Here is a 72,089-nt window from a genome sequence, read left to right on the forward strand (position 1 = left end):
ATGGTATAGAGCTACCAAATTGTTGACGCTAATGGTTAAGGTTTTTAGGCTATCTCAAAGCCATTATGGGCATCATGGTCCAACAAAGTACACAGCTTTGCAATGTGAATGAATTACTTGCATGTGAGGTTTGCAAATACATTCTACAAGCCACTCTCATAGACAAGCTTTGCTAGCAAGCTTGTCATAAAAAACTAAATCGTATGCAGCTTGCCAAGACCTAATAGTCTTTGACCTACCAAGTGGCATTGATTTGAACAGAATGTAATGGCAGGCATTATGCATAGTCCATTGTAACGAATAATCCCCTTCTTAATAAGGTCGACAAAAACTCTCATAATTATTATACATCATACGCTAATGAGAGTGTATCCTAAAGGAATGGTGATGATATAAAGAACTACCAGAAGTACTCCCGAATCTGAGCCTTGAGGCACCACCTCATAGCCAAAAAATTCATTTTTACTCCCAATGGACAGGAATATGCAACAATAAGTTTTAATTTTCGATCTTTAAGCCACACGTATATTTAGTTTCAGTCGATATCGAATCTTGTGCAAGGATTATAAAGAAGCCACCGAGTCTACCAATGTGAAGACCGGCTTAAACTTGGTTTATGAACCTGTCATAACTCATTCAACATCGCAGCAATGTCATGATTTTTGAGACAGATTTATTCCTTTAACATATGCTAACATAGAAAGAATAAATTTATGAGACAGATTTATTCCTTTAACATATGCTCTCATAACTCATTCAACATCGCAGCAATGTCATAATTTTTGAGACAGACTTATTCCTTTAACATATGCTAACACAGAAAGGATAAATTTTCACATTGCGGGCAATGGAGGTTGGAAAATATAGGACAAATGTGTCATTTCCACAACGAAACTTTGATTTTCTTTGGCTGGCAAGTTACCTCAATCTACTTTGGCACGTTACTGGAAATCATTGATGATATGATGTTAAATCCATGTATGGGTCGTGTGAAAAGGGACATTGAATCAGCAGTTCTATCCATTTGATGCTTTCACATATGAGAGCTTCAGTGGCACCTGAACAGCATCGTCTGCGCCACTGCTTCCGATGCAATGCAGGAGTGGCATTCTTAGGAAGACATAAAAGAGCTCTGAAAAACAGGAGACCAGGTAAAATGCCAGCTGCAGCTCTAGTACGCAGCATCAAAGTGAGCCCTTATTCTTCAGGGAAGAAAATTGAGAACCAACATGATGCTCAACATCCATGTAGCTAACACCCCTTTCCTTGTCTGCCAATGCTTTCCATGAATCTGAAGATTTGAGTTCCATGCTTGAGCCACCACAACACACTTGTCATACTTTTTCGCAGCTGTTACACATTGTTTCTCACCTGAGCCTAAGCCAGCTAAAATGCTTTTTCACAAACTTCTGCAAACCAATGAGCCACCCAAGTTTTTCTCCAGGCTTCGATGAAGACTGCACTGTCGTAGAATCAGTCTGCTCTTCTTCTTGAACCATATCTTTTATTCCAGGTACAGGGACAATTTGAGTACCACCACAGTTTTCTCTGAGCAAAGTGCCAATCTTCTTCTTCTTGGATTTCTTTTGATTAGGAAGAGGGCTTCCCATCTCTGCAGCTTTACGAGCTTCCAAGGAGACAGCAGAGCTTTGGTCAGCCCTAAATTCACCAATGACTCCCGATCCAAGACACACATCCTCTTCATAAAAAGCTGCATATTGCCCAGCTGCAATTCCTTGGTCATCATCTGAAAGTTGGACTAAAGCTGATATAGAACTTGACGTGGCTTCCACATTCTGGAAAGAAACGCTGCACTCATAGAACCTAGGGCCATGACGCACCTGAAGATGACATTAATCAGTCAGTCTGCCAGTTTGTCATGCCACAGGAGCTCTCTAACATGCACGGGTCATCACACATTAAATGCAGTTACTGCTCCATGTACGATTACAACACCCACATAATATCCCAAACAAAAATTCTGGGATTTTCATCAATTGCCCCATAACACCTAGACCAAGGCTGCTGCATTTTGTATATAATGACACAGTAAATTGCTCATGAGCTCCTACACACAGGAATGCTCACACGTATTCATAATGCACAAGTTACCCTGAATGTCTTACATGCATATAAAATGTATCCAGTAGCATTAGCCGGCATGTTTGTAAACATTACTTTACCATGTTTTCAATCACGATCTCAGTGCTGCCTCAAGAAGAAAACAAAACATTTGCCAAATCTGTGGTTTTCATTTTCCAACAATTTGAATAGATGCATCAAAAGTTTCCTTTCTTTTTCAGTCAAATAAGAAGAAAGAAAGAAAGAAAGAAAATTCATTAAAAGTATTTGAAAGACCGAAGGGTCTATGAGCCTGAAAAGAACCAGATAAAATGAGTTGAATGTATGGAGCCTCTAAGCAGGCATCTACACCCAAGACAAATACAACATAATCATAGCAACACTATACATAAAACGTATGAGCCCATGGAGTGGATACAAGCTGTGGTGAGGCATCACTGCAATTGTCCTCTGGAAGCAGGCAGAGGGGTCAGGCCCAAGGGGGAGCCCAGTGATGTAAGAGGCTGTGGAGGCATAAAACCTATAATACAGCACTGACGACTCTGTGTGTGTGTGTGTGTGTGTGTGTGTGTGTGTGTGTGTCCTGCAGCTCTAGAGATATTTCAGCCTTTATGTCTCAAGCTATGGAGCTGTTATGGAGGACAAAAACTGCTGTGAAAGCATTGAGACTGCTGAAGATGGAAATGGTGTGCTCTCCTAGGATGCATGGAGGTCTTAATGTTCTCAATATCAGATATCATGTACTTGCAAGGAAGGCGACTATGCTCCACACTTTTTTCCGTCAACAACAGCCATGGACTTGTATGATAGCATCCATGTGTCTCAACATGAGGACATCTGCTTATGGCCATTGGACTACTGATCATTGGGAGGTTGTCATTGGGAGATTTGTAGGGAAGATTCCTGGCTGCCCTTTCTCTACTGCTCTGATACTGGACTGGAAACAAGTACTTTCTAAGGTCAAATGGGCTCCTGATAATCGCTCGGGGACAAACTCAATGAGGAAAGAAAGTATTCATTGGAGTGCCATCTTTGACATTCCACTTGCTTTACAGGAACCTGCTCGGGCATATAATCTCATGAAATTGGGAATTAGATACATCAATGATGTGGTAGATGATCAGGGCTATGTCTTATCTTTTCCTCAGGCCACTGCCTCTTATGCATTGGGAATGCATCATAGGTTGATATGGAAGAAAACTGCTGATCTCTTGCATCCTTTTCTACCTATTCCTCCTGTAACTGACACAGACAGGCTTATGGATTGGCAATTGCACCCCTCTGCTACATGCTCTCATCCTATTCCTCTGCCTGTTTTGACCTCCATCAAAGCCTACAAGCTTCTTCAGCCTGCCCCATGGATTCATCAATATGCTAATACTCTGTGGCATATCAAGCAGCCCCTTTCATGGTGGCGGAAGAATCTCCGAATATTATGGAGGTGTAAAATGCCTTTGAAACAAAGACTTTTTCTTTGGAGATGCATGACCGGCACATTGTCAGTGGGAATCACACTTGCCAAACATCACATTGCACCATCCACATGCTTACGGTGTCAAGCTCCATCACAGATTGTCCCTCATTTGCTTTGGCACTGCCCGTCTTCTCGGAACCTCCTTGGGAAAATTTCAGATCATCTTCGCCTCCGTTTTCCGAGTCACAGATTTGGGAAACTTTTTTGGTTATTTGGCAGATTTAGGAGGTCTTTATCTCAATACTCACTATTTCTCTCATGGGTGAGATATTGGGCTCTTTGGACAATCTGGGATGAGCATAATTTGGCATACTTGGGCTGCCAGATTCACAAGTCATATGAATCTTTCAGAGCCTCATTGCGGCAATCATTATATGATGCCTGCCATGAGGGTGATATACATGCTTCTTGCATAGAGCTTTTCTTTTTATGCTTCTGATCTTTGGGATACTCTCCATTTTGGAGACTTCCCATTTTGTAAAGTTATGAGAATATAAATACAATGCACTGGATTTTACCAAAAAAAAAAAAGTGTGTCCTGCAGCAGACAAGTGCCACTGTCACCCCCACCGGCCGTGTATCCCGTCTGGTGAACATGGAAGGGAGATCCCTAAGCCTGATCTGTGCATCAACCCGTTGGCGAGTCTGTCCTGTCTCTCACTCCGAGCCTCGGCTCCACCGTCTAGAACCTTCTGGTCCGTGCTATCTGGCTGCGAAAACTTAGTGATCATGCTCTAAGGGGAGTCTGATTGTGCACCTGATCTCGTCTATGTGTCCTAACCAGACTGTCTCTTTGTCGGATGGCCTCATGAATAAAGTTGCCAAGCATCTCTGATCTCAGTAAGACAGGAAAATGGAGGGTAAGACAGAAACTAGAAAGGGGCCTAAACCCATCTCTGAAGAGACAATGGTAACGACCTTCGATCTCATAGTACATATCTAAAAGCAAAGTGCTCCTCCGACTCAATCTCCTACGGATCACATAGAATAAAGATGCGACCCTCTCTAGCTATGCCCTCAGCCCGCCCACTGTCAATGCGTAGACATAGAACCTGCCTATCGTCAGGAAAGGGGGAAGGAGGATCTATGTTTAGCCTCGTGGATCGATGAAGCCCTCCTCTGAAATCTTGTAAGCAATGTCCCCTATAGAAGTTGAGCTTCACAAAAAGCTCATTGGGCAATCAAGTCCTAAATGTGTGTAGCTGTAAGAGATCCTAGTGGATAACCTCGCTGACCTCGTGGTAGGTGAGTGGAACAGAAGGGGTCTCAATGCTTGATGAAAGGGGGCAATCTGTCCATACGGAGCCCCACACTCTCAAACCATATGCATGTACGTGCGTACCAACACCTCTAATCGCCCTCAGCTGCTAAAGTCATGGATAAACAACTATGGTAACCTACATTGGCCTGACGTATAAGAACCACCGACTTGATAGAAGTACGTGATAACTTGCAATACTATGTCGACCACCCCAAACTCAACCAGAACTATCGGATGTGGAACTGACCACTTACTCTGGATTCCGTGACAACAAGAGAACCTAAAGCCTCTCCACTTGAACCAAATCTGCCTCCGATAGGTCATGCCCCCAACAAGGACTGCCATACATGCACACTGGCGGGCCAAGGAATTGAAGGGAAGAGACTTGGTCCGGAGCTCTAGAAATAAGAGTGCAAGCACTGATCAATCAAGATTCAAGCTTGCATGGTTGGTTGCATCGTGAGAATACGGCCAGAGAAAAGAACCCCCAAGTATGTATAGGATGTGATGACCTCCACTGGTAATCTGTCCAGTGTGAATGGCTCTCTGTGCATGGCTGCTCAGGATAAGTTAAAGATCATGACCTTGGTTTTACCAAGGTTGACCTTCAAGTCATGTGTCTTTTCTTTGAAAAAAAAAGGTCGTGTGTCTTGCAAAATGTATGGAGTGCATCCAAGTGTTGTTGGAGGCCCTTCATTGAGGATGAGAGTAAGACCACCACATCTCATGCGTAGACGAGGATCTGAATCAATAACCAGGCAAGAGAGCAGCCTGTCCCCCCTCGTGTCCCAATAAACTCTCAAACAAGGTTGGTGATAACCGACAATCTTGTAGGCTGTATTGCTAAAGGCCCTCCCTAAGGATGAGAGTAAGACCACATCATCTACATATAAAAGGATCCATGTGTGCATAAGAGTGTCATTAGTGTGGGGTCCATGAGAGGAGATGGGACTCATCAATCAAGAAACTCCCACCATAAGTTTTTAGAGTTGTTACTAAATAGAATATTACCTCCTCGTTCTGGCGAACAAAGACCTACTTCTTCCACATGATATTACTTGCGTATAGTCTCCACCTCATCGAAAGGTGATGCTTAGTCTCAAATCTAAGTTGATGGCGTAGACCCTTACACTCATCATCACACCAATACTGAGCGAAGAGGCAACGGGCAAGTGGAAAGAGTGGTGTGTGAAAGTGTCTAGGATGGCCTCATGGAGAGAGCAAGTGATCACAAGGGCTCGATTCTCTAGGAGCGGGATGTCATCGATATATGTGAGCAGATTGGAAAAGTGTGTGGATTGGAAAAGTGTGTGGAGTACTCAAGTAAAGAATATGATCAAAGCGTATCTCATGATATTTAGTCTGTGTGGGCAGTGTCATAGTGAGGATCGTAAGTTGGGCGATGGATATACTAAAAAGAGGGATGTGATCCGCTCCCAGAGGTGTAGTGAGATGAAGAAGGTGAAGACAAGGGATCCCATGAGGTAGTCAATCACGTTGGACTGCCCCATGTGGAAAACAAGTGAATCCACTGGAGAAGGGCCATCAATCCAGACCATTATACATGACAAGATCATGTATCCTGACCATGTCCAAGAATGCATGCCCGTAAGATGTGACTGGAGCTCACCTAGCTGCAAAAAATCAAGACATCCCTACCTCATCTAAATCAACATTTGGCAATAAGATTGAGCCATTACAAAAATCCAAAAGGGATACTTGACGTCCTCATGTTGAAGTCCCCAACAAGGAGAACTTCGCTCGGCTCGAGAAATTCATGATGTTCGGGTACAGGGCTGCGTATGGTGAAGTCTCAACCTCTTCGCGTAGGTCTCTAGCAAAGTGTGAGGCCTCATGGTGGAAGTAACATGCTCCAATGAAGACGTTCTATCGAGAAGGGCATCAAATCCGAATCTACGTGAATCTAGCATGTGTGCCATGCCTCTCGGCAGAGATCATCCCGATGAGAAATGATCTGTATAGTATTGTCACTCCTCCGGATCCACACACTCGACCTATTTTCTGAGCCTTGTCGTGGTACAATGTGTCCCACTTGTACCCACTCACTACAAGTAAAGGGCGCTCTAGGCTCTAATGTATAGAAAGCTATATCTCATCCTATGTAAGGCTCCAAAAATTTTCCTAGATCTAACCAAATATACCATTACAATTCCAAACAGCGCTCTGAATCTCATAGACCCCGCCCCCCTATATAGGGGAGCCACTAGATGCTTGTCGACAACCTATTAGAAGCCCCCCATCTCAAACCACTGCACACTTCTCTTCCTTGTGGGTAATGTTCATTGCTATAGAAGGGTGTGTCTCTTCTCTACCTACAGAGGTGTCCAAGTAGATCTCACAATGAGCCCATAGAACTGTTGCAAGGCCAGCCTAAGTGCCCCTAAATCGGTTGATAAGAGATTGCTCTCAGGTGGGGTCCCATCCTATGCACCAGGCGCCCTCAGTTACATACCCCGGACTTGTGGCATCCACCATTCTGGAAGTCTCTGTGATAGCCAACTGCGTGGTGGTTATATAAACCTCTACTGCTGGCCCACTACCCGAGGCTATCACTGTGGCTGCCATCTTCTTATAGAGCCGTAATATGCAATGACCAAGGCTATGTCCTACTACATCTCTTGTGCACTCAGGCGGTCAACCTCCATAACTAACTGCTCCCAAGTCTAGGATGGAATCAGGTGTGCCCAATGTGACGAGCATGGGTAGGGATTGAATGGGGAATGAGTGATGGCGGATAGGGACATAGGGACAGAGGACTGATAGTGGTGGGAAGAAATCTGGAATGTAGCTGAGGTGAGTCCAATTGTAGGGGAAAAAGGTGGTTGGCTGAGGTGTAGGGGTGATAGGAAGGAGGCATATTGTGAGGAGGCATAGAGGGTGAGGTGGTGGTCGGGCTAGGGGGCCATGTCAAGACTGTCACTGATGCCAACATCGATGTTCAATGTCGATGTCAATACTAGTGACAGTTACTGATGTCTTTGGAGACTTAACGATGATGATAATGACGCTAAAGCTGAGGGTATACTGGCTGCAATTTGTACAGCTGTGCTATCAGTCCGTAACCCAATGCGGTTGTTGCACTTATTCATGTCCTTGATTTCTCCTTTCGGTGGCTGTTTGAGCTGCTTTTTTTTGTTGTTTGTCTTCCTTCTTGTCCCCTTTCTCTCCTTTTACCATGTTCTGACAGTCTTCTTTAAGGCTATTATTTAAATTTCTTCATTTCCCCCCCTCAAGTTGGAAGAGAGGGGGGGCAATTGCCCTTCCTGCCCATTGGTTATGACCTCTTGAGCTTAAATGGCAAACTGAAGGCTGGTTGAAGCAGACTAATCTCAAGCTGAAAGCGGGCTGAGGCAGGGCTATGGAGTGGCTGAAGCTGAAATGGCAAGCGGGCTAGAGAATGAGCCAATGGCAGAAGTAACAAGCAATGACAAGCAGCAGGGCGCAATGGCAAACAGCATAGGGAGGCGAGATGAGGAATAGAGCGGCAAATTGGAACAGCAAGGCGGCTATGGCGGGGGAGTAAGGCGCAGCAAGGTGGGATAGCAGGCAGCAATGTGGACGACAGATAAGGCTGGAGCCAAGCAGTCTTTGGGGCAAGGCGGGCAATGGAGCAGGCAGGCAATGGAGAGGTTAGAGTAGACGGGCGATGGAGCAGGCAGGCAGATGAGAGAGACCAACAGGTCCACGGGACAGCAAAAAAAACCAGCTAGTACATCATATTTTAGGGAGAGCACATGGCAACTCCCAAGGAGTGCAAAATAGTCTGATGAACATAATCGGCCATACATCAATTTAAGACTCAGTTTTTTGGTTTGGATCTAAACTCCTCAAGTGCTATGCACTCATGGCATATTGCCCATTTTTCATCCTTTCTAGCCACCTTAACCTTTGCTAATCCAGTCACCTTATGCTTCAATTGATCTCATGTGGGTTCCTCAACTATCCATACCTTGGTCCCTTTCAGCATGTATGAGAAGCTTGATCCGCAAGCGCAATGATAGCATGTTCTCTAGAGTGTCGCAAATTCATTGCTCCATCATCATCCTCATCATCAACTATCCAAGCATGGCTGCTTTGGCATGTGCTAAAGTCTCACTGAAATAGTCCTCTTTATACCTTCAAGGAACCCCCTACTCTAATCTTCAATTCATCGTCATGTCTAGCGCCATGTTCTTTAATCTCTTCTTGGATATTAGTTTACTTGCCTTTGCATCGACCTCCACAATCACCTCCTTCTTGATTGTTTCTACTTCATTATAAACTAAATCTTTCACAGTAGAGCTAGTTGAGGAGTAGGGGAGAAGCCTTACAAGACTTCAAAACCTCATCAATTACTGCCTGCTTGCCAAGCCCCTCAAGAACTTGAAGTCGAACTTTTACTTCTGCCAGTTACATCTTCACTGTAAATAAAAATTATGTTTATGGTGCCCAATGATGGGTCGATTTGGACCTCTTTGTAGATACGTGTGCGAAGGTGTCATAGCTGTAACTGTAGCATATCGAGTCCTGGTTGAAAGTGCTGGGGTTGAGGGGGATCTAGATGAAAGGGTCACCCATTCCCTGCTGGCCATATCTATGGGTACCACCTGGCTGAATCTAACCACCCAGGCTGGGATGGGGGTTCAGCCAAGCTCGGGGTTAGGGGGAGGAAAGAAAACTGCTGCTAGAGGCTGCCTGGAACGGTGAACTGCTGCTGCAAGTTGCGAACTGAACTGCTTCAACGAACTACCCACTGCTACAAACTGGAGCTACGAAGTTAGGGCTTATAGGCAGCACAGATCTGCAAAGGCCTATTGGCTGGCGGTGCAACCTGCATGACCTAAGTTCTGGGCTGAGCGAACCTGCACTACCTGTCTTCGAGTGGCGTGAGCTATATCTAGGTGGCGCAGGCTGATCTGGAGTCATGGTCGGCGGCTTATAGAGGCTGGTAGAGGAGCTGAGATGGGGGTGAGGCTAGTCGGGAGAAAGACAAAACAGAAAGAAAGTTTATTAGAGTCTTCAGAAGACCAATATCAGACTATAAGAAACCTGATACAAAGCAATCTGAAAGGGTGGAGCTACTAAACGAGCATTAACACCCATCCTAAATGCTAAATGCTACATAGTCAGAATAACATCAGTGACAACATCATATCAATATCAATATGGCCATCTCCATCATCACTACCACCACATGTCATTATAGTACAAAAAGCAAAATCTGGTCCAGTATCACAACCATCTCCCCCCCTCCCTCCCCCCTCTTTCGAGGATAGTAGGGGAGTGGCAACATGAAACCAGAGATAGATTGTTGTCGACTGTCAATGGGGTGTGGCAATGTGCGATCTCTTGGCTGTGACTCTGCGTCTGACAAGGGCTATGGTGACCCCTGTCAGTCCACTCCAACCCTGCACACAGAAGTAATGTCCCCAAGTGCAATCCATGCATTTGTCCTTGGCTGAGAGGGGAGCGGGGGAAGAGGGTGAGGCTGATTAATCAGAAAGTATAAAACAATCATCATAAACATGGCAACAAGGAGGGAAAGAGAACATAGTAATTTTTTAATAAGAAGCAAAAAGTTCTTCCAATATGTGCAGCTGGTTCCGTACCTTGCACCTTAGCCTGGATACATCTTTAGGGGGTTGGCCTGCAAACCAATTGAGTGTATGAACCTCAAATTTTCGCCTTTTTTTGTCCACAGAGAAATATTGTCTTGAGACAAAGACAACATTATTTGTAAGATCCTTGTCAACAACGTACCTACATTTGGATTCCAATGTCCTAATTTAGAGCAATGATAACAAAAAAGGAAGACATCAAGATTAACAACATTGGCAAGGCTATCCTAGCTAGCCAATTACTCTCACCATGGTCCATTAGATAAGCGTAAGCCTTGTCGCTGACCAACAGTATAAAACCAATAACCTTTATGGCTGCCAAGATAGTTGCCAGTTTCTGCTTCCAAGATCCGACCTTCTCTCTCCCCAAGATGCCTACAGATGAAATCACTGAATCTCACCTGCATAACCAGGCTCACAATTTCGCTTAGCCCGAAGACCCGCCTACACTTTTCAAATCAGAGTTTATCATCAGCGAATAATATAATTTTGTTTGTTTGAACATCACATCTTGACATAGCAAAGAAAAAGAAACGCCAGTGGCATCATTCAAGGTTCCTATAAAACCACTTAACAATTCTCAAAGAAATGTTCAGTTGCAAGTCCGTACTAATCTTCACATCCAATGTCACACTCAACTTGACTGACAAAAGTGCACCTCGACCCTGAATTCCAAGCTTAATCCTTGTTCACTTGCCAACATAGAAGCTTCACATGCATCCATATGCCCCCACTCACTATGCCATGGGAAATACATGGCATCATAGTCAAAATGCCCCCTCATGCCTTTAGCCGCTCTCCCGGCTGAAGCACTTCCAAGATCAGGTCTGCATTGGCCGCTATTTGATGGAGATGCGATGACACAGAGAGATCCCACTGCCCCATATCACATAGCACGAGGAGAGAGTACCTCGGGAGACAGGGATGGATCATGCACAGCAACACGTCACAAACTACTACGCATTCGAGTCTGTCCCTAGACATGGCAGAGTACAGGACGAAGAGATAGATGATATGAGGTAGCATTGTTTGGTGGGATGAGATGGCAACAAGGAGAGATGCAACCCGAGACATTTTTTTCCATGCATGTATGGTTCATGTACCAGACACATGCAAACGTCTGAAAAAAATATGTATGAAATGGTATATCATACGTGACCCAAATTTTGGCAGAGTATGTTTTGAATATCATACTTTTCAAGCGTCTAGATTGAAGATTCTATCATTTGTTTAATGGTTTGAGATATATTTTTGGAATGCTTAAGTAGTTGAAACCTAAAACCCAGCAAATAACGGAGGGAAAAGATAAGATGCAAGAGTGGAAAAAGTGGTCAGGAAAGGTGCATCAGCCCCAAAGAAACCTTTATCTTGGATGCTTTGGAAGAGGAGAAAAGACAGAGCAGCAGAGCCCTTAATGTGCTGGTAGAGGCCTAGCAACGAGGGACACTTTGATGGTGGATGCAGAGGCACTTATGACAAAGACGGGGGTCAACCTCACCTTCGAGGCTGCATGGCAAGTGGGAAAGGATGATGCACCCACGAGGCCATTGATAATTAAATTCCGGACTCCACGGACAGATCTATGGTCATGAGTATGAGGGCTGCATTGAAGGGGACCAAGACATACCTGGATGATGACCTTACACTCCTGCAGCAGGAGCATCGAAGAGAGGGTATGGTACGCATCATGGCAGCCAAAGAAAGGGGAAATGGGCTGTCTCCAGAGATGGCAAAGTCATAATCCGAGAAAGGAAAGAAAGAGGAGAAAGAAAGAAAGAAAGAAAGAAAGTCTATTAGCGTCCACGGAAGACCAAGAAGTCTATGGGACATCATGAAAACCAATTAGTACATCAGCTTAGGGAGGGTAGCTCCCAGGGAGAGGAAATAGGAGGGGACAGCTCATGACGCTGCCCAGGCCATGGGATAAGGGATTGAAGATGGCCATATGGAATTGCATTGGCACCCTATAGTTTGACCCACGGGACTTCTCAGATACCTATACTGACAGAGAGATTGTATTCTACAACGAGAAGCATGAGAGTCCAAAGAGAGGACTACCCACAGTCACGGGGTATACATGGGAATCAGCCTTCAGAGTGCAGACGAGAAGAGAGAGTGGGATACGTGGCTCTAGAGGGGTAGCAGTCCTGTTTAGATCACATCTAAGGCCGCTTATCTCTGTGATGCGGAAGGAGGAGCACGCACGGCACATGTGGGTGTTCCAGCCACCTAACACACAACCACTCTTTATTAAGGTATGTTATTTTCCCCCAGGCACATCATCTTAGGCGCATGAGGTCACCACAGGGGGCCATAGCGCATATGAGACGATATATAAGGACATTGTGGATTTTGAGGCCCAAGAAGCCACCTATACCCATCACAGATCAAGATGTGTGGCACACCTATGCGACATCCCTCTACAACGTCTTGTCTCAAGCACCACCCAATATGTCTGCTCTCCCCCGTCCCACCACCTACATGTTATTCACTCCACAAAATGTGAGGGCTGCATTACGCCAGCTCCACAACCAGAGAGCCCACGATCATGAGGGGCTACGGACTGGGCACTTCACACATGGACAAAAGGTCTTGGCCCCAATCTTAGCATATATGTTCAATCATGCTTTGTCATGGCTTCCCCCCTGCTTGGACTATCACCACAATTGTGCTGATACACAAAGTACGAGATCCCATGGATACTAGAAACTATCGCACTCTTATTATTGGTGTCACTGGCCGAGCGGGTCGGTACTAGAGCAAGAGATCAACTCCTGCACAAAGGCACACAGACAAAGAGCACTGGGACAGGCTGGCTTCAAGGCACAGCATTCCACTCTTGATCATATCTTCCCCCTATAGGCAGTCATTGAGGAGGCATGATCAAGATCCCAGAAAGTCTACGCTTGCTTCGTAGACTTTCGAAACGCCTGTGACAAAGTGATGAGTCTGTATGAGTCAGTCAGAGGGAGAGTACATGCCCCTAGAGGCCTGCCAAGTCGAAAGCACGATAGGGGTGAAGCAAGGATGCCCCCTCTCGCCAACACTATTCGGGCTATATACTGATGAGATCACGACATGCATCGATCGCCTGGGAGGTGAGGTATCGCGGCTTGATGATCTAATGATAAAGATACTATTACACGCACATGATATAGTCCTTCTATCCTCCTCACCAGAAGGCTCACAGAGACACCTAGATGATATAGTCCTTCTATCCTCCTCACCAGCAAGCTCACAGAGACACCTAGATGAGCTAGAGGTGTTTTGCAAAGAGAGAGACTTGACAGTTAATCTTGGCAAGACCAAGGTTATGATCTTTAACACCTCACGACCAGCACTTCATCGACATAGCTTCACTTACCAAGGAGAGTCAGTGGAGATCATGCAATCCTATGCCTATCTAGGTGACACGACCCCAGCACTCCTAAAACCTCTAACCTGCAAGCAAACATAAGAACACATCAAACATGAGGAATCTGAATAGGCTACTCACCACCCAACCATAACACCTACGGGACATGATCCCGAATCAAGAGATGTCTCCTCCAAGCCACGAGCTGAGCTACTAGCACGAACTCCCAACCAAATCTTGACCAGTTTGGTGTCCCATACCACCAGGTGGTGCCTAGAGGCCTTGGATCTTCTGCTGGGCCTTGGGCTACGCTAAGATACAAGGGCACGTCTGCGACTCGATCCAAGATCAAACCTAGCACTAGGGAACTAGACTTGCTTCTCTCGGCTCTCTGAAGACTGAACCTCTGGGCCCCCTCAGGACCAAGGGGTCAAAAATAGTGAAGACCTAAATCTGGCTCGTATTTTTGCCACTCAACCCGAGAATCAAGCTTGCCTCTCCCTAAGCCTCCCCAGGCTACCTGAGCTAGTCTTGTGTACCCCAATACACGTCAGATACCAATCCGTATAGGCTCGAGACCAATGCACCAAAATAGCGAAGACCTACATCTACTTTGTATCCTTGCCACACTCAACCCGAGAATCAAAGCCCTACCTAGCCCTAAGCCTCCCCAGGCTACCTGAGATAATCTTGCATAGTCCCAGTACACGTCAGATACCAATCTGTGCACATGACATACTTCCCCTCCTCTAAGATCTCACTCCGGAGTTCGCAAGAATACTCGAGAATATCCTCTGGAGGTTAGGTAATGTCTCCCATGTTGCATCCTCTGCATCCACTTGATCTTATATTCCGTGATAGTTCTATTACGGATCTATCTTTCACGAAATTCAAGAAGACTCTCAGGTTTGTATGGAATAAAAGTCAAATCAGTAACTTCTATTATTTCTTGAGGAGAAACAAGTTGATCATCCGCACCCAGTAATTCTTTCAGTCTATTGACATGAAAAACTGGATGTACTTAAGCATTAGGAGGCAATATGCAACTAGTCTAATTCTTTTAATAATCTTAAATGGACTGCAGTATCTGGGGGATCATTTTAGAACCAAACCAGTACCTAGGCTCATGGATTCCTTGGGAATACGTAAATATACCATCGTCCTTTCATAGTACTCTCTGGGTGAACAATGTCTAGTAGCATAAAATCTATCTCGATCTTGGGTACCTCTAATAGTCTCCTTGCCAAACTCCAAACATTTCTTGCATGTCTTGCAAGAATGTCCTTGCAGCATCATTGTTTATTCCCTTGAACCCAACCATAACTGGTGACTTAGGTTGAAACCCGTACATAAGCATAAAAGGACTGTAACCTATACTTGAATGCTTTGCACTGTTATAAGCAAATTCTATAATGGAAAGATAATCTTCCCATGAAGACCGTCTCTTAGAAACATATGCACGAAGCATATCTTCAACCAATTGGTTAACCTTCTCAATGCCGCCATCGGATTATGCATGATCTGATGAACTCATACGAGTAGTTTCCAACTTCTCAAAAACAAGTGTCCAAAAGTTACTTGTAAACTTAGAATCCCGGTCACTGATTATGTCTGAAGGCAAACCATATGCTTAAACAATTGATCCACAAACTCATGAGCGAATTGAATAGCTGATATAGTCGATCAAGTAGGTAAAAATGTAGCCATCTTTGTCAGACGGTTGACTATGACCCAAATGGAGTCATGACACTTAACGCGTTCTAGGCACACTCGTAATAAAGTCCATGGAAATACCTTCCCATTTATTACCACAAATTTACAATGGTTGTAGTAAACCTGCGCTTCTAAAGCGTTCTGCCTTAGTAACTTGACAAATCCGGCAACCTCTCAGATAGCTTTTAATAAATGCACGCATCTTAGGCCAAAAAAAGGTATGTTTCACAAGAGACAGAGTCCGATGTATACCTGGATGTCCAGCACTAGGGGCATCATGACACTCCCAGAGAATCTTGGATTGAAGATCCGAAACATCTGGCACACATATCTTTCCATTCTCGAACAGCAAGCCGTTCCTAAATCCACTAACCTCCTGTCGCCTGTACCGTAGGTGGCACAATGCTTGAGTCCTGGTCAACCATGGAGCTCCCATCATGAACCTTCTTCCAATAAGAACTGAAATGACTATTAGTTGCGCAAAGCCCTCTCAAGGATTGAAATAGGTCTGAAGATATTACCGTAAATGACATAGCATTTAGTTGATAGGACAAAATCTGTATCAAGTTTTTGAGCACTGTATATAGCTGTGGGTAGGCACATAGTTGTACACATCTAGGGTAGGCGTGGGCTTTTGGCATTTGTGACTTTTTCTTCCACAAGCATGATGGACTGATGTATACTTTTTTGAGATAATGAAGTATGTTTTGCAGGGACTTCATGGGAAATGAGGCCCCTCGTGCATGGTATGCCAAGATTCATGCTTTTTTGACCAGCAAGGGGCTGCACAATAGTCCTACTGAGAGAACCCTCTACATCAAGAAGGATGGGGGGGAAATTTTAGTCATCATTCTTTATGTCGATGACTTACTGCTCACAGGGTCCAATGAAGATAATATTGCAGATTTCAAAGCTGATTTGCAGACCAACTTTGACATGTCAGATTTGGGGCTGCTTCACTTTTATTTGGGGATCCAGTTCTCTCAAGAGAGACGTGGCACTGTTATGTCTCAGTCCAAGTATATGCAGAAACTCTTTGACAGATTTAACATGCATGATTGTAAGCCCATAGCCACTCCCATGGAGCCGGGGCTGAAACTCACAATGCATGATGCAGGAGAATCAGTCAGGCTGTTGGATGCCTCATTTATCTCTGCAACACTAGACCTAATATTCAGTTTGCAGTATCTCAGGTGAGCAGGTATATGCACAGCCCAAAAACTATGCATTGGCAAGCAGTTAAGCGCATCTTCCGTTATTTGCAAGGCACGAAGTCTTTTGGCTTGTTATTTCCCAGGGGGGATGACTTGCAGATGCATGCCTACAGTGATTCAGATTGGGCTGGTGATTATGACACTAGGCAGTCCACTAGTGGCAATTGTTTCTTTTTGGGTAAAGCTTGCATTTCCTGGCTGAGCAAGAAACAATCTTCAGTGGCTACCTCATCATGTGAAGCTCAGTACAGGGCAGCTTTCACAGCAACAGTTGAATGTGTCTGGCTGCATCGTCTATTTGCTGATCTTCATCTGTCATTGGAGGGTCCTTCTCCAATTCTCACTGATAGTCAGAGTGCCATTGCAGTGGCAAAGAATCCAGTGTTTCATGCTCGCACGAAGCACATTGAGGTTCACTATCACTACGTCAGAGAGAAGTTGCATGCAGGAGAGATCAGTATGATCTTTGTGTCCACACATGACAATGTTGCAAATATTTTCACCAAAGCACTTCCACGTGAAAAGTTTGAGGCATTTCGTAATGCCCTGAACTTATATTTGTTTGGTGATTAATCATCCTTGTACATGACATTGGCACTGCAGGTGTTAGAATTATAGATATAATTCAGCAATGACCAATGTAATTTAATAAGCTAGTTAGGGGCACTTTTTCCTCTTTAAGAGGTTTTTTTCCCTAACCGCAATTAGTCCACTAACTATGGTTAGTGACTACTAAGGTTTTGTCACTAGGACAAAACCTTATCTCACTCCTTCAGTTGTATTACTCTCACACTCATTTATTTACAACTAAGCTTTCAGCTCTCTCTCTCTCCCGTTTCTTGCTCTCACTGTTGCTCTCTCACTTTCTCACAATTTGTGTGCTCTGGAACCTGGTTCATAAGCTCATCATCTACGAGCCCGCATTGCAGCTGATCCCTATGAAGTCTCACCTATCTCACGTGGTGAAGTGCATAACTCCTGGTTGTCTTCCCTTTTTTTTTCTTATCAACGTATTTCAAAATCAAAATCTTGCATTAACTCTGCCCATCTAGCTTTTCTTCCCCTTAACTTCGACCCGTCACACATACTTTATTGACTCATGATCCGTCAATACAAGAAACTTGGAACCATACAAGTAGTGTCTCCAAACCTTTAGAGCATACATGACTGCATACAGTTATTTTTCTAGGGTGGGCCAATGATATTATATTGAGTGTCATCTAGCTGTTTACTTTCAAAAGCTACAGGTCTGCCCTCTTGGAATAAAGCTGCCCCAATCACAAAGTCACTCGCATCGGCCTCTAAAACATAAGGCCACGTAGGATTAGGGAGTGCAAGAACAGGGGCTTCCTTGATAGTGTGCTTCAAGGTCTCAAAAGCCTTGTTCATTTCATCATTCCAAGAGCTCAGCTGGGTAGACCTGCGTCCGTGACCTTTCAACATGTTGGTCAAGAGTGCCATGATGTTAGAATAATCACGCACTGACTTTCGTAGAAAGATTGTAAATCCTAATAAAGAACGAAGTTGTTTCACTGTCTGAGAGATGGGTCATTCTAAAACCTGTTGGATACGGTCTAGATCAATGCTGATACCTTCAGAAGAAATCTAAGGTGATTTACTTGGGCGAATATAACCCATGTTTAGATAGTCTTGAAGCTACGAAGCTAACTCGTCCTCCTCGAGTTGGCTCATCCTATAAGGTGGAATACTAATAGGTTGAGTCCCAGGTACTAAATCTATGCGATGATCTACTGCCCATTCTGGAGGTAAACCTTCCGATCAGTGAAATCATCTAACAACTTTCTCAATTCTCGGTATTCAAACACGCTTAAATCAATTTTGTTATTAACTGAGACAACAAATGAGGAAAGCAGAATCAAAACACACTGATACACATCATAATAAGAAGTGTTTAATATATTCCGAAGCTGCATTGCAAATAAAATAGGTCCCTAAGAAGAGGAAATATCATCACAATGAATACAAAATTGGGTGTCCTTGTCCAAAAAAGAGAGTATATGGTCTTTCCATCAAATCCAAATATCGTGGGTTTTAAACCACTCTATTCTGATTCCACATGTTACACGTACATGCCATAGCACGTAAGAGTAGCTGTGTAGTCTTGAATCCGGATAGAAAGTTCATCGACCTTACGATCCCAAAACTGCTTCCCAGCTGGAAGCTGCACCTCGTAGGTGTGATCGCTAGGTGTCATGGACAGCCCCATCCTCTACACAAGTTTGTGGTTTACAAAAGTGTGAGAGCTGCCCGGGTAAAAGAGAATGTGAACTCTTTGGTCCCTTACTTCTCCATAAGCTCGGAAAAGGTCATGGGAGCTAAATAATGAATTATTAAAAGTGCAATTATAAGAAAATGGGCAGGTATGAGTCATGACATTTATAGAAATACTTGTCATCAATGCTTGGTTAGCTCCCTTAGCTTTGGTTCCTTGGCTTGCATGGAGCTTTGGTCCTGGCGCTTGCATCTGGTTCTTGCGCTTAGGACAATAGTTCCGTGTGTGACCTTGCTCCTCGCAAATAAAACAACGTCCTTCTTTCTTGAGCTTAAGGGTGCGGAGGAAATGGGCTCTACCATTCTTTGTCTGAGTCGAATTCTTCTTGGAGGCGTTGTCAACTAAATTCAGCTAGTCAAGATTTGGTTGGGAGTTCGTGCTAGTAGCTCACCTCGTGGCTCGGAGGGGACATCTCCTGATTCGGGATCATATCCCGTAGGTGTCATGGTTGGGTGGTGAGCGGCTTGCTCATATTCCTCATGTTTGGTGTGTCCTTGTGTTTGCTTGCAGGTCAGAGGTTTCAAGAGTGCTGGGGTCGTGTCAGTTGGTATCAGAGCCAACTCCAGGGGTATGAATCTCTATTGTGAGAAAGACTGGACATGATTTCCTCCAGGTATGGTTCAAACTCGAAATTGTTGGTGATACCCTGCAAGGGCTTGTTGATTCGTCAGTTAGGGTTGTTGATTGTCTGGATTGGGATAGAAGGGAGGCGAGAGAGAGCCCAGGTGAGTTCGTTGTTAGGAAGAGTCGCTGAGGGTATAAGGAGAGAAAGAGGAGAGGAGAGGATCTCATGGCGGGAGGATAGGGGCGAGGAGGGCTGCAATAGGAGGAGCACAAGGCTATGGCACCTGACTGGCTTCGTGTAATAGAGTTGGCGTTGAGGAAGGAGAGCTAGGAGAGGTGCGCAAGAGAGCTGGGTAGTTCGCGATTGGGGCTCAGCAGTATTTGTGGCTTGGTAGCTAAAAAAGGCACAAGTCCTTCCAAGTTAGGAGGACGGGCTTTTCTAGAAAGCTAGGCTTTCTAAAAGCCAGGGCTCCTCGAGTCTATAACTTGGCGGATCCGTTTTCTTCACCAGCCCGAGAAACAACGCGCCAAATACTCCTCTCCACGCCTTGCCTCTTGGATCTCGTCAGCCAGGGCGGACTGCTACAGATCTTCAGTTTGGAACTGCCACCCTTTTTTCTCCACCTAGCCTCGCCAATTTCTCTCCTTTGCTCACTCCCGTGGCAGTCCTTCGTTCACTACTCGCTCCTATTCTTGGACCCCACGGTTGCTTCTTCTTTTCTAGCATGTTCTCTCCTTCAACTTCAACTTCAACGCTTCCTTTGCCATGATCTATTCATAGCTGATTTAGTGGAACCCAGGCTTTCAGAGGGTGATCAAGACATGGATTACTATGGTCAAGTATCATGGGATGCCTGAATCCATAATCAGTGATAGAGATCCGAGGATGACCAGCCTCTTTTGGAGAGGGCTGTTTGAAAATATGGGCACTACGCTGAATTTTCCGTCATCTTTTCACCCTCAGTCTGATAAACAATCGGAGCAAGAAAACTCTACCATCCTGGATATGTTTAAATGCTATGTCTCAGACCACAAAAGCAAATGGGAGCATTATTTGCCTTTGCTGGAATATGCTTACAATAATACGGTGCACACATCCACAGGTAAAGCACCTTTTGAAATAGTGGAAGGTGCCAGGAAGATACCTCCCATTTTGCATACAAAAGAGAAAATCTTCGAAGCTGATCGTTTTGTGGAAAACCTTGAAGAGGCTTACAAGAAGATCAAATATGCCTTGCAAAGAAGTCAGGACAAACAGAAAAGAGCAGCAGATAAGCACCGCAGGGAATTGGTATTCACAGAAGGTGATTGGGTTTTGCTGCGTTTTCAGAAGGCAAGGCTGAAAAATAAGAAAGGCAAGGAAAGGTTGTAGACAAAGCTGAACATGCGTTACTATGGTCCTTTCCAAGTTTCTGAAAAGATAAACGAGGTAGCTTACGGGCTGAAGTTGCCTCTGCATAAGAAGATACATAATACCTTTCATGTGAGCTTGTTAAAGCAATATCATAGAGATGTTCCCGAGGATCTACCTAATGAGGTACAGCCTGAAGTGGAAGAACACGATGAACTTCTGGTCCCAGAGCAGATTCTGGCACACAGAGATAGAAAGCTCAAGGGTAAAGTTATCGGTCGCTACTTGGTAAAATTTCAAAATTACCCATCACTCGAAGCGAAATGGATGGAGGAAGGTAAATTGGCAGATTCACCTGGGATATTGCAGCTTTACCTTGATGCTTTCCAGTTAGAGCCGACTGCGGTCCGGGCTCCTACAGGTAGTTCAACAGAGCGAGCGTTTGGAGCATTACCTGGTGTTCGAGAGGGGGATAACACCTCCACTCCCTTAATACAGACAGGCTCACCATGATTTCATGAGGTCGCTTGATGACACTGTATGTTTCATCCGAGATACTAAGCTGACAGTATTTCTGCTGTGAGACTTCATGATATTGATGCATCTTGACTCTTGATCGCCGAGGATCACATAGATTTTGAGCAGTATATATGGATGGATGCATGCCTCTCCTAGCCATATTTTCACTGTCTATCTATGCTATCGCTGCGGCTTTCTTGTACACTCTTTCATAGTATATTTCATGCTCGCTCTTGTGTTTTGGGACAGCAAACTGTGGTTTGATGTTTCAAGAGAGAGGTATGTCACGGGGCGTGAAATTCTAAGTACTTTAATGTACTACAAGACTATGACAACTTTGGTTTTAAAAGTCCAAGCGTGGGCTTAATAATGTGTAATTAAACACAACATGATGCCTAGCACATAAGCGTAATTAATCCCTAGGCCCAAAGGCATTCCAAGGAATTAAAAGAGTGGTTGTTGGGAAATGATGACGTGGCATTTTTAATGGACCACCTAGAGAACCATGTACCTTCAGTGGCCCCCCTAGAGTTCCAAGTGGCTCTAGTGCCTTCTACATGCTCCTTTGCCATTCCTAGACCTTCCTGGGCCTTCTAAACTTCACATGTGTGGTTTTCTCTATCATCTTCTCCCTTTGTTGAGATTTTGGACTGGTTTTTCAGCCTCCTTCAGCTGAATTTCAATTTTCTTCATAACTCCTCACCCGTTTGGTTTCCTCGACTCCCGTTTGGTTTCCTCGACTTCCGTTTGGCCCGATGGCTTCCCCTCGGCCTCCCCTTCGCAATGATATGCTTTTCCCTCCATGCGTTTGGTAGAACGGGTGAGCACTTCTTTTGCTGGTCGAATTTGCGAAAGTGGCTTTTTTTGGACCTTTTTGCTTCTACAGCCTCCTAGGCCTCTTCTCTTGCAAAGCTACAGCTTTCTATTGAATTTCGAGTGGTCCCACGCGCTAGTTGACTAGTTTTTCTCAATTTTGGAGGACTTTCCGATGATGAAACTTCTCCAAAACCTTCTCAATGCATTCCTCTCTGAAGCACGCTTCTTTTGAGCCCAAGAACTCCCACTTCTTCGCGACAGAAGTGCTTCTTTTCGCATTTTTTAGTGGAATTCTTGCTGGTCGGCTCTTGTAAATGCTCTTTCTTCATGCCTTTGCACTCCTCTTTGGCTGAGAATGCAATTGGGCATTGGCTACTATGTCCTCTTGGCGATTTAAGGACTTGGTTCGAGTTTTTAGGGCTTGGTGAGTTGTGATTTTACTGCTGCAATTTCTTTTTGCCATAAGCTCTTGGTTGGCCTCGTGTGCCGCCTCTTTCTTGGTTCACACGTGCCCAGGCAGTGCTACATGAGTCATTCTTTGGTTGGATACTTTGCTGATTTTATTTTGGAGCTTTGAAAAGCTTTGTGAATGCCATCTGGAAACCACTCAAAGAGAGTGCAGCTAGGGTGCAATGTGATTGCATATGGACAGCCAATGGAATTACACTCAGAAAAGAGAATGCCTTTGGACTAAGCCTATGGGTTAAGTGCACTTATGTGATGGTGTTCTATGCTTGAAAGCCTTGCGAAGGCTCAGTGAATTGGGGCTGCTGCTTAGTTGCAGGGAAGGTCTCCCAAATGCAACTTGTAATCATTTCACTGTGAAATATAAAGAAATACCGAAAGGGGCGCCACGGTGTTTGGGGCCAATCGAGTGCACTTGTCTATGTTTGTTGAGCAGGGGCATTCTAGCCTTCGTACCTATTTCAGTGGTTTTGTTTGTAAACAAATGGGTAAATGCCAAATGGTGATCATGCAATGGTTAATGGTTGTGATGTATGCTTTGTGAGCTATAAATAAGTGCTGAAGTAATTATAGGTTTAGTTCCACTGCCCTCTGAGTGATTAGAGGCCGGTTTCAACAACTCTACTCGGTGGAGAAACTGACACAAATACAAGATATTTTCAAAGCTCACAGAAGAGCCACTATGGCAGCTGGCTATATCTTCTGACTCCGACTTTGAGATTGAGTCCAGTTATTAGTCCCTAGTTTTCTGACTTTGAACTGACTTTTTGTACTTTTGAGTTTAGTCTATTTTAGTATAGCACTCATGTCACGATCTGTGACGTATTCCTTTCTCTTTCTAGACTTATGGATGGTTTAATGAATGGACACTTGTGGAAGGGTATGACCTTTTCGACGGGACACTTGCCCTTTCGACGGGACACTTCCTAATGAGGCATAACCCTTCACAAGAGACATTCTAATGAAGAGACATTCTTATTGTAATGTACCCTCTCATCAAGGGTCACACCCTTCACAAGGGGTACACACCTCTTCATGCACATACCCTTTGGAGTACACACCTTTTCATGTGTGACTCTTCACTCTCTATATAAGAGAGGCCAAATTGTATGGATGACACAATCACATCCACCCTACAGATATTCAAGCAATACAATTATTCCTTGTTCTCTCCTATCTCAGTCTCTTTTCTGTTCCTTAGCACAGTTCTAAATATAGTAAATCTAGGATTTCTTACAGTGGTATCAGAGCAAAATTCGCTCCTGCCTGTAGGAAATGCCCCCCACCTTCTAGCGCTGATCTGATACATTTTTGCCGCTAGAAGGACATCCGTGCACATTGTGCATGGAAGAGATGGAGAGGATGAGCGTAAAATTTTTAAACGCCTACCCGGCCTAAAGTCATCCTGGCCTCTCCATCTCCCTCACATTACAAGTTGATGTGAATGGACACGACCAAAATCGTGTCCTTTCAGGTGCTTGGGCTGTCCCAAAACCAAGGGACGCACCTTTTCCACCATGGGACACACCTTTTGGTGACGAGTCTCGACTCCTCACTCATGGGACATACCCCATCGTGGGCAAAGGGACATACCTATTCATGCAGGGTCGCATCCCTTTTAACAATAGGGACATATCCCCTCATGAACAGGTGCACCTATTCCAAGGGTCACACCCCTTCGAATAGGCACACCTCCTAGGCCCCAAGTACCTACAAAAGGGTACCTAGAGGGGTAAAAAGGAACAAAAATTAAACCCATCCCCTACCCCTAGGTTTACCCAAGCTACCCTAGGGTTAAACTAAACCCCCAAATTAATTTTTGGGCAATTAACCCATTGGGCAGCCCCCAACGAAAAGAGGCGAACCTCTTCATTGCACCGTACGGATCTCGAGCAAATCTCTGCGCAGCCAGCCGTACAGCCCTGCGCCATCTTTTCCGTACCCCCCCCTGCGCAGTTATTCCGTACAATCTGTATGTATTTTCGCTGCCCTGCCGTACCGCCTGCGCAAGACTGCTGTACAGCCGTACGGACAGCCAGCCTGCACCATACGGAATTCCTGGCACCAGCCCTGCACAGTACGGACCTTCCTGCGCACCCCTGCACCAGCCTGTGCCGTACTGCCCGCAGCCCTGCGCCGTACTGCACGACCAGCCCCTGCGCATTTGATTGGCCTCGCCAGCCCCCCCCCTGCGATATCCTTGGCCTCGCCAGCCCCCCCTCTTTCCTGCGCAGTTCTTGCCAGCCAAGCCCCGCTCCTGCCTTTTTCCTGCGCAGTCCAGCCCTGGGCAATGCTCTAAGCCTCGCCAGTGACAGCCTGCTGCCCTCTCCTTGTTTCGCCATTTTTACCCTGCCATTTCAGCACCAGTTGCAACTATTCTCGCGATGAAGACAGCCCGTTGCCAGCCCGGACCAGACAAGCCTCGAGCACTCCTCGCAAAACACTGCAACATGGACCTCCGGACAACGATTTGCAGCCTTCTTCTACGCAATCACTTGGCAGATTAAAGTATTGCCAGGTGGGGTCTTTCCAATCTGCTTTTTAAGGATTCTCTTTAACAAATTACAGCAAATGAAAGAATCCACATTAAAGCATGGAAACCCCTGGTAATTCACCCGGCCTTTCAAGGACACCTCAGGCATCTGCTACTATACAATATCGTGTTCAAATTGCACAGCCAGCCCATTTTGGAGCCTTTGCATGTTGGGTCTTCTGTGTCACGTGCCCTCCGAGTGACTTGGATAACATCCTCTACCTTCTGCGTGAGGCACCTCAGTTACTTTATTTCCTCAGCACAGTACAGGTTGTGTTCCACGAGACACGAAGATATCCGGAACACGATATTCCTCAGGAGTTTGCTGTTCATTTTTGGAGAGAATTTTACCCTTCACCTTCGGCATCTCCAGGGTACTCTCCACCTCCTTCAGCTCCCAGATATCCTCCTCTACAGGTTGTACCTTCTCCAAGTCACAGTATTTACATTCTGAAGGCACTCCCTCTCCTGGATATCCTCCTCTTCCGACAGCAGCTCCTTACCCTTTTTCAGATCCGTGGACTCTGCTACCTACCCCTGTCCTATCACGAGCAGTAACACCATTTTCAGAATCTCCAGTGTTACCTCCGACAGGACCTCCCTTACCAGATTTCCACGGGTGGTTCCATCCTGCCTCGCCTGCCCCCTCCAATATGAGCAACCTCAGGGAGCAGCCCGAATCCTCTTTCAGGAATGGTACAAACTAGAGCGCAAGTTCGCGCTTTTCTCACAGGGATTTCCGACATGTCGCACCGCTCGCGTGAAGCCTCTCCAGAGATTAAAGAATCAAGTCCCAAAAAGACCCCTGAAGGCAACATCCAAAGTGAATCTCTATTGCAACTTCAAATATCTCAGCTTCAGGACAGCATCTCCGACCTGGTTCAAAAAGTTCAACAACTCCAAGATTCTTGAAGTCTAGCACATACAGAGGACGACGTGACGCAACCCGACGACGATGCGGACTCTTTCCCACCAGAGGTAGAAAACACTGAACTGCGTACTCTCTACCGATTACTTCAAGCTTCCAAAACTAAACGACTTAACGTCAAACTTCCGGAAGCCTACAATGGTCAACGTAATCGCCGAACAGTTGACCAATGGCTCGCTAAAATGCGCATGTATTTTGACACTGTTGACCTCACGGAAGGCAAAAAGATCGCCTTGGCAGCCTCCCTCCTGAAGGATACAGCATTTCTATGGTGGCAAAGACGCTTAAAGGACGGAAAAAGTGTGTTAACTTGGGAACGCTTTGAACACGTGCTCCGTAAGCAGTTTGTACCTGCCAATGCGGACTTCCAAGCACGATCAAAACTTCGACAGTTAGAGCAAACGGGTTCCCTGTCTTCCTATATCTCTCAGTTCACCACATTGGTGCTGGAGATTGATGGTTTAACTGAGGATGATCGCCTTCATGCTTTCATCTCAGGCCTAAATCCCTCGTTACGCATTGATGTTCTTAAAGCAAATATTACCACCACAGATGGCGCTATTGCTTACGCAGAGCGCATTACAGATTTCCTAAACACAGGGAAGCAGAGTGCTAATCGCACACAGAACTCTCCTATGGCCAAAGGTGCTCGCCCTCAAGATAACACCAGGTTTCGAAAAAACTTCGGTAATCAAGGTCAGCGACAGTCTCAAGATCCCCAGAAGCCTCAGAAATCATTTGCTGGATTCCAACAGAAGCATTCCCCCAAGGATCGTGTTTCTTCTTCTTCACAAAGTCATTACCGACATCCCCAACATAAAGGTGCGGCCACTGACAAGAAGAACAACTCCAGCTCAAAAGGACTTTGTACCATCTGTACCGGCGACCATAGATGGTTCGATTGTCCCAAGCGACCAAAGCAAAATTCTAATATGGAACCTAGCACTTCCCAAAAAGAAGATGCTACCTCAGCACAAGACAAGAAAGGCAAAGCTGTTCGAATGGCGAATACCATCCACCTGAGCCTTGCCAGCAACCCCGAACCTTCCCTGGCCACTCAAGTACTTTGTGTTCAAGGATCGATTCGTGGAACAACGGTCACCATCCTCATCGACAATGGCTGTTCTCATAATTTCCTAGCCAGTTCTGTGGTCGATAAACTTCGGTTGACCACCAGTCCTAGTCTCATGGACTATCAGATTGAACTCGCAAATGGAACAACTTTCTTGTGCAATACCAGGATTAAAAACTTGTCTTTTCGCATCCAACATTATATGGACAAGTTAAACTTCGACATTATGCCTCTTTCTCGGTACGATGTCATACTCGGACAACAATGGCTCTACGACTATGATCCATCAATCAGTTTTCGTAGCCATACTATCCAGTTTGTCCACCAGGGAAAACTTATTGAGCTAACTGGTTCTAGGGATTCTCCTTCAGCCCCAGTTGCCTCTGCGCTACAAGTAAAGAAGTGGGTTCGTAAACGCCAAGCACAGACTTCACTTCTATTGGTTACGGCAGTAGAGGAGACACCAACAAAGGATCCTCCTGAGTACCTCAACCAACCTTTTTTCCACCCTTACCTGGATATTTTTCCACAGGAATTGCCAAAGCAGTTACCACCTCGACGACCAGTGGATCACCCAATCGAGCTTATTCCCGGCAGTAATCCACCGTCGAAACCTCCTTATCGGGTTTCTCACACTCAAAATGAAGAAATCCAAAGACAGGTCACCGAGCTACTCGACAAAGGTCACATTCGGCCCAGTCGCAGCCCTTTCGGATCTCCTGTACTACTTGTGGAAAAAAAGAACAAGTCTATGTGCCTCTGCATCGACTACCGAGCCCTCAAGAAGCTCACTATCAAAAACAAGTATCCATTGCCTCGCATTGATGACCTCTTCGATCAACTTCTACATGCAACACACTTCTCCAAGATTGATCTTCGTTCAAGTTATCATCAAATACGCATACGAGAAGGTGATGAATACAAAACAGCTTTTCGAACAAAGTATGGACACTATGAATGTTTGGTCATGCCTTTTGGGTTAAACAATGCCCCGGCCACATTCATGACATTAATGAACGACATCTTCAGGCCTTTCCTCGATAAGTTTGTCATCGTTTACCTCGATGACATCCTCGTTTTCAGCAGATCCCTACATGAGCACAAACAACATCTTCACCAAGTTTTTGAAGTTCTCCGCGCAAATTCTCTCTACATCAACATTGAGAAGAGTGAGTTCTTCAAGACCCAACTTGAATATTTGGGACATGTTATTTCAGCTCAAGGTATCTCTGTGGATCCCAAGAAGGTCGAGGTAATCCGAAACTGGCCTACTCCTAAGAATGTTCATGATGTCCGCTCTTTTCTCGGATTGGCAAACTTCTACCATACAAAGGTCTATTAGTTTTCCGAAATCGCAGCTCCTATGTCCGAATTATTGAAAAGCACAGCAATTTTTCAATGGCTTCCCGAAACAGAGTATAGTTTCCAACAACTCAAGCAAGCACTCACTACCACACCAGTTATGGCTATTGCTGACCCAAATCTTCCATTTGAGGTCATGACCGACGCTTCCGACATCGCTACAGGAGCAGTCTTGATGCAAGAAGGCAGAGTTATTGCTTTTGACAGCCATAAACATTCTGATATCCAAACCCGATATCCGGTTTATGATAAGGAGTTTCTTGCTGTTGTACATGCTTAGCGCTCTTGGAAACATTATCTCATGGGTGCCGACTCTGTGGTCAAAACAGACCATCACTCTTTAAAGTACATCTTTACTCAGCCAGTCATGAACGCTCGACAAGCACGCTGGGTTGAGTTTCTGGCCAACTTTCACATGACCATTGAGTACATACCCGGACTACGCAATGTAGTTGCAGATGCTCTCAGCAGGTTACCTCTAGCATCAGCCATGGTAATCTCTACATTATCTGTGGATGTTCCGAATTCATTCAAAGGAAAGTATTTCAATGATAAAGACTTCGGCACAGCAGTACAGGTTCTTTCAAAAGATCAACCTTCGACTTCCGAACAGAAGATTTTCTCATCCTATTCTTATACGGACGACCTTCTGTATTATCAAGATCGCGTCTGTGTACCACATGACAAGGATGTTCGACGTCTTTTGTTAAAAGAGCATCATGTAGTTCCTTATGCTGTCCATCCAGGCATCAATAAGACTTATCGGTTACTCAGTGCAACATACTACTGGCCTCAGATGAAAAGAGATGTCATCAACATGGTTACATCTTGCTTATCTTGTCAACAAATGAAAGCAAGTCGACGACTTCCAACAGGACTTCTTCAGCGTCTTCCAGTTCCAACTGAAAGGTGGGAAAGTATTTCCATGGATTTCATTACAACACTACCACGATCTTCCCGAGGTAATACTCAGATTATGGTAATTGTTGATCGCTTGTCCAAAATGGCACACTTTGTTGCTTGCAAAAGCAGTGCACAGGCCCCGGACATAGCCAAACTCTTTATACAACACATTTTCCGACACCATGGATTACCCAAGAATATCATATCCGACAGAGATCCTAAGTTTACCAGTCACTTTTGGATTTCACTGTTCGAATCTTTGGGTACAACTCTACTGTTTAGTTCAGCTTACCACCCAGAATCCGATGGCCAAACTGAAAGAGTCAACCAAGTTCTGGAAGAAATGCTTCGACATTATGTTCAGTCACGCCTAGCAGCTTGGGAAGAGTATCTACCACTCCTTGAGTTTGCTTATAATAACTCTTTCCATAGTGCCATCAGCATGACTCCATTCCAAGCAGCTTATGGACACACTCCAATTGTACCAACAAATTTTGTACTTCAACATCGAGTGGCCCTAGCTGATCAACTGGTTCAAGAAATGCAAGACATTCTACTGCAAGTCAGGGATCATATGCGAAAAGCGCAAGAGCGGTATCAACGGTCTGCCAACAAACATAGACGTCACCTGGAATTTAACACTGGTGACATGGTGCTATTATTTGTAGCCCCACATCGCTATAAGACGGTTAAGTCTGTGTTTCCTAAGTTGCGACCAGGATACTATGGACCTTTCCGGATCATCAAGAAAAATTCACCTTTAAGTTACAAATTGGAATTACCACCATCATGGGGTAAAATCCATCCAACATTTCATATTTCTTGGCTAAAGACGTACATTCCAGGCGATGAAGCAGTTCCTCCTGCAGGTGATTATGTCCCAGAAATAGAAGACGATTATGTTCTCCTTAGTCCTGAGTGTATTCTGGACCATCGACAGCGAGAGACTCGACATCGACTTATCACGGAATTCCTTGTTCTTTGGCGAGATCTGGACGACCCCGACGCTACTTGGCAGTCTGATGAAGACTTACAGCAGTACCCTGATCTTTTACAGCAGTATTTTCAGAATCTACCATGATATTTTCTACATCAGTTCATTATCTCCACCTTTTTTTGAGTGGGAGGGGATGTCACGATCTGTGACGTATTCCTTTCTCTTTCTAGACTTATGGATGGTTTAATGAATGGACACTTGTGGAAGGGTATGACCTTTTCGACGGGACACTTGCCCTTTCGACGGGACACTTCCTAATGAGGCGTAACCCTTCACAAGAGACATTCTAATGAAGAGACATTCTTATTGTAATGTACCCTCTCATCAAGGGTCACACCCTTCACAAGGGGTACACACCTCTTCATGCACATACCCTTTGGAGTACACACCTTTTCATGTGTGACTCTTCACTCTCTTTATAAGAGAGGCCAAATTGTATGGATGACACAATCACATCCACCCTACAGATATTCAAGCAATACAATTATTCCTTGTTCTCTGCTATCTCACTCTCTTTTCTGTTCCTTAGCACAGTTCTAAATATAGTAAATCTAGGATTTCTTACAACTCAGCAAAGGGCCCTAGTGAGACCTTTACCGCAATGCCATTCCTCAACCTGCATCCACCACTTTTCCTTGGATCTGTGTAACCTACATATCACTAGCTCATTCAAAATGGACATCAATTGAGGTGTGGAAGAGGAAATACGTTCTTGGATCACTTTTTGAATTTCTTCTTTTGTAGCTATTGTATATGTCACGGGGACGTGATTTTTGTATGCAAATAAACCCCTGGATACTTTGGCCTTGGGGGACTGGCCTAGAAGAAGTGCTAACTTCCTAAAAGCCCCTAATATTTGATGTTAAAAGTGGGGCCTAGTTAGGCACATTTACTAGGCCCAATTGCTGGGTTAGAGGTATTGATGACGTGGCAAGGCAACTTGCACGTGGCAGTCCATTTGATTGCATGTGTTTGCATGCACATCTCTCTCTCTCTCTCTCTCTCTCTCTCTCTCCGTGTATAAGCCATCCTTCCCCACCAAGTTTAGTAAAACCCGCGTGGGTCTTGGTGGTTGAGGCTCTGGTTTGTGTCGTTGTGTGTGTTGTGTTCGATCCTTTGTGGTCGACTTCGGATGAGTCAAATTTGGCTCCTTGGGATTGTTCCTACGAAGTAAAAAACTCTCTCTCTCTCTCTCTCTCTCTCTCTCTCTCTCTCTCTCAATTCGAAGTCTGCTCCTTGGCTGTACGGCTCTTTTGGCTTGCCCGTGACCATCTTCCACACCCTCTCTACACATTTCAAGGCTCACGGATGGCTGTACAGCTCCCCTCTCCTGCTCGTGATCATTTCCACGCTCCTTGTGCTTGCCCATGATCATTTCTACGCTTTGGCTACTGCCCGTGATAATTTTGGATGCCAAATCTTGCTCCTCCCTCTCTATAGCTGCTGATTTCTTGCTGCTTCCCCTTGCTTAGATCATTTGCTGCCCTCCCGGGGTGTTCTAGCTGAGAGTCATCTACCAGGGAGCTGGTGCGACTCTCTCTCTTGGAACTTGGTTTGACTCTCTTGGCTGCAGGCTGGTTCTAGAGCTACTATTGTTAGCTGGGGGCCTGGACAGAGGATAGGAGCACCTTCAGAGGTCGCCTCTCTTCCATGGATAGCTGGAGCAACAAATTCGACTTCTTTCTTGATGTTTCTGAACACGGGTACGCTGCCCCATTGATGCTGGTCTGTTTTTGAAGCTTCTTGTCTGTTCATTGTTTGGGCTGTGAATAGACACCCAAACACACAGGGTGTGCCGAAATTGGAACTAGAAGGTTAATTCTGTGATTTTCATCTCACCTTGAGCTCACTTGTGAATTTTGGGATTTGTGTTGTTGCTTGGTTGCCCTGAGTGGTTGGACACTTGATTTTGGGACTCCCAAACACTCTTTTGCAAGCTGGATGCCTGGTGGAATGCATTAGTCAACTTTCATTTGGTCACAGATACTTTGGAATGCCTTAGCCTTGCCTAGGCAATCGGGTACTAGTGGTACTTGGGATTGGATGCCTTCTAAAGCCAGGAATTGGCTTGGACATTGGAATTACCAGTGAGGACAAGCTCAAGGGAGAGCCCTTGTTGTGAAAGAGCACATTCCATTGACAGAGAAATAAAGAAATACCGAAAGGGGTGCCAAAGCATTTGGGGCCAATATGTGTCTCTTGCGTAATGGTTTATGAGCAGGGGCATTCTAGCCTCCCTTCCAGTGTTTTAAAGTTTATTTCTCAAAGGTTCTAAATAAAGGAACTGCCTGAAAGTGAGATTTTTATGGTTGTACTGAATGTGGATGACAAGTTAGTTGTGGATTACTGCCCTTAGTTTGCTAGAGGCCGGTTTCAGTATCTATCTTTTCCATTGAGTTGCTCAGTCTCTAACCCTTGCTTGGGCTTCATTTAAAAAAAGAGTGCTTCTCCAACAGCATTCCTGCAAGCCCCTTGTTTGCCTCCCCTCTCCACTATGGATGAGACAAAGTCTTTGAAGAGCAGCCACCACATGTTGAATGTACTCCACTCCAGCTAGGTTGATAAGATCATTCAATACTCCTTGAACTTTGGAAATGTATCATTACTTGAGAAAGAACAAAAAACAAAGCATAGTTTAGATCATCCTATTATTGAGTCTTTTGTAAAAGCTACCTTTCCAAGAAAACAAATTCCCTGTGAGTCCTTCCTCTCCTTATTTGGAAGTCCCATCCAGTCAGCAAGTTGTCGCACTTCTCCCTGATAGCCAGAATCACTAAATCGTGACCTCTAGAGCACGTTCTCTAAAGATAGAACCCAAAGAAGAAAAAGACATGAAATTTGGAAAGCCAAAACTGCAGACGGAAACACCTACAAAAGAACCCATGCAGACTTTTATATCCTGCAAGTCTCACCTTGGATACACAGCCGAGAGGGAAAATCAATTTCGATAACTGTGACTGTGAAAGATGAGAAAGAAAGTAGGTTTGATCTTTCACCTAGCAAAATGTCCATTACAACGCCGTCAAGATTTACAAGTATACATCAGAATTTGGTACTCTCTCCTGGAAACTCATACAATCTAAAGGTTTCCCTTCAAAAAAAATTGCTCCTGATCATGAACTGAGAGACAACCCTGAAGCTTAGGCTGAAAGTACTGGACTGCTAACCTCATCTTTGGACAGTTGCAACACAGCTCGCATGCCTTCTGAATCAGTAGTAACGCGAATAACTTTGGCATAATGTCCTGAAGCAACTCTATCAAAACCCATATTCTTTACATGTTCAATAAATACACCTGTAGAGTAAGTGTGTGAAGTTCAGAAGCCACAAATCATATATATGGATGTGTTTCCAATATTTCAGATCTGTATTACAAGTTCTCAGCCTTCTTCAAAAAATGAAGTGAGACATACCAAATTTGATCCTGGAGTTGCACAGGATATCAGGATTTGGGGTTCGGCCAGCCTGATATTCTGCTATCATGTAAGCAACCTGCTTGACCAAACCGCCAAAAAAATATTGATAACAAAAAGCTTTAGCATTTTGAAGATGTACAATATATCTTTCAGTAGTGTAGTCACAAGCTTCCAAGTTTGAAATAAGCTGATGAAAAAATCAGATCCACTCCCTCATGGAGTGAAATAAAAATGGTGGATTCCTACTCACGTCATCAGCAGGTGAAGTAGAGATCACATGTAAATGCCATGTATAGAACAATCTGCTATACCTTTATCAATGCTAGTGAACTTCTTTATACCATAGCATAAGCAAGCAAAAATTGCAAGGATTTTAAAAATTTATCTGGTAGACCCAATACTTAGCATAATGAGATACAAACTCAGCATTGAACTTAAAACTGATTACAAAGTACATCTGCTAATATCGTCATCAACTACCAGTCGGCAACGTTTCTGAAATATTCACAACCTCTCAAGAAGATTCAATGCAATCTTCCTCTGGAAACAAAGCATAATCATTAGACAATACAAGGCCAAGATGCACAGTGAAAAGAAGAACCAAAATGAAGGCCAAAAGGGGTACTACCTTCGAAAAGAAGGTCATGCGCCATGTTGAAGGGGCACAATGAAGAAAATGAGAAGGGCAGGGGACCCGGATATCGGTGTAAGACTGGGTGGGTATGTGGACAATGGTTTGAATGGGGCGGGGACAGCTAGGGGGAGCGAGCCAGCGAGCAAGAGAGAGAGAGAGAGAAAGAAAGAAAGAAAGAAAGATATATTAACATCCACGGGAGGCCTCGCTGGCCTATGGGACAAAGTACACAGAAAAGTGAACTCATACAAGCCTCAGTGGGCTGAAGCAAAGGGCACGCTAGGACCCTTGATGAGTACTGATCTATGCTAACAAAGTCATCATCCTCAATAGAAATAGTAAACTGCAACTGCATAGTGGGCCAAAACAATCTATCCAGTATCAAGAACAAACTAAAACAAGTCAGTATCAGCACTGGGACTCAAAGCAGAATCAGAAACCGAATCCTGGTACAGTGATGGCTCTCTGGTGGGCTGTTAAGATGTCTCATATCAGTGTCTGTCGAGCTGAAGCTGTGATAGGTCGGACCTCAATAGAGTGTACTCTAGGGACTTTCTGTCGCGCATGTGGTCTTTGCGCCCCTCTCTCAGTGGTACTGTGCCGGCTGCTCATCCAGGCTGCTCTCATGTTGGCTAGCTCCTCCTCCACTCCACTGTGTCTTGGGGCTGACTCAAATGTATAGAAGTCTGTGACGTGTCGCTGTGCCCGGTTATCCTCTATATCCTATGGTGGTCTGGCCATCCCCTGCTACTCTATGATCTGTCCCAGAAGTGTCTCCATGTGCCGACTCATCTCCATCAGATAAAGCCCAATACAAACCTGGTCATGGAAATGGATCAATCGTGATAGAGGGCCAAAACCACTCCCCTCCCGGTACAGATAGTGGTAGCGTCCCCGGATCTCGTAGTACGATGGGCAAACACAAAGAAAATGCTCCTCTGTCTCAACCGCCCCCAGCGTACATATCGTGCAGACCCGTTGCTCTCTGGGTATATACATGTTGCTCTCCTTGCCTCGATCCTCAGCTAATGGGACGAAACCCGCATCTGACCAATGGCAATCCTCAGTGCATGGGAGACTCCTCTGTCCTCGAGATACTGGGGTCTGATGATGAATCCCTCCTCTGAATAATCTTAGGAAGCGGTCGTGATAAAATTGGGTCTTCGTGGGGCGCTCCTAGTCCTCCCCCCAAGTCTGGGATGTATGAAGCTAGAGGAGGTCTAACCGTATAATACGGTTGATCTCATCTCGCGAGATCGACTCAAGGGGCGCATCCATGCTATACTGAAAGGGGGGAAGCATGTCCATCTGGATACCATGCCTAGGAAACCAAGTGGATATGTGTGCATACCATGTGTCTATCCCGCTCTCTGCTAGTCGTCTTGACGACTCTAGGGCCAACCTCGGAAGTCTCCAATGGGGTAAGTCCCAGACTCTATGGATGAAAGTCACTGTCCAAAAGATGGCATCAACCTGGAGAGGTGTCATGGCAAACTCTACCAGTACTATCTCATGTGGGACTGAGGGCTTATATCGGATCATCCTAGACCCCATCCTAACCTGTAGCCACTCGAAGCCCCTCCAGTCTATCCTCAGAAGATCGCATCCCAAGAACGGTGCTGCATACATGGCAGTCGGTCGCACCAGTGTGTCAAAAAGCTAGCCCTTTGTCGGTGGATCCTAGAAGTGCGCCTGGAAGCACTGTCGCTCTAGTCTAGCCAGAGCACTACGCCCTCGTGTGAGCCATGCCTGGGCTGCATGGGTCATCGTGAAGATGGGTCCTGAAAGACTGCTCCCAAATATGTGTACGACTACACTATCTCCACTGGCTCGCCACAATAGGTGAAACTAAGTCGACGAATCACTGCTCGTGAGGTGTTGAAGATCATAACCTTAGTTTTCCCAAGGTTGACCGTCAAGTCTCTCTCTCTGTAAAACACCTCTAATGCCTCCAGGTCTCTCTGCAGCCCCTCCGCCGAAGAGGATATAAGGACTACATGATCAGCATATAGCAATATCTGTATGAGGAGATCACCTAGTAATGAACCCTAGCCCCCTAGGCGATCTATGAAAGATGTGATCTCATCGATGTAGAGTCCAAATAGAGTCGGTGAGAGAAGGCAGCCCTACTTCACCCCAATGGTGCTCTCGACCCAATCTGATAGACCACCAGGAGCACAGACCCTACCTCTGACTAACTCACATAGGCTCATCACACCCCAGATCAGCGTCTCTGGAATCTGCATCTCCTGTAGTCTCTTGATCATGCGAGATCGTGGGACAGTTTCGAAAGCCTTACGAAAGTCTACAAAATATGTGTAGACTTTCTTATGTTTGAACCTCGCCTCCTCAATGACAGCCCTCAGAGTGAAAATGTGGTCTAGAGTAGAGTGATGCCTCCTGAATCATGCCTGCCCTAGTGCTCGCTACCCCCGTGCCTGTGTATGACTGCTGATCTCCCTCTCTAGTACCAATCCATAGATCTTGGCCAATGTGTGGCCAATCATGAGGGTGCGATAGTTCCCGATGTCCATGAGGTCTCCTGCTTTGTGTATCGGTACGACAGTGGTGGTGCTCCATGCTAGTGGGAAGCCGTGACAAACTGCAAGGTTAAACATATGAGCAAGAATCGGTGCTAGAACTTCCTGCCCATGTGCGAAGTGCTCTATCTGAAGGCCCTCGTAATCTTGTGCTTTCCTGTTGTGGAGCCGACAAAGTGCAGCCCACATTTAGTGAATAGATGACAGGTAGTGGGCCTGGGCATAGAGGACATGTCTGGAGGTGTCTGCCTCGGGACATCATATAGGGAGCATGCATAAGTGTGCCACACCCCAGATCAGTGATGGGGATGGGTGGCTTCCCCTCCGAAAGAAGTCCCCATCCAGTGGTCGGGTCTCCCCTGCAAAATGTTGATCTCATCCATCCTGTGTGTGAGAAAGGCTCGTCTCTTGCGGCGTGTCAACCACTGAAAGATCCTGTTTGGGCTCTCATATGTCTCAGTGTAGAAGATGATGTCTCTGCCTGTGTATGTCTCCGAGAAGCCAACTGGGTCGGACCAAAAGGTACAATTACAGTTCCATACAGCCATACTCAGCTTGTTTTGTGAACTCCCCTCCCGGCTCTGACACCGTCATAGTTCCCCCTCTTCCTTCTCCCCTTCTCCCTTATCATCTCTATCAGCTCTTTCTCGAATAATCACTTTGCCATCCCTGTAGGCAGCCCATTTCCCTGCTTCCCTTGCTGCCATTACCCGTGTCATGCCTTCCCTTCTATGCTCCTACTGTAGAAGGGTGAGGTCATCATCCAAGTAGATTTTGGTCCCCTTCAGGGATGCTCGCATGCTCATGAGGTTGGACCTATCGATTGCAGTCTCAGCACTAATGGTCTTGTTGGTATCTCCGTCTTCCCTACCCTCCAAGCTGCCTCACATGTAAGGTTGACTCTCAGCTTGGCAAATAGGGCTTGAGCATCTGCCATTGGGGTATCTCCTACTGTGAAACCTCTAACTAGGACATTCATTGCTTTAACGGCCCGTCTTTTCTCTTCCTCTAGTGTCTCAGAAATGAGGCCTTGTTCTTTGCAACTAGTGTGCCGTTGTCCATGAAACCCTTAGCTTAGCTGAGTGATTTATAATGCTATGTACCCTTTGATATTCTTCCGCCCTTTTGGTCTCCGATGGTTTTTGTTTGTGTATTTGCATAGATTTAACTCCCTCTTTTTTGGGAGCTGCTGATCCCTTTCTAACAACTTCTGTCCATTCAAGCATCGGTGTGCGACCTCAGCATGCTTACCATTCATGGTAGTCTACATGGCCTCCATCGCTTTCTTAAGAGCTGCATTTTCTGCTTTGAGCTCATCCATAACTTTGCTGCCTCCATCTGATGTTATTTGCTTGCCCTTCATTTGTTGTAGCTCAGTCCCCAATGTGTGTACTTGGTCTTGTAGCTTGGTCTGCTCATTTTCCCATTCTGCTCTCTCCTTCTCCCATTCTTCTGGTCTGCTCATTTTCCCATTCTGCTCTCTCCTTCTCCCATTCTTCTTTGTTGGCCTTCTCCTTCCTCCATTCTTCTTCTACCTTCCCACCTTGTTTCCGAATCTCAGCCAGTGTTTTGTCCACATGCGCTTTCTCAGCCAATAGGACCACATAGGTGGCTTCCAAGCTGTCTATTTTTTCTATCAGCATGAGGCAGATTTTGTTGAGGCATGTGAGTACATCTGTGGTACCTTTATGTGCTGTCCCTACTGACAGGGCTGCCATAGCTGTCTCCAAAGCTTGTTTTCCCCATGTGTCTTCTACTCCCGCTCTTGTAGGCATGGTATCACTGATAACTGTGAATATGCAGTAGATTTTTCTGACTTACAAGACCTGTGTGTGGCAGTGCAGAAATAGAGACATTTTCACACTTTTTTAAAAAATAAAAAATCTCCTTCACCCCTTTTCTTGATCAAAGCTTACAGGCTCGTCTGTGTATGCAGGGACAAGCAGAGAGGTGTTGTTGAAATCGGAGCCTGGATTAGCATCCACATTTTTAGACAAGATGAAAGAACATGCCTCATAATTTCAATGCACTAGGCTCTTTCAAGGTTAAGAGCAACAAAAATATTTTCACATTCTCAAACACAAGCAGCACAATCAAGCAAACCTAAAGCAACCAGAAAATGTAAAAGCAAACATATGGATGCAGATTCTTAAGGTACATGGAAAAAGCTTATGGATCCGCTGTAAATGCAATTTTTCAAAATGATTGCATCCCCTTCATTTGCCTACTGCTGTGAGTTCAAAGCATAGACCATGCGCTTACATCAATGAAGAAGCACAATCGTATTGTATCCACCAATACTTATAAACGACCTTGTGTATCCACCAATACTTATAAAAGAACTTGTTTGAAGTGTGGTTTGATAGCATCCTTACAATTTTCACATTACAGGTCAAAGTTTGGAAAGTTGTACAACATTCAAATCAGCAGCAATGCATTCACCAAAACTTGAAAAAGTATTTGTGAAAGAGCACGGAAAATCCAAGATAGGTGCGTACCACATTTTTCCAGTATTCATCAGTCAACTGTACAATATGGAGCTCCACACCTACCTGCAAATTTCAATACACATTCAATGAAAAAAAGAATGGGCATTTGGTCCTTCATGTTTTAGACATTTATTGTTAATCATGGTATTCAGAAAGTACTGCACAATTTATTTTGATTCCACTGTCCTTGTATAAACTCATGTTGTTCTCAGCTTTTTGCAATATCCTTCCGTGACAGTGAATCCCTGATTCCGTGCATGGAAAATGTAGAGAACTAACTCTCCCATCATTTTGCAGCTATTTTGTTGAAAAGTGGATTTTTAAAAAAATGAGATTTTCATGCAAACAGCAGGATTGCATAAAAGGATTATTTCATTGCACATACTGGAAAACTGCACAACACATCGTGTTTAATCTTCTCGAGTCAAGAAATCGACTTCTCAAAACAATAACTTTCATGAATAGCATATTAGAAAAAACTATTCAAAAAACTATCCTGAGGAAAACAGCAGCACCATCTCGAACATCAGAGATACGGCGAAAATTTTGAGAAAATGATTCCACAGCAAGATGATGTCTTTGCATATAGGGAAGAAGCTATGATAACACAAGCAGAGCAGAACACCTCATCGCAAACAGCTTGCGCAAACTTCAAGTCTTCATCCCACGGACAGGAAGCCCAGAAATTCTCAAAGTCTTCCTGCACAGTTCAAAGTAAAATATCAAACTTACGGTCAGCATGTAGGCAGATAACCTAAAAGTAAGTGTGCGCATGCGCGTGCATTCGTGCGTGCGTGTGTATGTGTGTGTTTGCGTGTGTGTGCGTGTGTGAAGAAGCTTTGTGTGGTGTGTGCGTGTGGGGCAAAAACTGTTTATGCTCAATCCACAGAGAGAGAATGGAACAAAGGACATGTACTGATCTGCATAATAAACCCCTAGAAAGAGTGGCATTGAGACACCATAGATCCATGTAAATATTGTTTTGGCCTTATAAGTACATAAATCCCATCACATCTACAGTATCGTGTGTGTAGAAGAAGACAAATGAACCATGCAACCATGCTTGGGCGCAAAGGAAATTGAACCAATTCTTTGGTACAAATAACAAAGAGAGATATAACCACAGAGGGTGTTAAGGGACAACAAACCATGATTATTGTGTGGGCACTAGTGAGATGCTTCTAACGCATGTCGGAAACTATGGTAGTGTGTGCACAAGAGCGGGCTGGAGAGGGCCCCCACTTGGTTCATTAAAATCTTCAAAAGGCCAACAAAGGCTATCACACCAACAAGCTGCTACATGGTGTTATCAAAACACCTTGCACAAGAACTAGACGTGCCTAGTGCAACAAAATAATAAAAAGTAAAATTCAAGATCAGAGTGGCATTGAATGTGTGTTAACATTTAAGGGCAGGGCTGATGAGAGGCCTTATTTGAATATCCGCAAAAGTATAACAAGGCCTATGAGACCAACAAGAAGATATATTGTGTGATCAAAAAAGAGCTAAAGGTGTATCGAATGCCTTCTAGGATCTAACTCTACACACAGTCCAAAAATACAATCAGCAAAACCCAAGGATAACCACCAAGCGACTCACCTCCCAACAACCCCCGAGCACGTGGGCTAGAGATTAGACTCCCACAAGCCCGTGCCTATAGCTCTAGCATTACCAAGACCCATTCCAAAGGAACCATCAGCACAGCATCTCGTGATCCGCCATGTAGAAGGCAAGTGTCTAAGCTCAAGATCCCAGACCAGACCATGGAGTGGTGTTTATACCATCACAATCTCTTACATAGAAGAGCATCCCACATTATGAAAAGCATCGTGGCCAACTGGCCCTTTGCTAGTGTTTAAGTGCTCTAGCCCCAAGTTAGCCTCCTTCCCTTGATCCCGGGGCCGCCTAACCTTGCTGGATTAAGATTCTTCCCCTCTTTTAAGCGATTACTCTCAAATCAAATCAGGAAAGTTCTTCTACAAACTAGCAATTGACTCCCAAGTTGAGACCTATTCTTCCACTCAACTTATTCCTAAGTTTCTTTTCCCCAAAGTCAATAACTTATTCCTAAGTTTCTTTTCCCAGAATTAACTTATTTCTAAGTTTCTTTCCCCCAAAATCAATACCTCTTTCAAGTTCAAGTGGAAGAAAGGTCAAATCAATAACTCTTTCAACTTAATGTGGAACAAAGGTCAATTCCTCAACTTCTACAAGTTCTTCAGGCAAAACCGTCTCCAATGCCCAACGCCTCTTTCAGTCTACTAACATGAAAACCGGGCGAACTTCCCTATGTGGAGGCATAAATAAAGACACTTATAGTGTTAGTGTCTTTTAGGCCACATAGGACACTTAGTCCTATGTGACACCTAGGACACTTAGTCCTAGGTGAAGGTTCTTCTACCTTGTACTCTTTAGTTTTGGATAATCCAAGTTTGACGTGACGGGTGTTCTTCTGCGACCTTTTGCTATCTACACTCTTTCCTCTTTCGTACGATCCATCAGTGGTATCAGAGCCACGTTCGACTTGTTCTCCTGCCCCCAGATTTGCATCGCTCACAGCTTTCAACAGCCTCAGCTGCGCTCCATCCATACAGTCCGTACGACTGTACGGACTTCCGCACGGATCACCAAGTCTTTCCACCCAACTGCGTCCCTAGTTGTGCTGCCTGTACGTTTGCGTACCAACTGCGCCGTACTGTACTCCCTTGCGTTGCACCTTTCGTACCTGCACCTGTACAAAGTACTTGTGCCGTACTTGCGTGGTACAACAGTGCTTGCATAGCAACTGTTCCGTACAGTCGTACCTGCACATAGTACTTGTTTCGTATAGGTATACTTGCATAAGTACAAAGTTCCGTACAATAGTGCATGCAGACATACAGGTCTCCCGTACAGATTTCCATACAAGTGTACTTGCATCGTACCTGCTCCGTATAGGTTCATCTGCTCCGTACTTATTTCGTACGTTCTTCCGTACCGTCTCACCTGCAGATCAGATGTCAATAACTTGTACATGTATTCCGTACACACGTGACTGCAGATCAACTGTCCGTACAGCTCGTACTTGCTCCGGGAGTTCTGTGCAGGTTTCGCACATGCAAAGTTATTTACAGTTTGGGGGCTTTTGCAGGACATTGGCAAATTTGGGGCTTCCAGTTCTTTTCACCTTCTTTGGTTGCAATTTCTTGCCAGAGCATTGGGGCTTTGTAGTTTGGTTTGCAATCTCTTGTTTGTTTGCAGTACATTGGGTCAGATTGCAGGACATTGAGTCACTTTTGCAAGACATTGAGTCAGATTTGCATACATTGGGTCACATTTGCAAAAATTTCAGCAAAATTTGGGGCTTTTCTGCATTTGCCCTCTTTTTGGCCTATTTGCCCTCAATAAATTTGGGGCTTTTGCCAGATTTGCTATTTTTTGCAGTGAACATTGCCTGTCACAGTCACATTTGGGTCAGATCTGCATTTGCCCTTTGATTTGGGTCAGAAATTTGCAGATATTTGCTGTCATTTTTTGGACAGCCAGCTTTTTGCAGTGATAGCCTTGAGGCTTTTGGGTTTTCAGGTCTTTTTCAGGGTATCACATTTGCTATGGCTGGGAACAATCAAGATTTATTTGGAGTTCTTCGTGAAGATGATAAGTTGCATGGCACCAACTATCCGATGTGGTCTTATCTCATGAAACATATTCTTGTTGCAAAGCATTTGTGGAATATTGTTACCACTATTCTTTTGATCAGCTAGTTACTTTGCTTTTGCAGGAAGAGCAAAGTAGAGCTAATAGACAAGCCATTATTCCTGATCATGCATTTGCCTCACAGTAGATAGGAAGATGCAAGGCTTCCAAGCCTATGGGCAAGCCAAAATCTGCGCATAGCATCTGCAATTCCTCCCATGCATCTAAAAATACAGCAGATAAGGCAAAGAAGAAAAGATGCAACTATCGTCGCAAGCCTGGACATGACATTTCAGAATGCAGAAAGCGCATTGCTTCAGAGAAAAAGAAAGCAGGATTGACAGTTAATGCCTCTCATGCTATTGAATCCCATGAGCCAGAAGATGCTTCACATGCACATGCTCTTCAGGATGATTGGGCATGGGCTGTCCATTGCTCATTTGATCCATCCAAAGCTGATGCATTCTTTACTGCTAATGATGCTCAGTCCTGGTACTTTGATAGTGGTGCTTCCAAGCATGTCACATCTTGCAGACAGTTGTTTCATTCTTTAGCTGATGCACCTCGAGGGGGGACTGTTACATGTGCTAATAATGCTTCATATGCTGTAAAAGGAGTTGGAGATGTGCAGCTCACATCCATTTCAAGCCATCCTGTCACTCTGACAAATGTTCTTTTTGTGTCTCGCATTGAAGTCAACTTGATTTCAATTTCAGCAATTGCTACTTCAGGTTTCAGAGTGATTTTTGATGGCTACAGATGCCTAGTTTATGATCTTCGTGATGACAATGCCATAGTTCTCACTAGCACTTTACAAAAAGGGCTTTATCACCTTGATCATCATTCAGCTGCGCTTTCTATTGAAGCATTGGCTATTTCAGATTCACAGCTTGCTGAAACTCATCTTTGGCATGAGAGAATGGGCCATCTCAATTATAGAGCTCTTGCAAAGCTACATTCACAGCAGATGGCAAATGATGTACCTCAGACTCACACATTTTCCAAACATGTGTGTGAGGGTTGTCTTTTGGGTAAGATGCATCGATTTCCTTTTCAAAAGAATTGTCCAAAACTCTCACAAAGGAAATTGCAGCTAGTACACAATGATGTCTGTGGCCCAATGAGGACAAATGCCATTGGGGGGTATAAGTATTTCATGACTCTCATTGATGATTTCACAAGATATTGCTGGGTATATCCTTTAAAGGCCAAATCTGAAGTTTTTCTTATGCTTTTAGAGATGGCTGAATATGGTTGAGAATGAATCAAGATGCAAGCTTGTCACCCTCAACACAGATAGGACGGGAGAGTATATGTCAAAGGAGTTTGATGCATTTCTGTCTTCACGGGGCATTATTCACTCATGCACTACTCCTTACACTCCTCAGCAGAATCCTGTTTCTAAATGAAAAACAGGTCCACAATGGAGATGGCCAGATGCATGCTTAAGGCCAAGTCTTTGCCCAATAAATTTTGGCTTGATGCAGTAATGTGTGCCAACTATGTGCTGAATAGATCACCTATACGGGCATTGAAGACTATTACACCTTATGAAGCATGGAAAGGCAGGAAGCCTTCACTTTAGTCTTTCACACATGACAGTTTTTCCAAGAGAGCAGAGGGTATCGGTTATATCAACCAAATACTGGGAAGATTATTGTCAGTAGAGATGTAATCTTTGCTGAACATTCAGCTTCTCCTCTTATGGACTGCAAAGCAAAGCCAGATGTTGACATGTTTGATGCCTTTGAATCTTGGTTACCTCTGCCATCATCTAAAGAGAAGTTTGACCAGCAACATGAGCCTCTTGCAGGCCCTCCACTAAGCAATAATCAGCCACAACCTCATGCTGATTTGCAGGTTTCTCTTCCGGCACAAAATGATCCCACTACTCATGATGCAGTCATTGAAGAAAGAGCTGTCAATAGACAGCAAAGGCAAATTCCCAGATGGCTTCTTGATACATTGAGGGACAGCAAACAAGATCAGCCTTTTGCTGCCCGGACAAGATCAGGTAAAAGACAGCATGGTCACTTTCTTGAGTTTGCACTCCTTGCTACAGCTTGCAATGAAAAGCCTCTGTGCCATAAAGATGCTTTTGACAGCAAAGAGTGGATGGATGCAATGAGAGCTGAGTTACAATCTATTGCCAAAAATGACACATGGGAATTAGTAGATCTCCCTCCCGGCAAGCATGCCATTGGAACGCGGTGGGTCTACAAATTTAAAAGGAAATCTGATGGCAGCATAGATCAATACAAAGCCCGTCTTGTTGCAAAAGGGTACGCCCAACAACAAGGCATTGACTTTGAGGAGACATTTGCTCCCACATCCAGGATTACTACCATTAGATGTGTCATTGCCATTGCAGCCCATCATCATTGGCAAGTGCACCAGCTTGACATCAAAACTGCTTTTCTTCATGGGGATTTGCAGGAAGAAGTCTATGTCACACAACCTCCTGGATTTGAGGTTGTTAATTCTGAAAATAAGGTATGCCGGCTTAGAAAAGCCCTTTATGGTTTGAAGCAGGCACCCAGGGCATGGTATGCCAAAATTCATGCACACTTACTATCCCTTGGTTTTCAGAATCGTCCCACAGAACCCACTCTTTATGTCCGTGGGAGTGGATCTGATTTTTTAGTGCTGATTTTATATGTGGATGATATGCTCATCACGGGCCCAGATACTCAGCAAATTGCAGCTTTCAAGGCTGATTTGCAGCAGATTTTTGACATGTCAGACATGGGACAGCTCCATTATTATTTGGGCATTCAGTTTGCTCATGTTGAGGGGGGTATCATGATGTCTCAGTCCAAGTATATTGGACAGCTCCCTAATCGTTTTTAGTTTGAGGATTGCAAGCCAATCTCTACTCCAGTGGACTCTGGCTTCAAATTCTCAGCTCATGATGGGAGCCCACCATGTGATATCACTCTTTATCAACAGGCTGTTGGATGCCTTATTTATTTATGTCACACCAGACCTGACTTGCAGTATGCAGTATCTCAGCTCAGCAGATTCATGCACATGCCCAGTTCACAGCATTGGCAGGCAGTGAAGAGAGACTTCAGATATCTCAGAGGCACTCAGGCTTTAGCCCTCTTCTATGGTGATCAGAGTTCACTTACCATGCATGCTTACACGGATAGTGACTGGGCAAGATGTTCCGACACCAGAGTATCACATACTTGCAATTGTTTTTTGCTTGGCAATTCATGTATCTCTTGGCTCAGCAAGAACCAACAAATAGTTGCCACATCTAGCTGTGAGGCTGAGTACAGGGCAACTTTCACCGCTACAGTAGAGTGTGTTTGGCTTCAACAGTTACTTACAGATCTTGGTATTCGCCAGACATCCTCCACTATTGTCTACACTGACAGCCAGAGTGCTTTGGTCATTGCGCGTAACCCAGTGTTTCATGCGCGTACCAAGCATATTGAAGTTCACTATCATTATGTTCGGGAGCGGTTGTCAGCAGGAGACATAGAGTTGTCCTATCTTCCCACAGAGAACAACATAGCAGATATGTTTACAAAGGCACTTCCTCGTCCCAAGTTCGAAGTCTTTCGACAAGCTTTACACTTGGTTCCCTTTGTTACATGATCTGACATCCCTTGTACATTCATAGGTGGCTATATCCTTTTGGATGAACATGTGCCACCATGACTAGAAAATACCAGGTATTCTGAGACGTTTCCAGAGTACTTCAGCCCATCCCATGGAGGGGGGTTTGTAGGCCATCCTCTGGTGGTTCTAGTGATGCCCTATAGGCCATGGAATGTGCCTTGTAGGCATAAATAAAGACACTTATAGTGTTAGTGTCTTTTAGGCCACATAGGACACTTAGTCCTATGTGACACCTAGGACACTTAGTCCTAGGTGTGGGTTCTTCTACCTTGTACTCTTTAGTTTTGGATAATCCAAGTTTGACGTGACGGGTGTTCTTCTGCGACCTTTTGCTATCTACACTCTTTCCTCTTTCGTACGATCCATCACTTATTAATCTTTTTAGCCCCAAGTTAGCCTGCTCCCTTGATCCCAGGGCCCCCTAACCTTGCTGGATTAAGATTCTTCCCCTCTTTTAAGCGATTACTCTCAAATGAAATCGGGAAAGTTCTTCTACAAACTAGCAATTGACTCCCAAGTTAAGACCTATTCTTCCACTTAACTTATTCCTAAGTTTCTTTTCCCCAAAATTAACTTATTCCTAAGTTTCTATTCCCCAAAGTCAATAACTTAGTCCTAAGTTTCTTTTCCCAAAATTAACTTATTCCTAAGTTTCTTTTCCTCAAAATCAATACCTCTTTCAAGTTCAGGTGGAAGAAAGGTCAAATCCTCACCTTCTACAAATCAATCTCTTTCACCTTCATGCGGAACAAAGGTCGATTCCTCAACTTCTACAAGTTCTTCGGGCAAAACCGGCTTCAACGCCCAACGCCTCGTTCAGCCTACTAACATGAAAACCGGGGGAACTTTCCTATGTGGAGGCAAATCTCTACATATATATACCTTTATAAGACTAGAATATGTCCAATCATACAAATTTAGATTTTTTTTGTTGTTTTAGAATATGTCCAATTCTAGTTTATGTGCAACCTCATTAATCTTTTTAGCCCCAAGTTAGCCTGCTTCCCTTGATCCCCGGGGACCCTAACCTTGCTGGATTAAGATTCTTCCCCTCTTTTAAGCGATTACTCTCACACGAAATCAAGAAAGTTCTTCTACAAACTAGCACTTTACTCCCAAGTTGAGACCTATTCTTCCACTTAACTTATTCCTAAGTTTCTTTTCCCCCTTCCACTCAACTTATTCCTAAGTTTCTATTCCCCAAAGTCAATACTTATTCCTAAGTTTCTTTTCCCAAAATTAACTTATTCCTAAGTTTCTTTTCCCCAAAATCAATTCTTTCAAGTTCAGGTGGAAGAAAGGTCAAATCCTTAACTTCTACAAATCAATAACTATTACAACTTCGTGTGGAACAAAGGTCAATTCCTCAACTTCTACAAGTTCTTCAGGCAAAACCATCTCCAACGCCCGACGCCTCTTTCACTCTACTAACATGAAAACCGGGGGAACTTTCCATGGTATATATGCAGCGCCATGCAGTGATGCGTGACAGAAGAAATAGTAGGTTTGAACTAACAAGATGAGTTTATGATCCCAATTTCTATGATTGCAGGTCAAGCGCGCACAGCTTAAAGTCTTCAAAGTGCAGGTATTTGCCTTCACAAAAAATTAAAGTACCCATTTTGTTTGGAGTTTGGAGGCCCTTAAGGTATTTGTGCTACCTATATAGGTATGTAATTATATGGCATTCATGAAGTATGAGTTGTTAATCATATTTTCTTAGATCGTTCATGTAGTGAAAACGTGTATTTACAGAGTCGTTGTAACGATAAAGTGAGAAATATCTCTTTACTTATAAATCAGAAAACAGATTACACCGTAGGTTGAGAATGAATTATATGGTTCATTATGCTCGACATTCAAACAAGATGAATGACTTTTGTCATTCAAAAGGCCTGCCCAAAATAAAAAATAACGATGACGACATAGGCAAATGACTCTGGTAGAAGCTCAAAGCCAAATTGAGAATCCTAGAATGAAGCAACTCTGTGCAACGATGAAGTGATCTCTCTCTCTCTCTCTCCTGATCCACTTCCACACGCCTGATCATTTCCATGACCAGATCGACAATCTGCTTGAGATGCACAGACACAGGGAGACTCTACTACAATAGATTAGAAAGCAGCAGAAGGCGACCAAACCACAAGATACAGAGGCTGAGCAACGCATCACAGATTTTTATGCATTTGAGTCAACTCCAAGGCACAACGAGGTGGAGGAGGAGGAGCTAGCTGATATTCAGGCAGTCTGGATCAGCGACAGAGAGACGCACAGACCACCTACGACACGGAGAGTGACTAGAGCACACTCTATTGAGACTCGGCCCATCACAACTTTCCTCACAGAAGACCGCCCAAGACGAGGGATCACTGTGAACATAGGCCAATGGGTTCAGACATCAAGGAGACCACGCCCCCGCCACATCGTGAGACAGCCCGACACACACAGATCCGAGATATTTTCACCACTCGCAGATGAGCCACTACGATATTGGGCTTTGGTTTCTAAGTCCCAGCTCTCATCCTGTACTATAGTTAGTATTTGATTTGTACTTGATTTTTGCTCGAGCTATTGAGCTCTTTAGATCAACATAGTACTCGGCAAGGGTCTAAGCGTGCCCTTTGCTCCAGCCCATTGAGGCTTGTATGAGTTTTTCCTTTTTGGTGTACTTTGTACTTTGTCCCATAGGCCCGCGAGGCCTCCCGTGGAAGTTAATACATCTCTCTCTCTCTCTCTCTCTTGTTGTCTCTGCAAGATAGCAAAGTGTGAGACTAAATCTGTGCAAGAGTGTCGAGCAAGGCAAAGAAGATTTCGTGTAAGTTTAACGTAGGAACCTTACAACAGTTGGCGAATTGCATGGAATTCAAATAGAAAGGCCTGACACAAAACCACGTGATCCCATTTCCTTTCAAGGAGAAATCATCACTCAGACCTCCCTACCGGGCAGGCCAAAAACATAATTTAACATGCCAAGTCTCACTAGTTTGATAGAGGCTTCCAAGGGCCTAGTGCATTAATAATTTCTAACAGCAGCTAATCGACATAACTCATAAAATATAACTTAAAATCTAGATATATTTCCCCATCGTCCATACATACTTGAAACCATATTTTAAGGTAGAATGCTGTGCATGAGTGTCCTGCAGCACACAGCAACCGTAGAGCTACACTGCTGTCGACGCCTCCGCTAAGCAGCACTCCGACTTTGAGCTTCTCTCCAGGCTCGCAGCAATCAAGTAAGCGACCATATTTATCCAGTCCAGCTCTTGATAATTGGGATGTCCCAGTTACCTCCTCATGGAAAAGCTGTGTGCAGCTCTTAGGGCCGTGATGGACGTGCTGAGCGAGAGTACTCGTATCTATTTCTAGAGCATCATTGGCAGGCTGATAAGATGAAGCAAAGCAAACTAAGCGTTGAAGGAGGTGGGTGGTGGGAGCAGATGAAGTAGGAAGGAGAGGAAGGAAGCGAGGGAGGCGGGTGAGGCTGGGAAGACGGCAGAGCATGGCTGGTTGCGTGGATTGTGAGCGAACTTCCATGCTCATGAGTCAGCAACAGGTTAAGTTCATTCTAAGGGGAAAAGTGTGGTTTATCTAGCCCATCGTGCATTCAATACTTTCTTGCCCGGTGCCCATGGTGCGCACGTATGTAAACATCCTAACTTTGTTCTTTGGCTTCCTCGTTTGCGCCCATGTCCATGAGAATGACAAGAAAAGGATGAATCTTCGTCACATGTGGTCGTTCACAACACCCAACGAGATGTCACCACCCGACGGTTATTTCTTCATCCAGGCTGGTAGTGTGAATCGTCCCTAAGGATCGTCTCTCCAAGTGTAAGCACATTTCTCCTACATGTGTATTTTGCAAGGTTGATTTCGAAAATCATTTCCATTTGTTCTCGAGATGCATAGTAGCTCGTTCGCATTGGCGAGGTATTTGGCAGTGGTGTGCGAAAGCCAATTTGATGGTGCCATGCAAATGGAAACAAGGTTTACTTGGGGACAAAGGCAATATGAACAATTGCCAGCTTCATGTGTGGCACATCATAAGGGCTTGCATCATACAACAAGTTTGGAAAAAACATAACATGCTTGTATTTTATAGGATCCCTCTTGCAGCTGACTTCCTTTGGGAGTCCAAGAAGAGTAGTCCTTGATGTATTAGGGTATTACACCAGATGATCTGAGCTCTTTGCTCTTGCCTATAGGGCTTTACAGGCAAATTTCTAGTGTGAGTTGTTCAAGCTGTAAATTTTCATTTTCCTTTTTTTCCTTAATATAAATTTTTGTTTCACGCAAAAAAAAAAACACTTCTTTCTTAGAGGTAGTGCTATAGTGGAGGATTCCCAACTGTAAATTTTAAAAATTTTAATTAAGTTATGTTTGTTGAAGGCATAGCCTCCAGCCACGTGGACACTTATCATGGGATACGATAAATACACCTCTGGTAAGTGGGAGTTACAAGAATAAAGTAGTGGGTCATTTTGTAACTGTAGGGACAGTTGTAACTGTCCCTAATAGCACTCCTTAGTGGCTTGATCCACCACATAATGTTTTGGACTATGACTGTTACATTTTGAAACTTATTGTTGCCTTACAATAGTTGGACTGATCTCGGATGGGCTATATAAACCTTGTATCAGTCCTTGTTGAAAAGAGTTGTTGAGTTGATGTATTCTCTACTAAAATATAATATACAAGAAACATACTACCTTTGCAAGGTTTCCTCTCTCTTCTTTTTATACATCTCATGATAGCTTTGAAGATCATAGCACTGACATCACAGTTTCACTGTGAAAGCAGCGCGCAAAGCTTAGCTGACAGCAATGCATTCTGACCACCCGGTAAGCTCCTATAATCACACCTCTCTCCTTTCCTTTCATGGCACAACTAGCCCATGTCATATAGCTTCGAAGAGGAAACATCGCCTCGCCATACTGGTATTGCATATTTTACAAGAAATAGAGCTTGGGTAGAGCTTGCTTCCCAAACAGATGATCTAGAGGATATCTTTCACGACCCTAATTATATCCCTAGTGGGACAAGTTCCTCTAATATTCCCTACATAGCCAAGAGGTGCAAGAGGCAAAAATTGAGCTAGAAAGGTTGATGCTATCCATTCCAACACAGGAATTACTACAAAGAACACTTGCCACTAATATTGCAGCCAGTGTCTTTGTGACTGCAAGGAAACAACTGAATTTCAATCCCCTCCCACCACCTCCAAAAAAGAAGAAGAAGCCTATTAAAGTTCAAGCTCAAGCTCAACAAAAAATGCAAAATCCATTGGTCAAAGCTGCAAAGTTTACTAACAAGAAAGGTCAAGAGACCCTGACAGCCATGTTGGGCAATTTGAGACAAGGTGGACAACTAGTGGATTTGGACAACTGCTAGATGATACCAAGAAGGAGCAATTTGCAGCAACATTCAATGGTAAAGCAATGAATTGGTTTATGCAATATGGTATTGCACATTTTGCCACTTATGATGAATTAAAGATTGCTTTCTTAAGTCATTTTAGGAAAGAAAAAACACCAGAGGACATCTTGAAAAAACTGAGAACAATGAAACAAAAAGACCTCATGGTTGAGGACTATTCATGAATGTTTAGAAACCTCAACAGAAGGCTAACAGCAAACCAAAGACCCACCTAGGAGCAACTGCAAGACTATTTTTGCAAAGGATTGATGTTGTCTCTGTGCCAACATGGACTTAGGTAGTACAGAATGTGTGTGTAGAGTAGCAGCAAAGCTCCACTTGTACTTGCATAAGGCTAGAAATAATCTCTCTTAGGAATCCTCAACATGCAAGTTCTACTTGTGATTCCTACATGCAAGTCCTGCATGCAATTCCTACATACATGTTCTACTTGCAATTTCTACTTGCAACTCCTACATGCAAGTCCTACATGCAATTCCTACATGCATGTTCTACATGCGAGTTCTACATGCGACTCCTACATGCAACTTGCAACTCCTATATGCAACTTGCAACTCCTACATGCAACTTCTATATGCAAGTTCTACATGTAGAGAGAGAATGTCTTACAATTCCTACATGCAGAGAGAGAAGCTCTCCAACTTGTATAAATACTCCATAATCGAATGAAGCCCACACTCTTTGGGGCATTGTATTGAGTTCTACTTTGGTTTTCCAAGCAATTGTCTCAAGTATCCATGCTACCTTGCACTTCACATCCAAAAGCATGTCCTAACCTTGCAACGCCTCCTCCCCTCTCCTCCAACCTTGCAACCCATCCTCTCCTCCTCCTCCCTCCTCCTCCCTTCTCCTCCTCCTCATCCCTTCTCCTCCTCCTCCTCCTCCTCCTCCTCCTCCTCCCTCCTTCTCTCCCTCCTTTCCCCCATGCTCTTACACCTTCTTCGTCTCCAACTCCTATACTCCCCCTAAACCCTTATTCCTCAACCCTTATCCTCCATCATCTACGAGGGAGATGAGTTCTCCACCATGTACTCTACCCTGAACCTTGGATCCTCCTTCTAACCCTTGAACCTCTTCTTAACTTTGGAACCTCTTCTAAACTCTGGAACCTCCTTCTAAACCTTGGAACCTCCTTCTAAACCTTGAACCTCCCTCTAACCCTTAAACTCCTCCTAAACCCTGCAACCCCCAAGGAAGGCAAAAGCCTTCATTACCTCAACCATGATGATGCACGTTCCTTTTACACATGTATGCACTATGTTTGCTTACCACACTTAAGCCTATGTCTCTCATCGGTATACAACTCGAGGTCCTAAGATACACGTATACTACAAACGACAATCCCACTATATTTGTAGGTGACAAAAAGCCTCGGAACCCTGCATACTGAGAATACCCTACTCTTCTTGCGGAAGCCATGGGAAAGAGCCAACAATTAAACAAGGAACTGATAACTGTAGTAGCTGGCAGGGACCAGCTTGGAGGAGCAAATGATTTTAACAATATGGTGGAAGCTTCCCAGAGGGCAGAGAGAAGACTTGGTACAGCATCAAGATTGAAGAAGACAAAAAAGAAAAGACATTCAAATTCGAAAATAGGTTCAAAGACAGACAGATAGTGAAGCAGAAGAAGATATTGAAGATGAGGAGGGCGACTCATCAGAAAATGATGAGGATGATAAGGAACACTCCAAGAAAAAGAAGAAGGAGAAAAAGCAAAAGCTGAAAGAAAAATCCACAGCAAAAAAGATAGCAGACAAAATCTCCAAGTTGGAGATGATGATTAAAGACCAGCTGCAAAGCTTAAAGCCACCACAACAACAAAAGGTTCCAAGTGAATTCTGCAAAAAGGACAATCATGACAAAGAGAGATGATGGTACAAGCACAATTACAGAGGGAGAGTACCACCTTACAGTCAGCAACAATAGAATCAAGCACCAGCAATACCTGCTAATCAAATAGCAATGGCAAGACCAACACAACAAAGGTATCAAAATGCAGCCCCAAGAAGGCTCAATCAACAACCATGGGGGAACTAGCAGCAGAGGCAAATGCAAGACCAAGCTTGCACCTACTATGGTATGGATGGCCATAGGCAGGGTCCACCATGTGAGCATTAGTGCAAGCACAGGGAGGAAAGAGGTATACCCATTGTTCAATACGATGGAAGGAACAATCGAAATCACCAGCAATAGCCTCCTCTAGGAGTACATATGGTCTATTCAGAACCCATCAATTAGGAGTACAACCGCAACAGTCAATGCAATCAAAGAAATATTCAGGCTTTGGCAGTTATGAGGTCCAAGAATACAAAGCCATTACCAGGGCTAGGAGATGCCCCAAAAGAAACAGCCATGCAGATGAACTGGCCAGATCAAACTGAGACCAGGAACAAAGCATTGCAACAAGTGCTAGAGAACGACGCCTCACAAGATGTCAAAAAAGAACACTTGACTAGCAGAGGCAAAGGGATAATACAATACAAACAGAGTCGATTGCAGTCCGAAGACAGTCCGCCTGCACAACAACAACACAAAAATCAAGCTATATCTTTACAGGGCAATAGCAATACATCAAGACAGATTCCAGGGAAGAGCCAACATGTAGAAAGTGCTTATTGAAGTCAAAATGTGACTCCAAAATAGAAAACGAACTCTCAGGTCGGAATACAACCATAGAGCTCCCAGAATTACAATACTTTTTGATTATACTCCGACTGCTGGCGGAGACGTGTTTGTGTTTTTCACTTGTCTGAAGACACTCTGAACAATGTTTTTCAAATTTCCATTCATGGAGATCATCGTACAAAAAACACATTTTAATAGCCCAACTCCCTACTCCTAGCTGCATAATTGACCAAAGAGCAGAGAAGATATCAGGACCTTGACGGCGGACCCAGGCATGCGTGACTTACCTTAGACCCCTAGGCCCCTAGCTTACCACTTTAAAACTCCATTAATCGAGTGGTTAGTCAATTTAAATAAGAGCTTCCATACCCATGCTAGGTGTCTGCTCAACAGTGGTGTCACCAACCATTCAAGTATCACCCATCTTCTCATGCCTTGCAATCAATGTAGTACCCTTTATGTATTTGCATCCAAAACCACTCAACAAAAATGAGGGCTTCTTAAATAGAGAAGTATTTCTATTATGGGTTATATTCTTTAGCATGGATTTAGGATGGGAAATGAACTTTTTGTCACTAACAAAAGCGTGGATGCTCTCTCTCTCTCTCTCCAAAACACATACATGTGTAAATGTTGGTCCCTATAAGGAGCTATGAATTCATGTTTTCTTTTCCCCCCTAATAACGGAATATGGATTCATGCTAACTTTTTTGCTAATTAGGGATGATAGCCTTTTTAATGAGTATTGGCTCAAGCTGAATCTATTAAATGTGGTTAAGGCTACCTTAATCAATTAGGATTAAAGTTGGATAAACCACACTTTTTATATGACCAGCCTTGTTAACTGATTGGTCAACAATATTCGGGTGTTGGTTAGTGATGTGATTGATGGATAGTGGCAAGTCCGTAGAGCCAGGATTGTGTCTTAGAGCTAGATGGACCCAAGAGGATGGTAAAAGAATGAGAAGAGAGAGTGGTATAAAGAGATTAGGGTTGGCCCTCCCTTCAAAAGGTGACATGTATAAAAGGCCAAGTAGTTGACTTTGGTATTCATTGTTGTATGCACAAGTTTGGAACACAAGCTCCCTCTTCTCTTCTAAGAGTGTCTTTGGGTGTTCTCTTGTTTCCCTTGTAGTGCCTTTGTGTTTGCCACTCCATCCCCCTTCACTCTCCTTTTCCCTTCTCCTTCTCCCTCCCTTCTCGCCTCTCTTCTCCCTTCTCCCCCTTCCCTCTTTCTCTCGTGGAAACACATTGCAATAACACATTGCAATAATCTAGGAGCCACTTGAGTGATACATGCGGATTGCTCGTGCTTTGCATTACTCTCACAAGGAGTATCTTGTAGTAAAGGCTCCATTGACATTCCTTCAAGATCCCCACAACACATGAGTCACCATTGTTGAAACTATACATCTTTGGCGCCACTGCCGAGGAATTCAAGGTATACTTTTGCATTGCACTTGCCTTCCCTCATCATTTACCCATTGCTCATTGTTTGAAGCTTAACTTGGAGCTTTGATAGTGGTGTAGTCGGAGAGGAATGAGTGAAGAAGTGTGTGTCTGGACAAAGAAAAAAGAAGAAGCTGTCATTTTCTGCTAGAAAGCATTTTGGATCATTTGAAGCTTGCTTTTTATGTTTTTTAGTGTTTTGAGTTGGTAGGAAGATAGTTTGGAAGATTGCTAAGGAGTGTATGGTGTCAAAACTCACAAAAAACAACCAAGAATGATGAATCGTGCTGAAAATTGAAGTGGTTTTGAGTGTTGACAGTCACCTCTTTAAGAAATCTCTCATTTTGGATTCAAATGTTGTTTTTCTTTCTTGTTTTTTGGATTGAATAGGTAGACTAGGTAGTTTAGCATTACCCCATCACAAAAAACCTTGAACAGAAACTCCAAAACTATTAAGAATCATAAAAAACCAGTCGGTGACATTGCGCATTCCTATCCCCATGGGTCGTCGCCTTAGCACTATCCCCACGGCCGTCGCCTTAGCACAATCTTGTCGGTCAAACTTGAGTTGACCCATCAGCTTAGTCCTATCCCCACGACTGAACACATGTCAGTACACCTAACCCGCCGCCCTAATTAATTACTGCCAATTAGCTATCCCATGGATCAAACAAGTGTTGACCTGGTGCCTTAGCTCTATCCCACCAACATGCTATCCCCACAGGTCATCGCCATAGCCCTATCCCCACAGGTCATCGCCATAACTCTATCCCCACGGGTCCACGGGTCATCGCCATAACTCTATCCCCATGGGTCTTCGCCGTACCTCTATCCACACGGGACGTCGCCTTAGGTCTATCTCCACAGGTCATCACCATAGGTCTATCCCATCGGTCAAATAGGTGTTGACTAGTTGCTTTAGCTCTATCCCGTTGGTCATTGCCTTAACTCTATCCTGCCAATTTGCTATCCCCACGGGTCATCGCCATAGCTCTATCCCCATGGGTCGTTGCCTTAACTCAATCCCCATGGGTCGTTTCCATAGATCTATCCCCACGGCCATAGGGATAGCTCTGGGAACACCAAAATCAAGAAAAAGCACGTGAAAATTGGGAAACCACAAGGGGTTGCCGCCCCTTGACCCTGCTTCGAGGCAGACTCAACCTAGAATTGGGGGCATTAACTGCACAAGCTAACACATGCACTTGAGATCAAGAAGAATCTTGGGAGTTGACCTAGAGCACGAAGATAGTGCCTCAAACAACATTCTATCTAGCTACATTCTAAGTTTCACAATTATCTAGTTAGGATCCTCAATACTTGGTGCCCATTCAGTCCATGCACCGTCCCTAGCTGAGTTGTCCAGCTCTGAAGATTCAATGAGCTTTTACGGAGAGATGGGTGAAAATCCCAACCTTAGAGCCTTTATAGCTCCAAACTCTAGTTCAGTACATCCTCAAAATCACCTACTCCTTCCACAACATCTCAAATACAGGACTCATTTGTAAACATGCTAGGAAGGTTTGGTTTGAGTGACCCACACGCAGAAATGGTGAACCCATTCGCTGAGTAGACTAGGGCAACGATAGAGCAAGACTCAAGTGTTGGCCCAACCACCGATGTCAGAAGCAATACATAGGGAACCAAGTCTCATAATACCTAATGGCAATCAATCCCCATCATACCAATTCTTTGATGATAGAGAATTCTATGGGGATGGAGTTGGACCCACATTCTCACAAGGGTCCCAAAATCTAGAGCAAAGGGTGCAGAGGAGTAACCTTGAAGGCCCACAATTAAGACCCTCCACCTCAAAAGCCCCTATGATGCCTCCTTGGCAACAAAACATGGGAGATATTCCCTTTCCAACAAGTGCCCCTTATAGGCCTATGCCTGTAGGGAACATACCACTCCCTAGAGGACATCTAGTCCAACCTGACCAAATTCACAATGCAAATGCCCACTAGTGGGCCTGGATCCCTCCATCCCAACCTCGTGCCATCAAATCCATGGAACCCTTCATCAAGACCACCAATGTATAAGATAGGGCCCACCATACCACAACCTCCTCCTGTATCGCAAACGATCCTTACAGATGAAGCTATGAGAATCCTAGTGCAAGAGCTAGGAAGGAGGGCGACCACTCCACCACCAATGTTTCTAGGAAGGAATACCAACCCCTCAAGGAGCAAGCCTATAACAATCTCCAAGCTAATCACTAGTTTGTAGGAGAAGGAGACCCGATCTCCCATGTTGAGAGATTTGAACAAATCTGTGAGACCTTTGGTGATATCTGGGATCTAGACAATGTTAATGCTTTTAGCTTGAGTCTTAATGGCAAGGCTGGACAATGGTTTAGAGCCTTAAACCCCGAGGAGAAAATAAATTGGGACACATTGTGTAGATCTTTCATTGGGGGGTTTGCCCCCAGTGGTCCCAAGTGGAGCCCACTTAACCAGCTTTATGAGGTGAAACAAAAGGACATTGAGTCCTTAAGAGACTACATCACTAGGATTAAACATCCAAACTCATGATGTGAACCCCATGAGAGGATGAGTGATGTGAAGCTTCTACCATGCGTCCTCATAGGGCTACAAGATGCTAAGTTGCATGATCATCTGTTTGCTATGAGTCCCACATCGTTTGAGCTATGCAGTAAGACGCGATACACTTAGGGGATAGCATAAGGGAGAAGACCCAAGAGGATAAATCCATAAGTTCCTCTGATATGTCCCAAACGATAAAGGCTTCAACCTTAGAAGTAGCTAGGGGTGCAAGCATGACACCTAAGGTGCACAACATGGAAGAGTTGGCCACGGATCTATTAAAAAAGTTGAGCCAACAATGGAAGATAGAAGTACCAAAAGATGCCCTTAGCAAACCCCATCTATTTCCACAAAGAGACAACATATGGTGTGGGGTATGCAATGGAAATCATCCCACTAAGGAATGCCCTCGTCTTAGAGCTAGGCCAGCACTCTACTGTGCCCATTGTGTTCATTGGGAAAATCATGACACATCCTAATGCCATTATCCTAGGGTGATTCCTCAGCCCATGTATCAACAATGGCTGCATCTACCATTGCCTGTACTGCCTGATCCATCCAATCAGGCATAATTGGCAATACAAGGATCTACGTCAGGGCAATTTAGGGCTCAAAATATTCCATTACCCTTGCTAGTATTGGGACCTCAACCACCACCACGAATTACTCCCCTGAATCAAGTATTGGTAGAAGAGTAACCTAGTGATTGGGGAGACCCCAAACCTACCTTTAATGGAAACAACTATCCCCAAAATGGTGACAATGCAAATCGGTCCAACATTATAAGTCACTACATTATACAAAATTACCAATACATTCCGATCTACCAAATGGCACCGATTTCTCAAATAATGGGAGATAGGAACAACGTGATCAAGGCACAACCCATTCAATGCCATATGTGTCAAGAGCCACACCCAGCTAATGAGTGTCCATAAAAGGGGCAATCTAATAAGCTAATCACATGTGCACCAGCATCTAATCCACCACCGTCATTGTGCATTGGGTGTGGTGTGGACCATCTTTTTAAGGATTTCTCAATGGGAAGGCCATCTATGTCCACAAGCCTTAACTTGTTAAGCATTGAGAGAGGCCAAGTGTCATCAATATCCTTGAATGTAATCATGAGGTTACAAGCTAAGGATCTTAATAAATTACTTCACAAACAAGCCAAAAGAGATAAAGCTAGCATGTTGAAGCCTAGAGTGGCAACTGAAACAACACGAGTAAGCACCAAGGGTGCAACAAAGATTGGGAAGGGACAAAATAAGGTCATCATCCAAGATGGGTCGGATGAAGATGGCCTCCCTAGCAACATCCTCCTCCTCTGGTGGTACCTTTTCAAATAGCATCAACAAGCACCCGCATGAGGCAAGTGAGGCAATGATAAATGGCTTCAACCCATGGCCAAGCCACAACACTTAAGGGTCATCATGAATATCCCAACCCATGGGTGGGGAAGAAAGGCCTCACTGAGGCACATAAATTTGTATGCAAGTGCTAAGAGAAATGTGAGCAGAGGCTCAAGGCAAGCAAGAGTGTTGATACAATTCATCCAAGACATGAGATAAACACTAGAGCCTCAAAAGCCTTGCAAATACGTAAAAGGCTAGATGAAGAAGGTGTGTCATGCCCTTCAACAGAGGGATCCACCCTAATGCAATGGATGTTTGAAGAAGACCCCACCTTGTAACAACTAAAGGAGGATGACAACATGTCCTTATATGGCTTAGAAGAGTCAAAATCAATAGGCAAGGAACCTATTACAGGTACTCAAGACATCGCAGGATTAGCCTCATTCCTGTCCACTGAGATCAAGATGCCCATCACGACATTGTTATAGGGTAATCCTACTCTATGGAGAGACCTCTTGGATTGGATGAATGGGCAAGTAGTGACACCCCAATCCACAAATCCTGAGAATGTTGAATCTTCCAATCAAGATCAAGACCTTCCAAGGGTGCCAGTCAGCAAACTAGGCCAATACTTTGAGAGTGATGACATGAATGCAGTGTTACCCATCTCCTTCCTTGATCAGAAAGCTAATGCAATCTTAGACAGAGAAGCTGGTGTTAGCATCATCACGAAACAATGTTGGGAAAAGTGAGGAAGTCCCAACTGAGAGAGTACTTCCTTGGTAGTTAAATTAGCTGATGGAGGCACGGCTGATCCCATAGGAGTACTCAAGGACATTAAAATCAAAACCTTTGGTCTCACATATTGAGTGTGTCTTGTTGTAATGGATTTCCAAAACAACCCTTGGTATGAGGCTATATTAGGGATACCTTTCTTGCATATGGTAGGATTGATCCATGATTGGTGCTCCAATAACATTTATCTAAGGAAAGATCAGCAAGTTGTGAGGGTTGATCTCCAAACATGGAAGGCTCACACTAGGTCTAGAAATCTATTTGCAGCTGAATCAGATACCACCAATAGGTCTGTGCCAGTAAATCTGGTTAAAAAATATAAGAAAGAGGACAAAGAGAAGAGTCTTGATGAACCTTGGTGTGCTCCTTTACCAAAACTAGAAGACTCACTTCATTGGATGCATACACTGGCGGCAATAGATCTACCACTTGCTAAGGGCACTCAGACGATGCACCTTGATGATGAAAAACTTAACTCCATTACACCTTTTTACACCATAAGAGTGGCACTACCTAATCAAATTCAACTAGGAATTGACAATGCCATTGATCCTAATGAGATAAATATGACTTCATCTCAACTTTGGGTAGAGCTGACATCAGCAGGTGCAACATGTTGAATACAAGCCATGGCAGATTGGCAAGCAAGCCACAACCTCATCTTTTGGAAACATTAAAACAACTCGGCTAGGTGTACGCCTTCAAGTATGTGATTTTTCCGTAGAGGGTACCTCTATTAAGGTTATTGGTTCTTTAATGTTGAATGTTTCCTTGGATAATTACATTGTGCCTTGCAAGTTTTTTGTAGCTCCTGTAGGTACCTTAATGGAAGCCACCATTCTTAGTAAAAGCTAGATTCAAGACACTTGCAAAGGGTTATTTGGTGATGAATTATCCCATCAAGATGGACCAATCACTAGCCAAGGATCAACGTTAGTAACTACTTCCACCTCCTCATGTCAACAAGGATGCCACCAAGGAAGAAGACAAAGACAAAAGGCAACCAAGCAAAGATGGGTCCGAAAGGATCTACTGAAGGCTCAAGGATACTTTGAGGGTGAATCATATTTTTGTATTTCAAAGAAACCTCAACATATAAAGCCACTGCCTCCTTTAAACATTAAGTCTCACCATCGCCAGCCACCCCCTCATGTAAACAACAAACCTCAACATCAAAGAAGAAGAAGACGCCATTCAACAAGGAAGGTACATTACCAATGGGTTCCCACAAGACTACTTGGGGCCCAGGGATATTACCTTGGCAACTCTTATATATGGGTATTGTGATGCCAAAAATTGATATTTTTTATTTGGCATTGGTATTGTTTTCTTTTATGTTTGATAAGAGTTTGAGTATCAAGTGATAGCCTAGCGGCTCTCACTTATTTCTATATTCTAAGATATTGTATGGGATTGAGAGGATGAGTGGAATGGATCATTGTAAATACCATGTGTATGAATGATAAATACCTTGGTATGGGGTGAGAGTTATTTGTGTATGGGATATTATGGGTAGAAAATAGGAAGAGTGAGTCATATAAAGAGGTGGACTCATGTCCATGTGTTCCAATAATATAAGAGAGATCACATGCCAAGTGTGTGGAAGGCATGTGGAGGAGTGTGGAGTCAAGAGGAATCCTTCTAGAATTCCTATGTGTTTAAGGAGGATGTGGACATATGGAAAAGAGAGGGTCCCTATGGGCTCCATGTAGGGAGACTCTTGACTTTCTGAATATTTTAAGAGTCTTGAGCATCTTTTGATGGGACACATGGTGAGAGTAGCCAAAAAGGACATGGATGGTGACATACGGGCTTATGTGATTGATGAGGAAAGGCAACTGTAGGCAACAATTGTAAATGGGTGAAGGAGGGTGATAAAATCTCTATAAAAGGAGCCCTCCTCTCCCTTTTTCAACATCTCTTCCACCATTAGACCTCATGTTTCTGTAGCTCTAGTCTCCTCAAGCCTCTTCCATGAGACTTCTCTCCCTCTTGTAGAGATATTCTCTTATGTAGACTCTTGAGTCCATCTCTCTCTAGTTCATTCTCTCTCTATGAGTAGTCTTGGAGCTTCTGCTCCCTCTTATACGTATGAAACCTCTTCTTCTCCCTTGTGTTTGTATTTTGAGTTGCATTGGAGTGGGGTTTCACTCTATTGGTAATGAAGGTCACTTCAGGTTCTCTCTCCTGAGTGTCTCTTTCCTTTTTCCATTATTCTCTTCCAAAGTGCTCAAAAGTGTTGTCTATTCGGCCGCTCATTGCGCATACAAGGTTTATCTATTTCCCAAGCCACAAAGGGAGTTCTTCCTTCCCTCTTAGATGACCTCTATGGGACTTGGATCGTTGATGAAGTCTAAGCATGGAGGTAGTATTCTCCCAAGTCGGCACCAGTAGAAGAAGTAGGTGTTGTTCATGACAGTTTGACCCCCTATCAATATTTTGCTCATAACTTTTTGCTCGGTGTCCTATTTGGACGAAACTTATATTAGCACAAAGCTCTTTTCAAGGAGCATCATCCTATAGCTTCAGTTATTGTATTAGATTTCAAACCAAAAATCGATGACTCTCTTTGTGTGACTGTTTCTTTTTCAAATAGTTTTTTACCCCCGTCCACTAAACTGCACATATCTTTCTGACCACTTCTTTGTTTCTTATAAAACTTACATCAGAGCAAAGCCCATTTCATGGTGCATCTAGATATGTGTTTGAATATTTTATATTATGTCTCTACTAAAAGTTATGGGTCTCTGTGTCTTATGATAGTTTGGAGAGTGTTTTGAGCTGTGTAAAGGTGTCTATGTTATGCCTAGTATAGGCATGTGTTTTCTGATGTGATAAAGAAGATGCTTGGAAGAACTCCATTAGAAGAGATTGCAGCCCATTTAAGAGAACTAGAAGATTGTGAAGGTGATGCTCAAGCTATTCGCACGGTCATCATGATTGTATCCTTTATGTTTGCACTCTTGAATATGTTGGTGGATCGACAACGCTGGTAGCAGGCACAATGATAGATTGGGGATTGTTTCATGCACTAGCAGCTTGGTGTGAAGAAGAGTTGAGTCTTTGGGTAGTTTTTGACTATAATAGTGGAGTGGTGATTCTCAATGCTTTCAATTTCTTTTGCTATGAAAATGATGAGGAGTACAATATCTTGAAGCTGTTATATGCACTTCCAATTGTGAGAAGGTGATTCTTGAATGCATGTATACACAATGTTTTCATGGTGCTGGTTGGTCACTTATTTTTGAAGATTTTATTGAGGATCACATCGTGGAGGGTTTTCAACAAGTGGTTATGCATAATAAGTTGGTCTTGGTATACTAAGGCTCTATGGGATCTTATTTAGGATATTATCTGGATCTTGGTGTTTCCTTTTTGTGTTTCATCATGGTGAAGATTCTAGTGTTTCAGGGACCCAAGGGGAAGATGTGGAATCTTATCTTGAGGATTTTGTTCGAGAATGCCGGCTTTCTAGATGGTCCATGAAGGATTGGGTAGAGATTTTGCCTGATTTCCTTGAAGGTGTGCCATGAGGCCTTGTCAGACTCTACCAAGGAGGACTGGGACCAAGTGGTGGCTACAATGAAGCAGAGATTTGGGGCAGTGGAGTTGCCAAATGCTTTGATGTTGCAGTTGGACCGGTTCTATCAAGGAGAGGGTGAGACGATCTCTACGTTGGCAATCTGATATGAAACTTTATGCACAAAGTATGAAAGGGCGGCTTTGTGAGCTATGGTATCTGTAGCATCGGCCCCTCAAAGTCTCGTAGGGATGGAGCACTTAAAGATGAGCAAATTTGTTATGGCTTTGGAGCCTCGTATTTGCTCAAAAGTAATGAGTAAAGATCCAACAACATATGGGGAGGCACTTCGCATTGTGACCAAGAAAGAAGCTTCTCTAAAGATCGAATCCTCTTTTGTGTCTTCAATAGCTTCAACTTCTAAGGTGGAGGTAATGGGCACTCCTCAGGTACCAAAATCCTCTAAGTTAGATCATAATATCTCTAAATTGATGGCAGAGTTTGCTGATTTGAAATTGCATTCGATTAATGCATGACAACCTAGAGCACTAAAGAGTGAAGATAGGCCTCGAGATAAGAGTGGGGTCACTTGCTATGAATGTAATGAAAAAGGTCACTATTAGCTTGAGTGTCCTAGATTGAAAAAGAAAGAAGAAAAACAAGTATCCTTGTTAGAAGCTTCTTCAAGGGATGAGGAAAGAGAGGTAATGATGGTGGCTAAACGGGGGTGTGGTAAAGCAAAAGAAGAAAAAGAAAGCAAGGAAGAAGGAGATGAGAAACATCACGAAGAGGAATGCCGTATTAAGAAAAAGAGGGCATTCAGAAGGAGAATTAGCTAGTCAGACTTTCCTTTAGGACAAGGCATTGGAAGCTATGACTTGTTGTCTGACCTTAAAGAAAAGGAAGCTCATATCACCTTTGGTCAATTACTTGCTTTGTCTCCAAAACTATGGAAAGAATGGGGAAAGCTAGCAAGCCAACGAGTGTCAAAGAAGAAAAAGAAGAAAAGTGCCGTCCCTATTATTAAAAAGGTAGATATAGATGTTGGTGATGATGTACCTATGGTTGATGTGATCATTGATGGTCAAGTGATTTCTAATGTTTGCATTGATGGAGGTGCATCGATTAATGTCATGAGTGAGACAACCATGATAGATGCTGAATTAATATACTCTAGTACTACCTCTCCTTATCGCATCAAATTGGCTGACAACACTAGGCTAAAGACTGTAGAAGTTGTGAAGAATCTAGAAGTGGATGTATGTGGAATTTCTGTGCCGACTACTTTTTAGGTGATCCCTACTAAGCCAGATGCATGTGCCTATCCATTGATTTTGGGAAGGCCTTGGCTACGCAAGGTGAAGGCTATTCAAAAGTGGGATACTAGAGAATTGATTTTGTGGGGAAACGATAAGAAGGTGTGCTACAACATCAGAAGTCACAAAAAGGAAGTTGTTAAGGAGGAGTCTTCAACATCAAAGAGTTTGACCTTTGACTTAACCGATGAAAAAAAAGAGACAGGGTGTAGCTCCGAGGAGTCCAGCTTAGAGGGTGAGGTGGAAGGAGTGGCCTTTGGTCTTTGTCTTGGTGCTGATCGGGATGGAGTCAGGAGGGAACAAGGTGGTGGTACAAGAAGATCCTATAGAGACACTTCATGTGGAGGATGTGGAGCACACTAAACGATGCCAATGCAATGAAGAGCTTCTTGGTGATTCTCTATCAAGTAGTGAGAAGCTCCAGTACTTGGATATGTTAGACGATTTTCCATGTCTCTTTGCAACAAGCTATTCATAGGTCCAACCAATCTCTCTTGTGGAGCACAAGATTGAGTTGAAGCTAGAAAGCAAGCCAGTTGTGCAACGCTTAAGGCGATTGGGGGTGATCCAAGCTGAGGCACTAAAGAAAGAGGTAACACAACTACTTGAGGTGAGATTCATCTTTCCTATTGATGATTTAGAATGGATATCTCCTGTAGTTGTCACACCAAAGAAAGGAAATAAGTGGCGGGTTTGTGTGGACTTTCGTCCTTTGAATGCATGCACTAAGAGGGATCATTTTTCTTTGCCATTCCAAGATGAAATACTAGACCAAGTAGCAGGTCATGAGATGTATTCTATATGTGATGGGTATTCTGGGTACTTTCAAATTCATATTCAGGAGGAAGATCAAAAGAAAACATCATTTGCCACACCTTGGGGAGTTTTTTCTTATAGAGTGATGCCCTTTGGGTTGACCAATGCACTAGCTACATTTCAAAGCTTCATGAGTCAAGTGCTAGAGCCTTACTTGGGAAAGTTCATAAGGGTGTTTTTGGATGATTTTTGCATTTATTCTCGGTGCATAGATCACATGCAGAAGTTAAAAATGGCCTTAGCTATGATGAAGCAAAAGGGTGTCTAAATCCTAGCAAGTGTCATTTCGCTCAAACAAAAGTAGTCTTATTGGGGCATATTGTGTCTAAAGAAGGCCTGCAAATGGATCCTGGCAAGGTTTCAAGCAATCATGGCATTGCCAAGTCCTGAGAGTGTCACTGGTGTTCATAGAATTCTAGGAAAAAGCAAGTATTATCAATGCTTTTATGATGATTTCACAGAGATAGTGCATCCCATGAACTTGTTGACAAGAAAAGGAGTTTCTTTCCAATGGGGTGTGGAGCAACAAGAGTCTTTTCAGCAACTTAAGGAGGCCATGAGTAAGGGCCCAATATTGAAGCCTCCTGATTGGTCTCAAGACTTTTATGTAAATCCAAGTGTATCTTTGCATTCAGTTGGTGCAATATTGCTATACAAAAAGAAGAGGCAGGTAGAATGCAACCCATCTATTATGCTAGATGACAACTTATAGAGGTGGAAACAAGGTATGAACAAATGGAGCAGCAAGCCCTCTCTTTGGTTTTTTCAGTCAGAAAGTTTTGTTCCTATTTATTACCTCGGCCATTTTTCTTCCTTACCTCTCAATCTGTATTAGCATATCTAGTTCACAAGCCTAAAACTGGGGGGAGATTTGCAAAATGGTTGTCAAATCTTCAAGATTTCTCTTTCTCTTTCGTCATTCACTAAAAATACCACTAGGTCCACTATGGCAGATTTGCTCATAGGAAGGGAGTATCTAAGCGAAGAAAAGAAATATAAGGAGGACATTATGATGACATGGAGACACCACCAACAGCTTTTGTCTTGTATTTTGATGGGGCTTTTAGTGCTTCATGCCAACAAGGAGCTGGGAGGATAGTCTTGATGAATTCTAAAGGTCAAGAGGTGTGGGCAAGAGGACAAGAGCTTCCAGGTATCACAACTAACAATGCAGCTGAGTATAATGCTTTGGAGGGTTGTCTTCAAAGTCAAGTTAAAAAATTGGAAGTAAGAGGAGATTCTCAGCTTATTATAAAGCAAATGCAAGGGCATTACAAGATAAGAAGTCCTCATTTGAAGGAGCTTAATCAAAAGGCTATGGCACTATGTAGTCAGTCTGATTTTTGCAAGTTTGTTCATATAAACAAAAAAGAAAATCAAAAGGCAGATGAGTTGGCTACTCAAGCCATTGTAGTACAAGACCAGGGGTTGGTTTATTTGGTAGACACTGGATGGCCAGAACTACAAGATGTTCAGCAATATGTAGAAGAAGGCATGTTTCCTCGAGGGTTAACTCCACAATAGAAGCAGAGATTGGTAAGGAAGGCTTGTCCCTATACTATTGTTGATGACATTCTTTATAAATTGGGAAAAGATAAGGTGCTTCGTTGGGTGGTCCATCCCATGGAGATTAGGAGAATTCTAGAAATGTGTCATGAATGCTCCGGTCATTTTGTTTTAGCAAGCACAGCTAGGAGAATTCTTAATGCAAGTTACTTTTGGCCATGCCTCCATAAGGATGTATATGAATGGTGTCAAAGTTGTAAAGTATGCCAAAAGTTTGGAAGGCAACAGTTGATTCCTGGGCCCTTGAAGCCTATTCCAGCATATGGACCATTTGAGAGGTGGGGGTTGGACTTTGTGGGACCACTCCCTCGCTCATCTCAGGGCAAGCATTATTTATTGGTAGCCACAAATTATGCAACTCAGTGGGCAGAGGCTAAGGCCATAGCCAATAGCAAGGCAAGCATAGTTGCAAAAATTTTCTTTGATCAAATTTGTTCACGCTTTGGTTGTCCTTTAGAAATTCTCACTGATGGAGGAACCTCTTTTAGAAACGAACTAATTGAAGATCTGGTGCATAAGCTAAAGATAAATTAGGCTTGGCTAAAAACAAATGGATTGTTGTGCAATTCAATGAGAAGCTTGTAGACACCAAGAAAAGGCATTGGGATAGGCATTTGGTAGAAGTTTTATGGGCTTATAGAACCACACACAAGCTAGCTCTTGGGTTTACACCATTCCAACTAGTGTATGGAATAGAAGCCATTTTGCCCATTGAATTGGAGATACATAGTCTTCGCACTGCTGTTGCAAGAAAAGAAGGACAGGAGGATGCCTATGCTCAATGCTTGGTACAGCTAGAAGCCTTGGATGAATGCAGATTACAGGCCTTACAAAACTTGGAAGCTTCTCAAAAAAAGGCGCAAGGCCCATTTTGACACCAAATTATGTAAGAAGAAAGATATTGTAGAAGGAGATTTGGTCATGAGATTTGATAGCCATCTGGACAAGCAGCTAGACATAAAGTTTATCGACCAATGGGAGGGACCATATCGAGTCAAAAAAAAGGTCATGAATGGAACCTATCAACTTGAGGATGTTGATGGCATGGTGATACCCAGACGCATCAATGAGTATCGCCTTAAATTCTCCTATGCTCGACCACCTTGAGGGCCAACAGACCCTCGTTGTCACTAGAGAGGATCTGCTGGGGGGGCAAAGATGTGATGCCAAAAATTGATATTTTTTATTTGGAATTGGTATTGTTTTCTTCTATGTTTGATAAGAGTTTGAGTATCAAGTGATAGCCTAGTGTCTCTCACTTATTTCTATTGTATGGGATTGAGAGGATGAGTGGAATGGATCATTGTAAATACCATGTGTATGAATGATAAATACCTTGGTATGGGGTGAGAGTTATTTGTGTATGGGATATTATGGGGTTTTTAGAAAATAGGAAGAGTGAGTCATATAAAGAGGTGGACTCATGTCCATGTGTTCCAATAATATAAGAGAGATCACATGCCAAGTGTGTGGAAGGCATGTGGAGGAGTGTGGAGTCAAGAGGAATCCTTCTAGAATTCCTATGTGTTTAAGGAGGATGTGGACATATGGAAAAGAGAGGGTCCCTATGGGCTCCATGTAGGGAGACTCTTGACTTTCTGAATATTTTAAGAGTCTTGAGCATCTTTTGATGGGACACATGGTGAGAGTAGCCAAAAAGGACATGGATGGTGACATACGGGCTTATGTGATTGATGGGGAAAGGAATCTATAGGCAGCAATTGTAAATGGGTGAAGGACGGTGATAAAATCTCTATAAAAGGAGCCCTCCTCTCCCTTGTTCAACATCTCTTCAACCATTAGGCCTCATGTTGCTATAGCTCTAGTCTCCTCAAGCCTCTTCCATGAGCCTTCTCTCCCTCTTGTAGATATTCTCTTATGTAGACTCTTGAGTCCATCTCTCTCTAGTTCTCATTCTCTCTCTATGAGTAGTCTTGGAGATTCTGCTCCCTCTTATACGTATGTAAACTCTTCTTCTCCCTTGTGTCTATAGTATTTTGAGTTGCATTAGAGTGGAGTCAGTGGAGTCTCACTCTATTGGTAATGAAGGTCATTTCAGGTTCTCTCTCTTGAGTGTGTCTTCCCTTTTTTCCATTGCTTTCTCTTCCAAAGTGCTCAGAAGTGTTGTCTATTCGGCTGCTCATTGTGCATACATGGTTTATCTATTTCCGAAGCCACAAAGGGGGCTCTTTCTTCCCTCCTAGTCAACCTCTATGGGACTTGGATCGTTGATGAAGTCTAAGCATGGAGCTAGTATTCTCCCAAGTTGACACCAGTAGAAGAAGTAGGTGTTGTTCATGACAATTTTACCCCCTGTCAGTATTTTGCTCATAACTTTTCGCTCGATGGTCCGATTTGGACAAAACTTATATCAGCGGAAAGTCTTTTTAAGGAGCATCATCTTATGTCTCGAGTTATTGTATTGGATGTCAAACTAGAAAGTTGTGACTCTCTATGCGTGACCATTTCTTTTTCAGACAGTTTTTACCCCTGTCTAGTAAACTGCCCATATCTTTCCGACTGCTTCTCTATTTCTTATGAAACTTATATGAAATTGAAGATCACTTCAAGGGAATCTCAATATGTGTTTGAATATTTGATATCATGTCTCTATTGAAAGTTATGTGTCTCTGTGTCTTATGATATTTTGGAGAGTGTTTTGAGGTAATTGTAAAGGTATCTATGAAGGAGGTGCAATGTTTCCTCGGAACCTATCCCTCTGACATAATAATCTCCTTCAAACTCCTCGATATATATCAGTTCATGTCGTGTTGAGCTGTAAGATCTTCTTTCAACAACGTATTGCTCTTCTCTTTGGTGTAGACTGGCTTGCTGAGATTATGGCCTCCGCTGATCCTTTCCTTCTCCCTATGCTTGAGTACAACATCACTTGGGATGTTACCATCTTCATTCTCATCTAAGGGAGGATAGTATTGGGTGGTCTCTTGGTATAAAAGCTTCTTTTTAATGTCCCCTTCCCAGTGATGAATATCTCTATCACTCAATTTAAAAGTAGTAGGAAGTACAGAGGTGCGTGAATTTTATTACCCCCAACTTCATGTCACAGTACCCAAGCTGCCAGAACAATCTACAACCCATCCATGCTTTCCCTAAGCCTAAATGTATACCATCTCCATCAAAAAAGTAGAAGAGGAGTCCTAAATCTATCAATAGAAAAGCATCAATGAGTGTAGATGCACCTGTAGTAGTCACACAAGGACCTGCTCTGCAAAGATGCCAAGAACAATGAGAACCTGCTTGCAAGGATAAAGGAAAAGCACCAATGTAGGAGGATCATACACAAAGGAATTCATCTACCTCTTCTTGAGTAGTTACACAAGAACCTGTCTCAAAAAGGGAGACAATAACACAAGATCCCACTCAACCACAAGTCTATCAAAAGGCATGTCAATTCATCTTCAAGGCAACTGGTAGTAACACAAGAACATGTCTTGAAAAAAGAGACAGTAACACAACCACTTGCAAGACAGAAGCTAAATCCATGTTGGAAGCCACACAAGAACCTTCCTTATATTGAGAAATTTGGCATCTATCATTAGGGAAGCTATGCAAGAATCGGCCACACCAGTAATGCCCATCACAACGGAAGTCCCACAAGAATGTTCCAACGTGAACAACAAATTATCTTCATTCCTAATAAATTTCTCAACTGAAACTTGGGCTCAACAAAAGCAAAAGATCTCTGAGACATTGTGATCCTACTCACATTTGATACATAGAACATATATCACTTTATTA

General features: G+C 43.8%; 1 protein-coding gene across 1 annotated transcript; it reads right to left on the bottom strand.

Annotated features, from left to right (window-relative positions):
• Nucleotides 1-847: 847 nt before the first annotated feature.
• On the bottom strand, nucleotides 848-50,460 carry LOC147899990 (tRNA (5-methylaminomethyl-2-thiouridylate)-methyltransferase). The gene is made up of 10 exons (XM_087376907.1): nucleotides 50,004-50,460; nucleotides 40,225-40,299; nucleotides 39,609-39,662; nucleotides 33,934-34,012; nucleotides 33,688-33,815; nucleotides 33,433-33,516; nucleotides 33,194-33,277; nucleotides 10,685-10,836; nucleotides 10,427-10,577; nucleotides 848-1,841 (listed from the first exon to the last, which is right to left on the bottom strand). The coding sequence occupies exons 1-10, from the start codon at nucleotides 50,445-50,447 to the stop codon at nucleotides 1,368-1,370; spliced, it is 1,725 nt and encodes a 574-aa protein (XP_087233033.1). The 5' UTR covers nucleotides 50,448-50,460; the 3' UTR covers nucleotides 848-1,367.
• Nucleotides 50,461-72,089: the final 21,629 nt, after the last annotated feature.

This window comes from Dipteris shenzhenensis, chromosome 7, assembly GCF_047967505.1.
Source record: "Dipteris shenzhenensis isolate YYH24624 ecotype China chromosome 7, Dip_SZ_1.0, whole genome shotgun sequence".
In the NCBI taxonomy this organism is placed as follows: domain Eukaryota; kingdom Viridiplantae; phylum Streptophyta; class Polypodiopsida; order Gleicheniales; family Dipteridaceae; genus Dipteris; species Dipteris shenzhenensis.

Bases quoted from the DNA above. Each gene is read 5' to 3' on its own strand.
- LOC147899990 (XM_087376907.1), bottom strand. From the start codon at position 50,447: ATGAGCATGGAAGTTCGCTCACAATCCACGCAACCAGCCATGCTCTGC. The intron at 40,300-50,003 runs GTATGTATGGAC...TGAACTGTGCAG, and splicing joins ACCTTAAAATATGGTTTCAA to GAAGACTTTGAGAATTTCTG. The intron at 1,842-10,426 runs GTACGGAACCAG...TGTCATCTTCAG, and splicing joins TATCCAGGCTAAGGTGCAAG to GTGCGTCATGGCCCTAGGTT.